At 43.7% G+C, this 72,089-nt stretch overlaps 1 protein-coding gene across 1 annotated transcript; it reads right to left on the bottom strand.

Annotated features, from left to right (window-relative positions):
- Positions 1–18,155: 18,155 nt before the first annotated feature.
- PDGFRA (platelet derived growth factor receptor alpha) lies at positions 18,156–52,553 on the bottom strand. The gene is made up of 23 exons (XM_066548427.1): positions 52,363–52,553; positions 44,987–45,047; positions 43,361–43,675; positions 40,345–40,608; positions 39,542–39,672; positions 38,064–38,235; positions 37,772–37,961; positions 37,154–37,269; positions 36,553–36,679; positions 35,869–36,062; positions 35,317–35,411; positions 35,075–35,207; positions 30,918–31,022; positions 30,154–30,264; positions 29,264–29,417; positions 28,081–28,247; positions 26,814–26,929; positions 26,137–26,259; positions 25,443–25,554; positions 23,766–23,865; positions 23,539–23,644; positions 22,605–22,840; positions 18,156–21,538 (listed from the first exon to the last, which is right to left on the bottom strand). Exons 2-23 carry the CDS (start codon positions 45,033–45,035, stop codon positions 21,391–21,393), a joined length of 3,264 nt encoding a protein of 1,087 aa, XP_066404524.1. The 5' UTR covers positions 45,036–45,047; positions 52,363–52,553; the 3' UTR covers positions 18,156–21,390.
- Between the last annotated feature and the right edge of the window lie 19,536 nt (positions 52,554–72,089).

Genomic DNA, 72,089 nt, shown 5'->3' on the forward strand with positions numbered 1-72,089 from the left:
ACCCACCAACTCTGCCAAGCTACCAACACCTCAACTCCTGGTGCCTGGAGTGTGAAAGCTGCAAATGGCAAATTGCAATGAGAGCCATGAGCCTTCAGCACCTGCAAGTGCAAAGGACTCGGGGGCTCTACCCATGCCCCACACCCGAGGTCAAACTGAAGGGGCTGTCCTAATTTTCCCCTCTGCCCATGGAAAATATTCACAAATTGGCTCATCTTCTACTTGATTGGCTGATCTGCTTCACATGTGCATGTGTGAGGAAACAGGGAGGAAAGGAATAGCAGCCAGGTCACTGAGGAGGTGAAATTATTTAAAGCAGATTTTTCCCTGCAAGGCTCTGCACTTAGCCATGTCCTGCAGGCCACTGGTCACCCCAGCACTCATCTGTCTTTTAGGTAATTAGAAACACTATCACCTTTTTGATTAAGTTCTCAGTCCTAAGTATAACACTAAAAGTAGCAGCATTCTATTATTTTTAGAAGATTTTTCATCAATGAATAAGGAATCTCTGATACATTCATATTTGCTTCTTAACCAGTAACTCATCCCAAAGGTTAACTAGCTGCCCACTTTCCTTGGACTTCCTGTTGTCAGTGATAATTCTGTATTCTATATGATAATGGCTTCAGATTGACTGTGTTAGAGGCAGAAATGTTGCTGGGGACACAGGTGCAGAATGAATATGTTTGTATTTTGTGTATGCTTGCAGAATTAGCTGAAAAATAAGTGATGAATAACAAACCACCTACTCAAGTCAGCCTCTCTAGATGTATCCAACTAACTTTAAAAAGTGCAGTGTGGAAAAAAAAAAGTTAAACACAAAATACACTTTCCAAGTGAGTCTCTCTGGTATATCTGGCTTTTTTGCATACACTAAATCATTTGGGGTTTGTTAGGCAGTATTATTTTCACTAAAATGATACTTTGCATTCCACAGCTTCCCATTTCCTGTAAAGGAAAACAGTCTTAAAATACATGGCTAAGCCACAGGAAGACAGGAACAAGCTAATGCATAGATTGGCTCCACCTGTATAAGCCAGAATTAAGAAAAAAAGAAAAAGAAAAAAGTACCACCAGCACAGCAAACAAATTGAAAGTTACAAAGGTGAAACTAAATCAGGCAGCCTACCTTCTTAAACATTGCAATTGTATTCAATTCCAAGTATCAAGAGGCACAGGACAATGCACTGTATAGGCTTTTGAGCTCACACCATATTAGAGGCAGCCTCTTATTCCTTCCACAGGCTTCCTGACTCTGAAATAACTTCTCCCAGAAAAGTGGTGTCTCTTACAATGGTTCAAGACTCAGGGAAGCTGCTAATTGCAGGTTTCCAGGCAGCTCCTCTAGGAAAGCAACCTGCAGGGATATAGAGCTGACCTGGTCTGGACAGCTTTGAATAAACACTACAAGTGACCTTGCTTCACCCCAGTTTTCACAACAAGGTTTTGCCTCTTCCCCTGCTGACACACATTTGTTAGCTCCTCCATGCATCACAGACTTTGTGTGGGCACAAGCAGATAAGAAGACAGAGAAAAACTTTTTGCCAGAGTCTGCAGTCACAGGACAAGGGACAACAGTTTTAAACTAAAAGAGGATAAGTTTTGATTGGATATAAGGAAGAAAATTTGACAATGAGGGTGGTGAGACACTGGAGTAAATTGCTCAGAGAAATTGTGGATGCCTTATTCCTGTAAGTGTTCAAGGCCAGGCTGAATGGGGCTTTGAGCAACCTGGTCTTGTGAAAGTGTTCCTGTCCACAGCAGGAAGTTGGATTAGAAGATTTAAGGTCCCTTCCAAACCAAACTATTCCATGATTCTATGTAGGATGAAGGACAAAGGCCACCCTGACAATGAAACCAGTGCAGATGGCTCTCAATATTTTGACTGTGCTTGTAGGCTCCTACTTTGCAGCTGGGTAGATACTCAGTGCAAAAATGTTAACAATCCTGCCTAAAATTAAAAATACTGTCACTGCATCTCTAATTCCCTGAAAGAACTATGGGCAAAGCCACACCAACTCATGGAGGAACTAGGCTAGTTAAGTGGCAAAGCCTTGAAGCTCCCTCCTCACTGGGAGCCAGACTGTGGCTCCCAACACACTTGGCATGATCTGGAGGATGTGCATCTCGTGATGGAGGCCCCTCGGAGCCTTCCCCGGCTGTGCTGGGAGCAGCGTTGTGCTCGGTGAGTCACTCTCGTCACCAGCTGCCGCAGACATCCCTGCACACATGAGCAGCATCTGAAAGATTGCTTCTGACTTCTGCTGGTGCTTGGGTTTATTAGTGTTGATTGAAAGTCCTTCCAAGGCTGGAACTGGAGTATGTCAGACATCTCCTCCCCATCTGGGATAACTGGGCTCGTCAATGCCGTGATCCACACTGGCAACCCGGAGAAGGGTATTTTCAGTGTTAGATTGTAAGGAAGGAGAAGTCCTAGTAGAGAAACTGAGAAGCTAGAAGGAAAAAAAACAACTTGAGAACAGGCAAACCCAGAGCACAGGAGTCTAGTTTTGTCTCGTGCCTTTGACTTTGCTGTGTCTTTTGCCTTCATTGTTTATGGAATCAGCCTCTGGGTTTTTCTGACATTTAGTTGTTATTTTCCTTGTTTGAGGATTCTTACACATGGTTTCCAGCTCTGAACTTGTCAAGCAAAGCATCTCAGAAACCTTTTTTAATGTCAGTTGCAATTTCTTTTTTGTTGACCATTCTCTTCCAGGTTTCCTTACTCACAGCTTTTGCCCATGTCCCAGGATGACAAGAATCTGCAGTGTTCTCATTTCCCTTCTCTCAGACACTCATTTATGAGGGATCTATCTAGTTGGTAACATTTTTTTTTCTCATAACAGCATAATAAAAATGTAGCATTATGTTTTCAGAAAGCTGTGAACAAAAAGGCTTCCATATGAATTGAACATCCAGACCAGTAGATCTGTGTGTGAGGTGTCCAAGCCTTTTATTGTGAGGACAGTTACCTCTGTAACTGCTGTGCTGGGACTGCAGCTTGCATGAGGGGTGAGCAGAACAACTGGAATTCCTAGAAACACATGAAACCCAGAAGGCAAGTAGCCCTACAACTCTGTTTAATCCAGTGTCCTCCAAAGTCAATGAGGAATATGAAAAATCAGCTGGCTTTGGATCAGGCCCCTGGTACCTTCCTGCTGGTTTGTAAGAAACAACGAGAGCCAAGCGGTTACATGAAGCTCATTGTTCTTGGTGGGGATCTACACCCAAGAAACAGAGCTGCACATGTGAAAGTACTGTTCTGCCATGGGAAATTAGCTGAAACTCTTGGGTTTTTCTAACAGAATTAAAACCAGAAGGTTTTTCAAACTTCAAATATTTATGCAAACAGGAGTACTGTACTATATCAATCAAACATTTGTGGACTGAAGACACATTGAAACCTATGTACCTGCTCTCTGAGAGAGCTCTGTAAGCTGCTTGGAGCTAGTTTATGTTAAAAAAAGAAAAAAATCCCTAGCCCAAATGACAATACCAGAGCTTGTTAGTTCTCTGTTTACACTGTGTGAACTTAAGTTACCAGCACGACAGGAGAGGATGTATATTTTAGATAACACAATCTGGTTTCTATCTTTTGTATTTTTAGGTTTTAATCCTATCAGTCTCTTAGTCAAGCAACTGAGTATCACATTTAACTATTGTTGTATGGAGGGAAAAATCCCAGCTTATCTTAAAAAAACAATAGTTCTGAGCATATATATATTTTTTAAAAAGTTAAACCTGATAATTCCCCTTGGAAACTGAGTCAAATTGCTCAGACTCCTCATTTAGTTCATGAACTTAGCAGTGATAAAACAAAAGGAAATGGATTTGCAGAATTTCTGATTCTGGTGCACGCCTTTCGCGAACAGAAATAGACTCTGAGAACTGCCTTCTGCAGGCATTATTTCTGAACGATTTCCATAACATTTCAAGTAAAACATCCATTTTTCCTCTGCCTTCCTTGTAAACACCAATCTGAGAGTCAAGCCAGATACTCTATACTCTGCTCTTTCCATGCAGTCGCAGAGGCCAGCCCCACACCCAGAGCAGTTCCAGGAGCCAGTGGAACTCCTGGGAACATCTGTGCTGCATGAACAGGCCACCTTCATTTCCTACTCAGTTACTACTGCCTCACCTCACTCTCCTGGCCCCTGAAAGAACATTTCAAGTTGAGGGGAAATATTTTGCAAAGATCTGACTGCTGTCCCAGAAGAATGGACAGGTCTCCATGATGGCCTTACCCAGCTGTGCCTGAGGTTCAGGAAATGGCTGTGTCCCAGTGGTTTGTCCAAACCCTCCCTCACAGTTATGTCCATATCTGTTGTGATAACATATCTGCCTGCACAGGATGACCAAGGATGCCTTGCTGAAAGAAGGTTAGTGTCCAACTATATGTGTGGGTCAGGGTGTCATGCAAGTTGATTTCTACTAAAGCAAGCAAAGCCAGGACACAACAGGAGCCAAAGACCTGGTGAAAATAAAGTTTTGCCTGAGTAAGGTTTGTAGCTCAGGACTTTAATACAAACCAAGTCAAGAAAAATATGTTTGACTCAGCACCAGGCTAGGTATTTTAAAAGCTTTGAACAAAAACCTCTGATGTGAGTGACCTTGAAGAAATTTTGAATTCCTACCATGGCTTTGCAGGCTGGTTTCCTAGGAAATTTATAGCAGTGGTAGCAAAAGCAGCAAAAGCAATTCAGATAAGCAAATAAGTAGATACAGACCTGCCTTTTTTAGAGGGAGTAAAATGTAGAGACAGAGAATGAACAGAATTCTGTGTTACCTACATTATAGTACTTATTAATAGATAAGGTATTATTAACACACTATTAATTCCTGAGGGACAATAGATGTAACTATTGTTCTATATCATAACTATAGTGTATGACAACCATAGCAGCTTCTACTGATGGGCTTCAACTTGCTGCAAGGACAGACTAGGTAACCAGCTGCTGTGTATTTTCTCCCTCTGCAAGCACATTCTCCTAGGCTTTTTCCACTTCCCACAGGAAGGCTGCTGCCCTCCCTCCTGGCCACTGCAGCCACCCACTCTGCTCCCCAGCCACACCACCCTGCCACCACAAGGTTTGGGTTTCTCTGATTCTGCTGTTCATCCATCACCTCACAACTCTGTTAAAAAAATCCTGAATATATCACTTGCAGCCACTTGATAACCTTTTCAAGATGGTATCTTAAAGATACCTTTGTATAAAGAAAAGCAAAGAAATATTCAGAGTTGGTTCCACCTCCAAAGGAATTTTAGAAGTATCTGCAAACCCTGGCAATGCTCACTTAATGGGATTTTTTTGGACTCATTGCCACCAAAGTATTTCTTCCAGATATTCCTGCATGGAGTCAAATTTTGGTAATGCCTTAGAAAGTGCAGAAATATTTCTGAAGGTTTGCTTTACCCCCGCCTTCATCCTCCTCCTCCTTCCACGCCCGGTGCCCTGTGAGCTGCGACACCTGTGGCCCTGGTGCCAGCGGTTCCTGATGGTCTGATAGGCAGTGCAGGGAACCCTGAAGGGGCTCATACTCATTCTGGGGCTTCTGGGCAGCTCAGATAACCTCACCACAAGCTCGAGGTGACTTTTCTTTGGTGGTGCTCAGCAGCCCCCATTGCTCAGCTGTTTTCAGGTCTGTTACTTGATTTGCAGGGTGATTTACGAACTTTATTCAGCATGAGGAGCTGGACCAATAAAAGGATGGGGTCAAGGGTCTTTTAGAGAGCCAGATGATTACAGCCCTGAAGACTTCTGAAGACTCTGAGGTATCAGATGTCATCCTAGGAACACATTGACCTATTCATTTCAAGAGATGCTGTCAAAGAAAATTAACTACCTGATGCTTTTCCCTGTTCAGTGCTGTAAATATTTCATATTCATGTTTCATATTTTCCTGTGACCACATATAGTTATAACTCCTTAACATTAAGGAACAGCTCTTGTTGCATCCACAGCTACAGGGTCTCAAAGTTTTTTCAAAGAGTGATATTTTGGTTGATCTTCAAAATCCTCTAGGTACAGGATCTGTCTGTGGCATCCTTTAGTTTAATACATCAAATATGAGGTAAGAGGCAAAGGCACTGACTGGAAGCGGGAAACAAATATCTGGGTGCCCCATTTCCCTTTTTAAAGAGGTTTAAAGAGCTCTTGGTTTCTGCAGAGGTTTAGGGATCCCATCAGGTCCCTTTGAGAAAAAGAGGGAGGTCTCTTTGCAAAGCCTGAATGTGGCAGGATGCCTGCTATGGGATGGTGTATGGGCCTTAGAGAGAGCCATCTCCTGGGAAGGCTCAGCTCCAGCCCTACAACAGGGGAGCAAAGGGGCTCCTCTTCAGTGTCCTTAACATTCTAAAGCTGGCTTTCGTGTGCACTGGGTGCCACGGTCTCTCCCCAGGCTGCAGCAGGGCCTGAGGGCCAGCACATCCCTGGCACCCTGCTCAGGGCAGTGACCAAAGGCAAGTTGGACATCTTCGAGTACAGATGTGCCCAAAACGTGGGAAAGAGAAAGTCAGAAGAAATGCCTGGGACACAGATAGATTGAAATTCAGATACAGAGAGGGTCTAGAAGAGGGGGAAAGCAAGTCAGATGAATCATTAAATGAATAGCAGCACGCAGCAGTCTCTCTTTCCATACCCCACTTACAAAACAATGTGATTTTCTAATGAGAGATCATGGGACGAACCAGAGGCAAGCCAACAAGTGACTTACATAATAAGTTTACATTAAAGGATGAGATGCCAAAACACACTGTAAGAAGGATACTAGAGAACAGTTTTAATAACATATTCCAAACTTCCTGAGGTTGTTTATACCTTACTTCAGACTGATGAAATACTTTTTCTTACATGTGGACTGATGTGAAATACCTTTCAACCACTGCTAAAAGACCTGGGTGTAGAACACATATTTTCTCAGCTAAGAAGATTGCTTAAGCACCTCAAGAAAACAGCAAGTCACTTAATTACAAGATTCAGGATATATTCTAAAATATTTCCTTCTATAAATTAACATCTCAAACAGGAGACTAACTGTTACTTTTAGAGTAATTTAATGGCGTATTTGTTCTTCTGCAACTTTTTTCTTTTTCAGACATTAGAAGTGCTCTGGATATCAATGAAGACCTGTGAAACATCACATGAAAATAATTAGTCTGACCAGAAAGAGGGACAGATTCAATTCTACACCCAGATGTATGTTCATGCAGACCCCACTGACAGTGGCACAAAGTTCAGGAGTTACAACCAATACTCAGACCCAAAGTCATTAAAATTGAAACTAGTTATTAATGAATTACTTGTTTGGTAAGCCATATGAAAAAGGATGATGTTTTCAGTACAAATCCTAGAAGACAGATGTCCACATTTCAGAAATTACTTCAAAACTGGTGCTACTTGGCACTCTCAGAAGAGAGAAAAAAAGATTTGAAACACTCTTCATCTAAAAATGTATTTGTGTCTGAACTATATTTACCTACTATGGCCTGTGAAATTTTGAAGGAAATAATCAGTTCTGCAGTTGTGTTGTTGATTGGGGCAATTTTTAGACCTCAGCAATACTTGAATGCATCTCACCTGAACTGATAAAAGCCAAAAGAGAATGCAGCTAGTCTTGGTTTAATTCTTCTGCAGAGTGTGGCAGCCCTTTACTTCAGCATCTCTCCACTTGTTTCCAGCTCTTCTGATTAGCTGAATTTCCCCAAAGTTGCCAGGTGAGGATGCTAGTACAAAGGATTTAAAATGTTGCCTGCAGGCTCAGGCTTCTTGAGCACTTTTCATGGTCCTTTGCACAGCTCAGAGACTGGAGAAGTTTCCACACCCAAAGGGGAGCTCCACAGAGCCTCAAGCTTGGCACACATTCAGAGTGAAGGAAAACCCAATTCTGCCCTGCTTTCCTCTGTACAAGGAGACTCACAACTGCATCCCTTCCCCAGGAGACGCTCTTATCCTTGCAAACTGTTACACAGCACTGGAAGGCTTTAGCCACCTCTCCCCTTGGTGTGGTCTGGTTTTGCACATTACATTGAACACGAATTGCTCCAGAGGGAGCTTTGCAGTGCAGGGATTGGGGCACCCAGGTGGGAGCTGGGACCATCAGCACTAATAAATATTTAATCTTTGTATGCAAAGTGTAACAGCTTCATTGAGAGAGACTCTGCACCTGCCAGCTCTGCTCAGCCCAGAGCCCGCTCAGCAAGGGCTGCAGGAAGACGAGGCTTGAAGCAGATGGTGGAGTTGAACTTGGATCACCCAAACCATAAGCATGTGCTTTAGTCAATCTGTACATTCAGCCCAATTAGTGAATAGTGCCAGATCTGCCAAAGCCACGTTTTTCTCACACTAAACGATTGATCAAAACAAAAGCAAACATCTCAGCCAGGCTCACCAGTCAGCCTTGCTGCTGATCACGGCCCCACAGGCAGTGCCAGTGTTTCACAACAGTCGCTTTCTTCAGCTGTCAGTGAGCATCCTTTAGACATCAGCAGGAAATAAAGCACAAAACTGGAGACAGGAAATTGTTTAATGATAGAAATTGGCAAAGACAGGTGTAATCCTCAAGCTACATTTAGCTCATTTTAGGAAATACACAGGTATCATTTTGACAGCACACTTTAACAAAAAAAGATAGAGATTTACAAGGTAAGATGTGTTTTTCTTAGAGGACCTAACCCTCATTCTGTTGGTAAATTGACTGCCAGTCATAGCTGGAATGTGAGTTTTTGTGAAATCAGTCTAGAAAAGGATATTTTAAATTCAGCTTTCAGTGCCTTTTAATGCTGTTGTTGAATGAGAGCTTTGGTGTAATACAGATTGAAGGAAGTCTATTAGTACCTGCCCTTGGTTTCACAGCCTCTGTATAAACACCACCTTTGCCTCTGGTACTGGCCTTTCCTCATCTACAGCTGCTCCTTTGCTGCAAACTTTGAGCCAGGTTTAGCTTTGGTTCATTTAATCTCTAACACCTTCCCTAGCTGTGGACTTGTCTCTGCTCTTTTCCTGCCTCTTTTCATTAACCCAAGACACTCAGCTTTTTTCTCAGTTCTCCATTTCTCATTAATTTATTTTCCAAGAACCAAAACGGGAAAATAATTATACATCGAAAACCCCAGGAAGTACCAAATTAAAACCAGGGAGCTGATTTGTGTCCTGAGAAGACTCCAAGGTCACAGTCCTCTACTGTTCTTCATTGTGACCAAGAAGCCTCCTTGACAGCTTCAACACACACAGAGCAGCTGTAGGAAAAAAAAGGACAAACATCATCCCTCTCCAGCTGTGCCTTCACATACACAGACAAATCCTGCTAGGAAATGACAAGGAGCAGTTAAGGGAAATGGACTTCAGAGATACAAAACACTCATCACTGCCTGGTTTGGAATGGATGGGATGAAAGAGGAAGTGTCAGATCCAAACCAGAGCGTGCATGTACACCTGTGACTGTGCACACACAGCCATCTCAACCTGCAGAAGATGAAAAGCAGACAAACAACTCCCTTTGATAAGGGAATATAGCTATCTATGTTATTACATGCTAATGACTGCACAGGACAGAGTATAAACCTGACTTTTTGGAAATGGGAGAGATAAATAGAAATTAATCATGGCTTTCTTACAGTTCTGCTTTATGGGTGTGAATATCTGAGACTGAAGGCAGTGCCTGAATATCCTATTCAGTATAGCTCCTGAACTTTCTTTCAGTTTTACTCAGATTGTTGCTAGTTATTAAAGCTCAACAGACAAATTCTAGAACTATTGAGCAGATTAGGGATTCTCATTTTTTAAAAGTTTCTTGCACATTGAAAAAGACAAGAGAAAGAATTTTTTCCCTGACAAACCATGTAACCAAGTACACAACTCTGCTTAATCAGCTGAATGCTGGTGGTTTTCCCACAGAGAGAATTTCTGGAGAAGCCCTGTAATCTGTGAGCTCCTGTGGACTTCTGAGAGGAGAGTGGGACTGGTGATGGGTTGTACCAGATTCCTTTGCCATGTCTTTGTGATGGATGGTGAAGTCCCACCTGCTGGAATCACAGATTTTTCACTTTCATTTGTGCATTGCTAACTCTCATCGTTAAAGATAAAACAACATCATATGAAACAAGCACAAACCTCTAAGTCTATCAAGTAGAACTGAAAGAACCCAGCATGTTTTGTCTTGATTTTAAATCCTGCCTTGGAGGATCAGCTTATGGCTCTTGTTATTTGGTACAGCAGTGCTTCAGGTTTTTTCTTGAGCACCATAATCATTTTGCCTCCTAGGCACCAATCAGGGTTAATAAGGTCAGCCAGAAAGGAGCAGATTGCCCACTATGCAATCAAGACAGACTTTGAGTCAAAATCTTTCTATGCCAGTAGGAATATTTCCAGACTTGGACTAGAAGATGAATAGGGATAAAACAGCATATGAGGACTTTTTTAATAACCCTTTGATAGTATTTTGGAAGCAGAGGTGAAAATATGCCTTAATTTACAAAGGATTGAAGAGTCATGAATTGAGGAACTGGAGAGGATATTGGGACATTGGTGCATATTGTCCATTTATCATTTTGATAATTTGGTTTCTCTCCTTTTCTCTGCTTCTCCATTTGGCACATTTTGCATCAAAATACATATTTTTAAAGATGCAATCCCAGTGAGTTCCTGCACAGTTACTCACATGTATGACCCTTCAAAACCTGTAGGTTTTAAACCCAAGGCCAATATGTGATTCAAAGTATTGCTCAAAGTGAGCATGGAGCAAAGTACCTCAGTGAGCACTGAGCAAAGCATTTGTGTCCTCCAGAGCAAGGCTCAGGCAAATGACTCACAGCACCTGCAGGGAGGGAAGAAGGAGTCAAACTGATTTTCCAAAGTACTGACCACAGACATATCATGGGGGTGATGTGGCCTTAAGGGAGAGGAAGGACAGGAAAGGACAACAGTGCTGTTAGTTTGTGACTTCCATAATTGTATGTTTGCAGAATTAGAAAGGAGGGAGGGAAGCAGGAAAGACAAGTATTAATCAGTTGCCACTTTCTGCTTGGTGCATGCAAAGGAATATTTCTGATAATTTGTTTGCTAAAAGAGCTGAGCTTGCTGAAACCTGAAGTGGGGGGATAATATTGGGATGGGACGTAAGCAAGCACAGCCACTGCCCAGGTAGCCCCTGCTCCTCCAGCTCTCCCAGAGCCTTCTCAGTACCTAACATCCTTTACTTTCATTGCTCTGTCCAAAACAATAACTGCATTTTCATGAAAAATGTTCTCTGCTGAGAAACGGTGGCCCTTTTGTGCAGATATATAGCTGTACATTCACATAATTAGCAGAATTTATTATACAGAATTCCTGACAAGTAAGATCACATGCAAAGGTTGATAAGCTAAAACTGCATTTCAACAAGCTGTTTTTGATGTAGTCATGACAATGTAATGAAAAGTTTGAAAGGTGTACAGTTTCTGTAATAAATGAATATTCACTTTTGTTCTGAAGTATTAGTACTTGTGTCTAGACTTTGAGTGCTTCCAATCACAGAGCTACTAAAGCCAGAAAAATTCAGATGGTTAGCAAAAATGGTATGTCTTCAAGATGTGCCTGCTGCACTAAAAAGATTTGATCTCAGCCTCGGCTGTGGGTCATGTGAGATAGATAAATAATTGATTTTTTTATTTACTTTATTTATTGCTATTTTAAAAATTGTTTAAATTTTTAAACTATTTTTTAATATCTTCTTTTTTCCAGACTCATTAAAAAATTAGGAATTTGCAAACATTCCCACTATTTGGAGTGCTTGTCTATTCAGAGAGAGAAGGTACAGTTAAGTATATATAAATATAAACAATCCAATATCATTACATCAGACCAGTTCAACAATATAATGACATAGAAATAATAATCTGACAGTATTTTAGCTGCTGCATGGCTACTGGATATAAAACTCAAGGTAAAACGAAGAATGGGTGATTTGGGGAGTTGACAGGAGGGTCAGTTGTCAGCTGTTCAAATCCAGCCCAGGCTGCCCTCAGCAGTAGGGCAGTAATGGAACTATCACTGCCCTTACCTTCAGGCAGCTGTTTGGCTGCAGTAAAATGAGACAGTGGCCTACTCCCTTTGTTTTAGGTTACCCATGCCTCTGTTCTCCTGACAGTGCCAAAAAAGCTCTCAGACTACTCCCAAGAAGAGAGGTGTCAATGCACAAAACTCAGCAAGGATGTCTCGAGTGATGGGAAGCACATCTAGAAGTTAGGAGCTTCATGCCAGAATCACAACATTCTCTGAGCCCTAAAGGAGCCTCCTTCAATGCAGTAGTTTCTTTTAAAGTTTTGGAAGGTGTCCTGGTGATAACCTCAAGGCTAAATCCTTAATAGTCCCTCTTGGTGATCCAGGAGTGTCACAGTTTGACTTACTGGTCTTGACCAGAGTCTTGCCCAATGCTCCCGTGGGAGTGAGAAAGAACAGAGGTGCTTTGTCCTGGGCAAGGTGACAGGGTTTAACCCCTGCTAGCACTGTAGGATGTGCCATAATATGGTGTTTATCCTGCCTAGTGATTACATGGTATGGCTCCTCCTCCTACCATCTACAACTGTACAGGGGTCCTTCTACCTCCCTCACCAGCAGCAGATCCTGTTATTGGAGAGGTCTCCTGGAACAGAGCTGCTGTTCCTCCCACACCATGAGTCAGACAGGTCTCAGCAGTAGGGCCAGCAGTATGTGTGTGGCTGAGGGACCTCATCAGGAGCCTGGGGACAGCATGATAGAAGGCTGCTGGAATCAGATGTATAGTATTGGAGAGAGGAGAAGACAGGGAGGCAGGTTTGCCATGAGCTCCATCACCACTGCTCAGCAGATGTGTAAGAAAATTCTTCTTTTCTACTGACTCAGTACTCTCACAAGCCTCCTGCTCTCTCCCTGGTGAGGGAGAAGAAGATAACCTGAGCAGTATTGTGACAAAATTCAGTGCTGGCACAGCAGAGCTCCCTGGCTGAGATGGTCTCAGGATTAATATGCTGGCAGGTTGGCAACGTCTTTTATGAGCCCCATTCACAAAGCTGGCAAAACCCAGGCAGCACTGGCGGCGTTTCTGACCAGTGTGAAGTTGTAAGGCTGTGGTGGGGCTCAGAGCCCTCTTTCCCATTACTCCTGAGCCATAAAGGTGAGGTTCCTGTGGGCAGGGAGCAGCCAGCAGGCAGATATGTGCCCAAATACACATGCCACTGTGTTCTGCTCACATGTTTGAGCCCTTGTGTTGGGGACCCCCTTGGAAAAGGAGGCTCCCACTGGCTCCCAGAGCCGACTGCCATAGGGCGGAGCAGGGGAACAAAATGCATCTTTCATGCCTGGGTATCCCTTATCCACAGTTTAAGCAGCAACCCAGCAGACACAGTTCTCTATCTTCCATCCTCTATCCTCCCCCAGCATTTATTTGGAACCTCAAGTATAAGGAGGTAAAAGTGGATTTCAACAGGTCAAAAAACCCCAATAGCTTACTTTTTAGTCCATAGCAAAAATGGAATTTTCAGGGAAAAAAATTTGAATATCAAAACATTCAAGCCAAAAACTAAAGTTTTTAATTTTTGGCAGCTCAGGACAGGTTTGGGCTGCTCAGTTTTTGACAGTAAAGCAACATATATTCGCACCATTTTTTTCGTCTTCTTTTACAGTATGCTGACATTTTCAAATGCATTTTCCCTTGAAATGCAGTTTCTCTTGAACATTCTCAACAACGCTTTTTCACGGTATTTAATTCTCAGGGTTTCTCACTGCCAGGGGAACAGCCGAGGATCCAGGGAGGAGCCGTGGAAATGCATTAGCAATGCCAGCTCTCAAGAGCAGCTCAAAGTGGCACTGGACCCCTTCAATTCTGGCCTTTGGCAGCAGCTGGTGTTGTCCATGTTGGAAGTGGAGCAGAGATGCAGCGGAGCTCCCAGCCCTCATCCAGTGGGAAGCTGAAAAGTGTAGGCGCAGGAGAAAAGGGCCCAGTCAAATGCACCCTTGATCAAATGGTGCAGTCTTAGCAAGACAGCAGAAAAAGCAGACTGTGTCATGCCCCAGCATTGTCTCACTACTTGTGCCAAGCCTTGCAGTCAAGATGGAGCATCTCCTGACCAGCCCACAGCTGTCCCCTGTACTTGCAACCAAAGAAAGTGTGAAAGCCTCCCTGTTGCTGCATTACACTGTAGCTGGAAATGCTATGGAGGGTCTTCTATACATTCCTGCTTTTGCATCCATAAAAACCAAGTGCAAGCAGCTCTGACCCAGCCCAGGAGGGGTTGGCAGTGGCACCCCTCCTGCTCTTCACTGAGCAATCTCTCTGAGCCAACAACAGGGAGACAAAGCTCAAAGAAACATGGAAAGGTCTTGTGATGTAGTGGGAAAACACATTTAACTAAATTCACCTGCATGTTTTTACTGAATAGAACTATTACGCTATTTTTTTTTTCCTACAGGCATCTTTTCTCCTTCAGGCCAGTCCACCTCCACTAGCTTCTAGCCAAAGGAGTTCCTACTTCATACACAGAGCATCAGTGTTGCACACATGTAACCAGGACTGCTGCAGGCAGACACCAGGAACTACTCTAAAAACAACTAAAATATGCTGATGAAATCCCACTTCCCTGCTCATCCAGCCCATCAGACTAGAAATGATATGGTTTCTGAGCTCCTCTGAGCAAACAGTGTGAAAATATAAGTCTTGGTTTGGTGCATGCCCAGAGTGTTGAACTAAGAACACTTGTCTCATATGTAAGCAGCTGCAAAACCTGATATTTACACAAGGATTCACAGAGATGAGAAAAGCCTGCGTATTTTTTTTCTAGATTGCAGGCTCTGATTCAAATGGGAATTAATTTGGGAAAACCCTTTGGTTTGTATCATACAGCATGCCAGGTTAAATGACTAGAGTAGACTCTATTTTTTGTATAATTGAAGATTAGCTTTAGAGCATTGACATTGTTCCCACATCAATATAGTAGCATATTTTTGCCTACCAAAGCACCCATCATTTGCATGTCAAATAGATTGTGAAAAAAGCAGAACTCTACCTTTAAAAGCACTCAATAAACGAGATCACAAATGCACTTGGTATAAATACAATTACACTTATATACGCTTTTTTGCAGAGCTGTCTCTGGGAACCCACACATGCTTTGCTTACCTTAGACAAGGTGGCTGCAATTTCAAAGCTTAGAGCTGCCTTTAAATGGCTTTCTTAGACTTGGGTATCAGCTGGCACATGCTTCTGCTGGCAACACAAGGGCTGTTGTCTCAGCCACCCAGCAGTAATATGCAAAAGAAGGCTTTTATGAGGCCAATTAGTAGAGCTGGAAAACCCAACCCACGCCCCACCTCAAGGGCTCGAGTACCTGATGTGAGTTTCTTCTCATTTTTTTCAGATTTATCAGGTTGTCTAATAAATTACATTCCCCTTCTTACAAAGCTTGGATCACTTTTATGGAGAGATGCTGAAGCAGACAATGCTCCTGCTGGCAGAAGCCAGCAGAGCTAATGGCAGGGTGAATACAGCACAGTGGATACATCAGATTGCTGCAGGGAATAGCTTGCAAACTCAGCCTAACCTCCACCCCCCCATGCTCTCTAGGGGTTACATTTTGGGGGTCTTGGTACATACATTAGGCTGGTCCCAACTATTTCTTTGAGTCTCACAAAGGCACATGAACCTGGCCCTCAGCTCAGCACTGCTTTTAGCTCCCCATCTAGCACCAGCACAACACTAAAGCAACAAAAGAATGAATGCAGAGAAGAAGACATCATCTCAGGTGATATTAGGATATCTAAGGTATCACTTCTTGCCTCATTTTAAATCATATTTTATTTTAAATCCCTCCCTCTCTCTCCACAGGAGGTAAGTTTTTTGAGGCAAAAGGCAGAGTGCCCTTCAGCACTATCAGGGATAGCAAGACATTTGCCAGTCTCATCCTGTAAAAAACTACCATTATCACAATAGGTTCAAAGGTCTTCCAAACAAAACAGCTGGAACTGATGGACACTGTGTGTTCCTCCTATTGCTTTAAGAGCTCCAGCTGCTCTGCCTCTGCAGTGGCAATACATCCATGTTGCTGTGCAAGCAGAAGCAGAGAAAGGATGAGGAAAAGAACAATTTCCCATATTTTTGTCGGTTGCTTCCATCTTGTGGCCAACTTGGAAAAGAAAAAAATGGGGTTTTATTTCGGTAAAGTTATTATTAACAAATGAAAGGAAACACTGGAATTTTTAGAGGTGGTTCTAATCCTTACCTCCAGCTGTTTGGATGGGAATGAATTGGGGTTGGAAGCTAGGTTTTCCCTTTGAAAAGCATTGAACACTAATGCCAGCAGAGGAAGGGGTTGGTGCCTCCTCTGCCACACACTCTGTTTGGTCTCATACCAGCTGCTGTGCCAAGGGTGCAGGACAGAGATGGGGTCAGGAGGACAAGTCCATGAGTGCTGAGCTCCACCCTCACCATGCTGAAGGCAGCAGTGATGGGACTCTAGCAGGGTATGGACTCTGCTTCACCTGCTGGCTTCAAGAGCTAGCCCAGATCTATGAGGTGGATTCTCTATTCTTTGTTTTTGAGCCTACAAAGTCTTTTCTTTGTTTCCATTCATTTTTCCTGGGGATTATGCCAGCACACAGCTCCCATACCACACAGCCTCTAACAGTGGGGATAACTTGATGGGACACAGCGATCTTGCTGAGACACCATGCCCCAGGTTTCCAGAGCTATGGGGGGCATCTCAAGAGGGCTGGATAATTTCTTCCTGGCTTGTGAACCTGCTGCTTTTTCCACTCATAGCAACAGAGCTTAGCCAAAAATCTTTTTACCTGCATAACCTAAAGTAATTCTCTTCCTATCCTTCTGGCCAGAAGCCTGCCCTTCTCAGCTCCTGGCACAGTGCTGCTCTCTCACAGCTCCTGTTTCCTGGGCAGACTGCCTCTGCCTGGTGCCATTGCATGTCCTCAGCACATTTCCAGCCAAATACTTGCTGAGGCCTTGAGACATGGAGCAAGCTGATGTGTGGAACTCATGTTGGACCACCAGCGTGGTGGAGCAAGGAGCTAGAATTTTGCCCAAAATGGGTCTGCTTTAGCAAGAAGGTGAGAAACTCTCTATCCATGCTCCCCAGCATGGACAGATATGCTCACAGGCACACACAGCCATGCCCTGTGCTTGGGAGGATGCTCTGTAGCCAGGCTCTTGCATAGAGAGAGATTTTGGTACCCCACACAGCAGAAATGACGAGTCCATTGGTCCTTGTGTCTCACACAGCTGCTGAGCTGCCAGAAGAGCAGGTGCACAGCCCAGCAAGATGTAAGGGCACAAGCACTTCCAGGGCTCTTTCCTGTGCCTCTCTAGTGGCAGGAAGTGGTGTCTGTCTGTGCAGGGCTACAGGATAAAGACTCCTTTCAGCAAGGACACACAAAGGAGACACAACCTACTGTAACCCATATCCAAGGCAAGGGCCCAGGATGCTGCAACCCATTTGAATGAGGAGGGGGATATTTTAGATGGAGAGTTCATCTCCCAGCAAGTTCCCAGCAGGAACAGTGACCACCCCAAGGACAGAAGGTTCCTAACCTACCTATTCACAGGGCATTCCCACAGCCAGCCTTGCCTGGCTCCCACTGGAAAACCAAGACAGCCTTTCGTGCAGGAAGTGCAGATGCCAAGTTTAACTCTGATTTCAGGTTGAAATCTTGCAAATCTTCTCAAATTCACATTCAGTTACATATGCTGTGTAAAATTGATTCTGTGGGAGCACAGAACCATACTAAAACTTTAGTGTGATTCACAATGGTGGTGAGTTCAGCACAAGATCAGTGTTCAAAAACCCTGTAGCCAGGGGCCTCTCCTAAGTGCGGGCAGAGCAGCAGGCATCAACCCCCCAGCACACATGGTGCCAAGGCCAAGGGTTTCATGTTGAGCAGGGAGCCCAGTGCCCACCCACTCACCCACCCATACCTGCTGTGTTTTGGGCAATAATATGGCTGCCCACAGATGTCACTTGGTATCCTGGTCATTTGCTGCCAGCACTACCTCACTGTGGAAGAGCTCGGAGACAGGGTTGTCATTACTGATTGATGGCTTCACAGACAGCTCAAGGACCTCTTGAGGGAAAAAATCCCTGAGCAAGACTGATTCTTTATAACCATCTTTCAATAAGTGAGTATAGACCCCTCACATATCCTTAAATTATATATCATTTATTGAAATATAAAGATCTTCATTTACAAGATTTTTTCAAAGACAAAATATCAACAGGGGCATTTTTGAAATACATTTTGTGCCTATCATCACTCAGGCCAGTTTGCCCTTCTTCAAACATTTCACAACAGCCATCATTTTGGAAACACTTCCTTTTTTATTATTCTAAAATATAACTTTTGGACATTCAAAGTGCAACAGTTAACGTGCCTGTGGAATATATCACAGTAAAAAAAATATAAACAAAGGCAGTGATATAGCTGTCATAAATGTTTTGGCAGTATTCTAGAAGTCTATATAAAAATACTTATATACATATTGATGTATAACATCATCATATCTCACGTCCTTCATCATGTAATAGGACCATTTTGTACAAGTTGCAGACCACGCTGTAAGGAATTGGTTGGCCATTCCAAATCAAAAGCTGCATTTTGTAGGATAACACTGATTGTCGTTATACAATTACTGTAGCAAAAGGTTTGGGAGTATCTCTTCCAGTGGCTTCTCAAAAAGTAAGCCATAAAAAAAAAAAAAGTCTGTAATACTGATAATATTGTGAAACTAAACAATTCATTCTCATCCTTTCACACTTCTCCCTCTCTAGTAAATCCTTTCTCTTCCTCTTCTTCTCATTCCAGTTTCCAGGACAGCTTGTCTGATTCCAAGCCTGCCGTGAGCTGGGTTTGGCTAGACCCCTGCCAGGGATGCAATTGATCTGTACAATACTCATGACAAGATGGAGAATTAACATTACCATGTACCAGAAAGTGAGCCAGCTCTGGTTCATTGGCTGAGTCTAGCCTGAGATGCACTGTGAGATACAGAATGAGGCTGGTGAGGGGAAGGCAAAGCTGCACGAAAATGTCCTTAGATTCCAGTAACTGATATAATAAAACATGCTGGGGCTGATTTTCAAACCCTGAAGAACACTAGGCCATGTGCAAAAATGCAGGTGAAATTGCTTGCCTAATTTGAATGTGTAGTTGTAAAGACTACACATGCAAATTAAGGCACGTGTCATCTCAAGTGGCCATTCAGATATCTGGGATATCCATAGACAATTTGCGTTTCCTCAATTCATAGTTTGTAACTGGAGGGAGATTTCACACCATCCCATCTGTCCTGGCTGTATCAAGAGTCTATGTTTCACAGTTGTCCCCGTACAGAGCTCAGTGACATGTTTGGCAAAAGCATGGTCCCAGGAAGACACTTGTTCTTGATCTGTCGAATGCAAGAAGTAGAGGATGCACCATCAATCACCATTCCTTCTGATTGTCAGCTTCCATCGAGGTTGAAAATGTGGGGGCTCGCTTCAGGTCCTGTTTTCACATTTGCTGTGATCTTGTGCATGGCCTCTGCCAGGTGACAGCTTGAAACCCAGACCCAGAATGATTTGCCTGTGCAGTGTCCCACGCTGGAACACTGCCAAAATTGCATTTTCTTTTGTTTGATCTGTAGCTGTCCACAAGTGAAGTCAAGGGGACTTACGAAACTTTTTGTAGGGCTATTTGAAGGTAAACTGTAGTTTAACATGGGAGCATGTTCTGTCAGTCACTCTTTCACACTTCCTAGGAAACTACTTCAACACAGGAATGAGTTTGCACCACATTTGCATTGACTGTATCGTAACAGAGGCTGGGCATATCCTACGAGGTGCTCATTGCACTGAATTAAGGCAAAGTGTGAAAGCTGAGTACCAGAAAGGATGGGGCCCTTGGCAGCGACATAATTTTTTTACATGTAAGTCTTCCAAAGTATCATATCTCAATAACACATTGTATAGTGATAGCAGTAATCATAATACTTTGTTCATATAAGGGGTGTCAAAAATCAACAATTGCAGGCTGAAAGCAGATTCATTTTCATGCACTTTTTTCCAAAAAACACTCCTAGAAGTATTTAACTTTTGTAGTTACAGTCTGCAAAGATAGTAGATATTTCTGCTCCTGTTTAAACTTGAAAACTAAGACAAGAATATTTTCTGCATATTTATTTCTGCTTATTTGAAGTTGCATTTCAGGCTAGGAGAAATGTCTTTGTTTCTTGAACAGTTTAAATATCAAGTCAATTCTTCACAGCTAACCTCAGGATAAGATTTCTTTTGAGTACCATGAAACACTAATAATGGGGTATTGCTGGTGGTTTATCATAATCTTCCATTCTCCAGCATCTTGGAAATCTGGTATAATTTTTTTAATTGAAATTTTTAGGACCTCACTTAATCAGAGGAAAACTAATTGCTTCTAGTACATCTGATTAGAAAAGCTACTCAGCTCATGAAAGAAAAAAATCTTAATTTTTTTCTCCATGTTAAAGTAGTTTTAGCTAACCAGAACAATTACCATTCTGTGTAGATAAAAAAAAAAAATTCATAAAATTTTTTGGGCTGGAAATTTCTCCCCTGCACTTAAAAAAGTGTTTTGAAATTGTGCTTTTACTGAAGGACAATGGATTGTAAAATATACATTTAGTGTTACTGAAAACAGTAGTAGTATTATTTTGAAAACAGCTACCTTCTATAGTTAATAAAGACTTACTAGGTTTCTAACACCTATTATAGACTGAATTTTAATTATCATTATTATTATCATTATTATTCCCCTTTACTTGCATTAATGGTGGAAAGTAACATGTTTTATAGTACCGGTCAGTCTCTTGTGGTTTTAGACCTTTTTGGTCCAAAAGTGGTTTTTGCATGTTCTTCAATTCACATGATAGTTCAACAGCAGCTGACATTGAGATTGAGGGAGGAAGTACACAGAATTCATGAATGACCTCTTCTAAAATCCATGGCATTTGTTCAATGTGCACCTCAAAAGATCCTTGAGTAGTCAGTTATTTACATAATTACAATGGTGAAGTATTGCTGCAGTGGAAATATGATCCATCAAAGTCATATGAATGCCCTTGAAACACAAAACCGGTCTGTTTGTGGCCTTTCCCTTCATCCTCCTACCAGTTGGAATGGCAAACAACACTGAGATGCTACTGAAGTACTGCAAGAAGCAACACTAAAATATCCATCTTCAACATGTCTCTTTCATTTATACTCAGGCTGAGTCCTCTGCCCATTTCTGGGCGTTCCTTTCTACAAATCCACCTCCTCTTCACATCCTTGACGTTGCAATAAAGTGGTTTTCTCTGTGGAGCAGAAGTCTGTAGGCAGCTGGGGAAGCTTCCCTGTGTGCAGAGCTGGCAGGTGTCCGTGGCTTACAGGAAGCTGTCCTCCACCAGGTCTGAGGAGTCGATCCCAATGTCGTCCATCATGTCAATGTCCTCAATGGTCTCGTCCTCTCTCTTGATGAAGGTAGAGCTACTGGAACCAGTTTCAATGGCACTTTCTTCAGATGTCTGTGAACTGGAAGAGACAGATATTTCAGAGAGAAGGTATGTGGTGACTGTGGCTGGGTAAACACTCCAGTCTCTAGCAGAACTGAACGCTACCTCCCCAGATGCTTTCTGACCCACAGGGCAATCTTAGGTGACTATGACCACCAGTTTCTTAGGACATGACATATCTTGTATATCAAAAGTAGTGAACCACCTTGGAATTCAAAGGAGCGTGCTGGCACTCTCAGCCAGATACTTGTTGGAGAAGTAGTTTTATGACACTAATGTGACTACAGGTCACTTAGGTAAATCTGGGGAGGTCAGGTGAAAATAAGATGGTAATAACAGGCAGTAAGATAAGAATAACAGACAGAGATAATATGTCTTAATTTTTGGTAGTACTTTTAGGGACTTCTTTCTTCCCTCACTTGAATAAAGCACAAAAATACAAAAAAAAAAAAAAAAGGAAGAAAAAAGAAAAAAGGCATTTCTAGGTTGCTGAATCTATACACTGTGAATTAAGGGCTGAATTAAACCTCCACCATTCACAATTAGGGTCAGGCAGTGCTGTGTTGTAGTGGCATTGGTCATGCAAATTGACAAGAAAGAAGTAAAAAGTTCTGGACACCCTGCTTTCATAGAAAACTAGGAGATATATAGACATAGAACATAGAAGATATTATCAACAACTTCTCCCAGGTTTTAGAATTTGTCTCATACAAACAAATCAATCCTTTGAGATCTCATATGAAGCTCAAGGGAGGCAAGATGTGATGGAAATTCTGCCCACAGATCCACAAGACAACCACTGTGACTTGACCAAGCTATTAAAGGAGTCCCAAAAAACACACGGAAGCCCCCTACCAGCAGTCACCTTAGCCTGGCAACCACAAAACAGGCAAAATTAACTTCTTCCCATTGAGAACACTGTGGGCAGTCATACTACCATGTTTATATGTGACTCCCCCAGTAAGTAGTTTGAACAGAGCTAAGGAAACCATTTGAGAGTACTGTGCTGGAAAGTGGAAATGGACATTGCCAAACATGACCCCAAGTGGTGACTATGGGCTAAGGGATCTGTAAACTGCACCTACCTGTGTCTGTTTCTTTTGCCAAGCTCATCTTCAGAAACAGGGTCAATGTCAGGCAGGGGAATGATGTATCCACTGTCAGCACTCAGCCTCTGCTCATCAAATCCACTCTCCCTGTCCTTTAGCTTGTCTTCATTCTTGTAAGTTACGCCAATGTAAGCATTGTCACAGTCCCCTCTCATGCGTGTGACAGCTGGGTGATCACTTTTCAGGAAGTCCAGATGAATCTTCTCATAGCTCTGAAAAAATTCATTTCAACCCTTCATTAGATGCTACTCACTAAGGCTGCCTTTCTTCAGATGGGCAGCTGTGATTCATTAGCCTAGCAAATATTCTGCCCTATGAGACAGCAATACTGGATAGAGAAGTCCAGAAGGTTCAATTGCTTTGAAGGGAGAAGTGACATGTAAGTTTTAGATGATGCAGGAGCAAAGATTTGTGGCAGCACAAAGCAGACACGTAGATGTGAAAGAAGGGTAAGGAAAAGGGAGTTAAGGTAGGTCGGAAAAATGAAACACTGAATGATGGGGAAGGCACAAATAGTCAAGAGCTATCAGAAGTGTGAGGGGAAAACTTGCTGGTGTCAGGATCGGAAGAAGGAGACAGGGTGATTATACACATGGGCCAAGAAGTCCCTTTTATATAATTATTTCACAGCCTACAAAATCCCATGAAAATATATAGAACTAGTTCTCCAGTAGAAAAATTGAGTTGTTAGGATTTAATTAGACATAAAGGGCTCTGCTTCCCAGTTAATACTGCAGAACTGCTTCTGTCAGCAAGTTTGACTGAAGAAACCATGCAATGTCCCCGTGCTAATCACATAATTCACATAGCTTAGAATGTGCCAGTTCAGTGCTCATGGCTCTCATGGCTGGAACAATGCTTGTAATTCCCTCTGAAGCAGTATACAGAAAACACAGAGAAAATTACAAACCTTTTTGTACTCTCCAGGCAACAAGCTCTCCACAATTTCACTCAAATGGTAGAAAGAAGGTCTTTTCTCCGGTTCACTGTTCCAGCACTTCACCATAATCTCATACCTGCAGATAAGAAGGAAACCAGTTTAACCAGCTGGTAGAGGAACATAACAGATCAAACAGAAACTACAGCCAGAATTCTCTGGAGACTGGGCGGGTGTGGAAAAGCCAAATGCACACATACACTTCATTGGTGGCATGATCGGGTTTGGCCATTCGGTATCCACTCTTGATCTTATTGTAGAAAGTAGAATCAACCATCATGCCAGGATAAGGTGTGCCACCTGCAGAAAAAAGAGAAACAAAAGTACTACTCTATACTTAAATATCCATGCAGAGTTCCCAAATACTATCTTCTTGTTGATGTTAACACTACAATTTAACATGACATCAGAATGATTCTTTCCTAGCCAGTGTTTCACATCAGAGCTATTGTCTTGGCGATGTTAAACCCTAATGTGAAACACTGGGAAAGTTTGAGGTAGATGCTAGTTAGGAAAAAATACCTTTTCAGTGTTTATAGAATGTATTGGGGACAGAGACTGGATGATACCTGGATCAGGTCATCAGCCTGCTTTGGCATGGGTTGTCAAAAAGTTTGGGCTTGGCCCAAGCTAACACAGCTAACTGATAATTTGGGGCTGCAGCGCAGAGACATCATTGCCCTCATGCTCAGATGTTGCTGATGTGTAAAAGAGTAATTCAAGCTGAAGTCAACATGGTAGCAAGATATAATTGACCTTTTTAACAAACACTGCTGAGGATATATTTTGCTTTCCAAAAAGGAACAATTTTCTCAGATGGAGGAGGCGTACTATAATATTACTTCAGAAATCTCTGCCCTTTCAAAAGTAGGATTTTCACCTAAAAATGAGCTTCAGAACCTTCTTTACAGGTAGAGCAGTGAAGTTTAGTGCTTCAGTTCCTGAGCTGTCCAATGCCTCCCAGGGATATCAGGGAATGGCTATTTACAGGAGCCTGTGATGCCCAGAGATTACAGGAATCAATACCATAAATAGTGGTGCAACTGTTGTTTTCTGAGAAGCAGTTATGTGACAACTTGTTCTAGCAAATAACATTAGGCTTGGGGTTGCCGTGGGGCAGCAGTAGGCACCACACAGGCATGAGTAATTCTGCTGGCAGTAAATCTGGGCAATGCAGGCTCGCTGGAGCGGGCCATGCACCCGTCCAGGAGGCTAATTAATTAATGAGGCTGAGGAGAGAGCCAGGCTGCTCCCAGCTGGGAGCTGTGCATTGTCTGGAACTGCTATATATTGTCATAACCACTTTACACTGCCATAAACCAACTGTGTGAACAGTGTTGACCTGGAAATGAGAAATCAGTGTCCCAGAAGATTGACATTTATTTTCATTCTCTAATGGGACTAAGACAGCCTCTTTTCAAATGTGTATGAAGAGACTGTTCCAAAGCAGCTGCTGAGCTGGGCTGCAGCACCAGGCACTCCGTTGCAAAGGAGAAACATGTTCCTTCTCATATTAGACAGAAAATCAATCCTGTTGTGGCACACCAATATTTTTCCACAAAAGATTTTCACACACTTCTTTTAGTTTTACAGCAAAAAAATGTATATCTCAAAAACAAACAAACAAAACCAAAAAAGCAAAACCCTCAAACAAAGGAACAAAAAAAATCCATACCAAAACTAAAGAGAACTTTGGGAGAGTATGGACATTTCACTTCACACTTAACACTGGAATCTGAAATGCCATACAGAAGAACAACTAACACTGGATTTCACGCATATATATATTATATGCAGAATTTTAAATATTTCATGTAGAACAGTTTGAATTGAAAAAACTTAATCACTACATATAGGAAAATATTCACAGTACATACCAAGAGAAAATATTTCCCACAGCAGAATGCCATAAGACCAGACATCACTTAATGTTGTGTACAGGTTGTCAAAAATACTTTCAGGTGCCATCCATTTTACCGGGAGGAAAGTCTGTAATAAAAAGAAAGAAAGCCCAAACACACAGATTAGTCATTAAATAAATTATTACTATTGCAATTGTTGTTTGATAGCCAGGAATAACATCTCTCTATAAGAAAATTTATGTTAACCTTGCTAGTGTTTATTTTTAATTCAATTTAATACAGAGGTACCAGGATTATAAGCAATGCTACTTGTTAGCTCCCCACAAAAACTAGTTAAACCATAGCTGTATTCATTTCAGTACTGGCAAATGAACAGGTAGTAAATGATTGAAAGTATGACGCAAAATCTGGCACTGCTGAACTAGGTCTGATATGTCATTGTTTGACAGTTCCTTAGTAATTTATCCAGTCACAAAACCTGCCAGTTAAAAATGTCAGACTGTGAAGTACTGAATGTGTACTTTTTCACTTTAAAACAGAGTTAGAAAAGTTACAGAAATTAATGATCTGAAGATAAATTGTTCTGAGGCAGATTCATCCCAATGGTCAATTACTGTAACCAACACTGAATGGCAAGAACATGAAATAGCATTTAAAACTGACAATTTTCATTTCAGTTATAGCAGAGCTCCAGAGATTAAGTACATACACTGCCCTTGGAGACATAGTTGGAATCATGCATGATGTCTCTAGCCAGCCCAAAGTCACAGATCTTCACAATTTTTCCTTGAGCCAGGAGGACATTACGAGCGGCCAAGTCACGGTGCACACACTGTGTGGAGAAAAATGAAGTTGTTCAAGGACGTGCTTTTTCCATGAGGGCCACTGCCCTTACAAAAGGGTTGGCTTTCTAGGTGCAGTAGTAACAAGATCCTCTACTGAACAAGCACCTGCTAGCAGGGGCAGGGAGGCACCAGGCCTCAGGGCCGGCAAGGTCTCACATGGATGCATTTTAGGAGGGAGGAGGCAAAAGTGAGGTCACCCTTTCCCATTCTACCCCTCATGCACTAATGATACACCTGTGCTTCTCACCATGCTGATTTGTGACTGTATGGACCCTTCACCCAGACCCTGCTTTGATCCTCCACCATCTCTGGTACCCTGACTCCATCAATGTCACAGGATGAAGCAGGGGAAGACAAGTGACTGCTGCTTTGATTTTTTCCCACCATGGTGATCTCCATTTCCAGGTAAGTGAGAAAGCTATCTACATCTCCAAAAATAATACTATATTGTGTCATATGCTCAAAATCTAAATTTAAAACCATAGCTGCAGAAGACATTTTTACACCTTATTCCATTTCGCTTACTTTTTTATTTACTTACATTTTTAGAAGCCAAGAATTCCATTCCCCGTGCAACCTGGTAAGTGAAGCTCAGCAAATCCAATAGGCTGAGGCCTTCTGAACTGTCATCTGAAAGAAGGTTTTTGACTTCTGATTCTATCAAAAAAAGAAGAAAGATGTGATTTTGCTGTGGAGTGTGAAAGTAGAATCCATCTTCCCCTACCTATCATGATTCCGAGCTGATAATTTTAGCAGAGTACCATGACCAAAACAGGCTTTTCATAGTAACTATTGCCACTTCTAATGTCTGCATCAGTCACTGACACATACTGCATTTTTAAAAACAGCCAGTATTAAAAAGCAGGTTAGGGTTTTCTCCTGTCTGTAATTTTTTTCCCCTGGGAACAGCAGGAAAAGTGAGAAAGAATTGTTGATGGGCATTACTGGACTGTCACACAGGTTGTTTACTCATTGTGTGGTACAGAAATATTTATTTAGAGGTGATGCCTTCATTAGGGTTTTGTGCATGCATGTACATTCTTATCCATTTACTTTTGCTGAGCACTGTTGTTTCCCAGGCAGTATTCACTGGGACTAATCCAATACCAGCAAAAAGGGTCAGGAATTCATGGCAACAGTTCTTATTTATTTTATGAAAAATGCCGGAAAAAACCCAGTCAAAATTCAGTGATTCATTTTCCCTGACTGTCCTGGAGCATGAGTACATAAGCCTGCCATGTAAATCTGGGACTGGATATGGTTCCATTTCTGAGGCCTGCAGGCAGAAGTGGCGGTGTCTGATTTTAAACAAAAGCATATTTGGGTTCTGAGAACAGGGACAGGGAATAGGATGCATTCATTATCTTCATTACATAATCCAGGAAAATATTTGGGAGTGTTCTGCATTTGGTAAGTGTCAGTTAATGTGAAATGTAAGTGGAAACAGTACAATATAAACTACTATTAGTATTGGTCATTGCTATTGCTCAAAATCCTTCAAACTACAAGACTGATAAAATCACTGCCTCCAAAGAGTGCCTACAGCCCCATTGCAGAGCACAACTGCCCAGTGCTTCAGCACAGAAACAAACACACAATGAGACCCCTTCTGCCCCAGCAACAGGCTCTCCTACCCCCAGAGCAGAATGGAAGAACACAACCACAAGCTTTTAGCTTACAGCTTATGCTCACACTCTTGCTGAACAGAGCTAAACAGTTTTTGTGCATTTAGAGGACAAAAATCAGATACCTGTTTACACAAGAGTGATTTGTATCAATGATACATGCAGAAGGGACAGTTACATTACCTGACATGGATTTCTTCTTGTACGAAGCAGGGCGATCATACACAGATCTCTGGATATCAGAGTATTTAGAGCCCTCCTTCCTTTCCAGCATTGGCACATACTGAGTGGTATCAGCTTGTTTCATGTCCATGTATTCTCCAGTGTTTTCAAACGATAGTATCACATAGCTGAAATTGGGAAAAAACACAAGTGTATCAGGTAGTGACTTCCCTGTCAGAGCATGTGCATGTCTAATCATTCACTTAAGGTGTACTATTGTATTGAGGTGAAATTCAACAGCTGGCTTCTTGTTAGGAAATATACATATATAAAGATCATTACCAGATATCATATGTATTACATAACCATCACTTATTAGTACATGTTACTGTGTATTACTGTAGTCAAACACAAGCGCCCCAAACTTAGGCTTTTGCCAGCAGTCAGGTATGTAACCATGCCTTATTTCCCAAAATCCCACTGAACTCAAGTATCGTTATCTAGGGCTTTTAACTCAAGGTATTCCAAATGATAGGTGTAATTTATTCACACAGACAGTTTGCATCAAATCCAGTCCTGCTTAACAAACCCATGCCCTGATGAATGGTACTGGCTTTACTCAGCTACCAAGGCAGTTGATCTACTTCTCTGAGTGATTTTTTGAATGAATCTCTGTTCACTTTTTAAATCCTAGCTCATTTTATGGCATTACATTATTGCTGAATATATGATGACAAGCTTCCTCAACCATCATCTGGAAAAAGTTCTGGGATGGGATGAACATTAACAATTAGGACACTATTGAGACTGGCTAAGCCATTGGAAGATTAAGGAGAGAACTTGAGTTTGGAGAACAAGCCCTGCCAGGTTGTTTGAAGGGAAGGAGTTTTAGACACTGGAAATTCCCCAAGCATAGAAACAAGGAGACAGGTAGGTGCACTTGGATATCTATGGAGAAACCACCGGGGTCCTCAGACTGCAGGCATGTCTACATGCAGGAAACACAGATCTAGGACACATCAGGGAGATTGAATAGAAACTGTTGAAACCTTCCCAGACCTATGAAATGTGACAAATAAAAGTCTAACGAGAAAAATTAGGGAGGAGTTTAAACCAATGGATGAGAGTAATGCAATAAGGGTTTATAATGGCTTAAGTCCTTAAGTTGCAGGTCACTGATTTCTTTTTTTCATTTTTTTCCCACCTTCTTGTGCTTTCATCAGCGGGGTTCATCCCAAAGATATCCAAGTCTTTTTTAGGCTTTTCGGGGTGTCGGTTCAGGAAATTGTCCCTATTCTTATGCAGGTAGTTCACCAGATCACCATAAAAACAGTATTCAGTAATGATGTAAATAGGACCTGTTAAAATAAAGTAAAATTATGCATTGATGAGTTGGGGTTGTGAAAAACAGAAACAAATACAAAAAGCCTCTAAAAGTATTTGAAAATAGAGTTGTGAGTTAATGCATTTTTATCTACTAAGTTATGACTGCAATTATTACCAAATATCAAGAGGTTTTCTGAAAACCTATATTTGGTTATATTTATTGGTAAGTCCTCTACTTGAAACCTGTGTTGATGCCTGAAAATAGAACACAAACTTTTCCAAATAACATAAGAATGATAATATAAAAACCTTCAGATACGCAGTATGGCAAAAAAAAAAAAAAGTGCTCAGAATAAAATTTGTACAGTTTTATAAAATAGGGCAATTAGAATATCTAGCCAATATTGTCCAATTTGAGGAGCAGTTGATTAGGTAACCTCCACCCTGGGTTCTGCCCCATTGGACCTCTCCCCCCAGTCTCCTACCCTATCTTTCTTGTGTCTATGATTCATGGTGCAAAATAAAAGGTCCTCAGTAAATTAACAGGCAAGACTAGATAAAATTTAAGGAATGCATCAATAAACATTTGTTCATTGCAGGAAGAAAGCTGGAAAAGTACTAGAAGTTATACCTAGGCATTTAACAGTCTACAAAGCTACAAATATATGAAGATTACATAAAAATCTAAAAATCTTTAGGCACCAATGTGCTTGTTAAATACTGAATGATGATCCCACAGCAAACCTTTATTTTGTCAGCCAAACTCACCTGATTTTGTACAAGCTCCAAGCAGATTCACAATATTCAGGTGGGGGCCAAGATGTGTCATTATCTTCAATTCAGACATGAGTGCCTGTTTTTCACTGGATCTAGCTGTAGCTGTAGAGAAAAAACATATTAGTCACCTGGTGGGAGCAGTCACCTTTTTCATATTTACAAAAAAATTCTCCTTGCTTGCCTCATTGAAGCATTGCTGCCCCCATGTCCCTTACTTGATACATGTTTTTCTTAAGACTTGGAGAGGGCCACAAATGATTAGTAAGGGACTCCCTTGATGCAGCTCAGTAGCTGACTGAGTCTGTCCCTCTCCAGAGGGCAGTGGATTGCCACATGGCAAGGAAGCACTCTACAAGCTGCTCATTCAACACAAGCAAGCTCCCCATGGCTCCTACAGAATCACTGCATCAGATTCTCATGAAGCAGGAAATCTTCAGTGAATTTATACAAGACCTGCCTATTTCCCCTTGTAGTATAGCCCTCATTTGTTCACAGGTATTCATGGTTACTTTATCTTTCTCAGTATTTGTTGAGTTATTGTAGCTGTTCAGCTAAACCTAAACTTTGGATGTTTTCAAAAGCCTGGGTACCTTCAGGCTTGAAATGCCATCAAGCAATCTAACATATAATTTGAAAATCCCATCATTTCACCATTCATTTTCAACTTCAGATACAAAGAATTATAACAAGAAATGTTTGAATAACCCTGTGGGAACCTGTTATCTGGCTTGGGAAATGGAACCATGACAACTTACGTTTCAGCATTTTCACAGCTACTTTCATCACAGGTTGAGAGCGACTCAATCCATATGCAGTCCCTTCAACTACTTTTCCAAATGCACCCGAACCAAGGATCCGACCTGAACACAAGGGAGAGCATTATTAATTTCAGAAAGTAACAGCAATTCAGCTCCTTTCCTATCTCCATTCCTCTACAAGTTGATTCTTGTGTGGAAAGGGCACATTCCCTTCACCAGAGCACCGGTATTATTGCTATTATTGTTGTTTTAAGCAGAAAAAGCAGATATGAAGTGCTATATTAAGTACAATTCTTAAAAAGATGCCAGCAAACATCAAGAACACACCTGCACCTGGAAGCTCAGCTCATTCAAATTCACCCCTTCCTGTGCTCTGCCATCTTCACTTTATCCTCTCACATCATGGATTGTCCTAGGCTTAAGCTGACCTCTTTGCCTCAGTCAACACCTGTTTAAAATACAGGTGTGTTCCTGACTTACAAATCTTAATTGGGTCCCTCAGCTGTAGTTTTGGTCTTTTATATAATGCTGGATACATCCAACATTAAAATGGACTAAAGCACATCAACAGCCCATTCAGAAACAGACAGGCAGCACCATTTCAGATCTGCAAGATGATGAAATACATGTTGATCACATATGAGGGGAAATTTCTCTGAAGTCTAATGTACAAGTGCGTTTCATCTGCTGGAATAAATTGTATCACAAATTTCCAAGTGCTGTAATAAAACAGCTAATGTTTATATACCCTTTTGCTACAAATCAATTTAGACAAAAATTTGGGATTAATATATCCTGTTTTCTAATATGGATACAGTCTCTAGAAGAATTTTGTACAGACAGAGATTTTAGAGAAATATGAACTGCACAAACATTCTCCAAAATGCTGTATTTCATAGCTCCTGCATTGAAAGCCAAGTTCATCAAGGGAACACTTAGTGAATGAACCTGTGTATGAGGTCCAGATGCCCGAATATAATCACATGCCTGACAAGCTGTTGCTTTGTTTTTTTGTTACTTTTTAACTTGAAGCACAGAAAGAATGAGTAGTAACTTTAACTATGGAGATACACAGCATTTTGTCTTTGACGTTCGTTTGCAGTTTGAACTTGTCACCTTTTACACTTCTGAAGGTGTTATCTGGCATGCAATGCCATATGTTTCTGTTATCCTCCAGCTACTGCCCCCACTTTTATTGTGCACATGCTTTCAAAAGAAAATTTCCAACCAAACAATATCTACATCATTAACAAGCATAAGAAATGGTTAAAGAATGCTTAGCTGAGTTAACACTGGTGAACCTCTCCAAGATTATGACAGCATAGTTTGTCATGCACACAGAAGCTATGTGATTTCTTTTCAAGATTCCCGTGCTCCAAAGGTTATCCTTCCCAATCAGGATGTGAGAAAGCTTCACACTAAATTTTAGACTAATTCAAACAACCTGAGTTTGAAATTTGGCCCCTGAAACTTTTCAAGCTTAAGGTCTGGGAGCCATATGGCAGGATGCAGCCCTTCAGAATGTGATGGCATCTGCTGATGCTCCTTGATCTTCTTGTCTTCACAAGCCAATTCCTCCCCAAAACCATATTGTCAGCTGAGCACAAGGCACACATCTCCCTCTCCATCACCTCTGCTGGGCTGGGGTGCATGTGGAGGCAGTGAGAGCACTTCCAGAATGGCAGGGAGCCACCACTGCTATTTCCCCTTCTCAACCCTCTCTGCAGATGTAGCCCAAGCCCCATGTCTTTTGCATTTGAAATTTGGAGCCAGGTGGGAGCTAACTGCCCAAGAACTGGGAGCATCTGTAATGCCATCATATTCTTGGTGAGTGCTTCATTGAGGCTCAAAATTACAGTGTGAGTTTACTTTTCACTATAAAGGCACTGCTGTGATCTGCTCACTGGAGGAGCAGTGCTGCTTCACCACCACAGAGGGACTGTGCAGACACAAGATTCCTCAAACTAGTGGAGGAACAGCAGCTAATTCAGCCTCTGTACCCATCCACAGAGCTTATCTGCTGTGCCTGCCAGAGAGGTGCTGCTTTTCTGCTCTGAGGATACAAGGGTGGGGTGTGTGAATTTGTTCCAGATGCAGCCATCTCAGCTGGATGCTTCTTTTTCTAAAATTGGCCTGGGATAATCAACCCACCCCAAATGAAACCATAAGTCTCTTGGGCTATATTAAAAGCCAAACAAGTGTCAAGCCTTATAATCTACACCCAGTTTCTAGACTCATTAAATTAGATACCACATCTCTGACTGTTGTGTGACCTGAATCTTAACTTGTCTTTTTCAAATAGGCAAGGGTCAGATTCTGTGTCAGACCAGCATTTCATTTAATTAAGGTCACCAGGACAAATAAGTGGCTTGCTGGGAAGTGATGAGAGCAATTCTGCTGTCTCTGTACAGCCACCCTGGTATCCTGAGCAGCAGCACTCTGACCCCATGCCTCAAGAGGTGCTGCTCTCAGCACTGTCAGCCAGATGAGGAGGTCCAGGTCCTGCTGGGACCTCACCAGTTCTCAGCAGAGCCAGGAGAAGGCAGTGGTGTTCAAACAGCTCATGGCATTACTGCATTGTTCCTTCTGGTACACATCACCTGGACTTGCACTGGTTCAGGAGCCCTTTAAAGAGCAGTGCACTGCATATACTGTGGATCAGTGATTGCAAAGGGAAATGTGCAGTGTAACCCAAATTTATCAATTGAAGCTCCATCCAGCCAATGCTCAGAGTTGGCCTTTAACACAGCACTGCACTCCAGGCACTACTGTCTAGAAAAAAACAAATAAATGCCAGCTGGCTTACACAGCTAGGATGGAAAATGCTCATCTGGCAGGGCCAAAATGGGTTTGTGACCTGCTTCAGAGCCTCTCTGAACTAAAGGTATAATTGCTTTGCTGTCATCTCCCAGTTAGATAAGAGAAAATCCATACAAATCAGAATTGTCATCCCTAGAAACAAAAGAAGCTCCCCCCTCACCAGCAAGCATTTAATACCTCAAAAGCACCAGCAGGTGAATGTGCCAAGTAGAGCAGTTGTGCAACCCAGATTGACAAAAGGATATGGAGCACTGGGTTTGAAAGTTACTGACACCTCTGAACACACTTGTAAACAAGAAGGCATTGAAGCAGGCTGTGCTCATGAGTCAGAGGGAGACAAAGTCACAGTGGTGGTCTTTAGCAACTCAGATCTGACAAATCCTATTTAGGCATATAATTAAAGTCTGGGTTGTAATAAAATAATTCCATAAAACATTCACCCTCCTCTAGTCTTCAATTAGCAACATGAATTTAATTAAAGGATATTGTTCCTGAACTGGAAATTTTTCTCTTGCTTCTTTCAAGAATTAACTCTTTCTCAGTGATGGTGAAGAAGTACACCAGGGGAGTATGTTTGTTGAAATACATCAAACAAAAGACACATTTCATCTTCTTCTCCTGTGTTTTGCAATACAAATTTGGTTCACAGATATCTCCAAGAAAGGGAAGCCTTGTGTGTTTAAAGCACTATCTTGATTGAGCATTAAAATTTTCTATAGTCATTACACTTTCAATTGATATAAATGAGAGGTTGGGCCAGCTTTGAGGAAATAATTACGACTGAATTGTGCATGAATTCCAATGAGGAATAGCAAAGCAAGAAAGCAGAAGGGGAAGGAAGAAGAAAGAAGGACAGGAGCCACAAAAATATGCAGTTACTCAGCGCTGATATGTGCATGGCATAGATTAATAATTTTTAAAATATTTTTAATAAAACTACGTAACTAGTTGCAGATTTTCTTGGTCTCTGCACGTAACTATATAAATGTCTTGCAAACAAAAAATAATTATGTCCTTCTTGTGGATGCCTTAGCAGAAATGAGGGTTGAAAAGGGTGTTTAACACTGAGAGACTCCCCTAAGCCACGTAAGGGTGGACACTGCACACAGGAGGAGAAAAGGAGTGCAGGCACAGGAGACACTAACACAGGGACCTCAGGGCTGATGCCACTGTAGAAGAGGATCAGGTAGGAGAACTGATGAGAAACAGACAGACAGAGACTCTGGACTTTGTGGCCATAACTTCCATTGCAAATCCTGCAGACACCTCAGAATGGTCACTGAATGTCTTTCTCCCCAAAGAAGGGTGGGGCCAGTCCCTCACAGAAAACTTACCAAGCACTAACCCATCTCGAGGAAACTCCCATCTGGAGTCATAAGGCAGTTGCATTGGGTCCACATAAATGTACTCGTGGCCATCAGGGCTGATAGACTCAATGACTCTCCATCTAATCTCGTACCTGGGCTTCTGCAGAGCACATTGAATGCAAAACCAAGCATTAGTCCTGGACCTGACTTTAGAGCAGATCAAAACCCAGCAGGGCTCAGCACCCAAATTGAAATACTTCTCTACATACCTGTTTCCATATGATGACCAGGACAATCAGTGAAATTATCACAATCACTAACAGCACTAAGACAGCAGCAGCCACAGTTAGCTCTGATCTCAAGGCTGTGGAGTAAAAAGATAGACCATATTTTCTTCCTGAGCCATGAGGAACATCACACACATAAGACATCCACCTCCCCTCTCATTGCAGTTCCTGTGTGCTGCAGAAGTGGCAGGAGCAGTTCCTGAGGCTGGTGACTATAAAGTCTTTCCAAGCCCAGAGCTGCTCTGCCATCATGTTCCAAAACGAAATGCAGATTGTCTAGAAGAATGTCCCAAAGCCAGTACTAATAAAATGATAAAATGAATTATGGAACCACATAATAAGCAAAAAGCAGATGCACCATAAAGACCTGTAAAAGGCATCATCTTCAGAAATACTGGGGTGAAAAAAAAAAAATCCTGTTTAATTTATTATCTACAACAATTCATATTTTTATCCATTAGGACTGAACTGGGGGGAGTTAGAGCAGGGCCAGACTGGCTGTTGTAATTGCACAGAAGGACAAAGCAAACTCACTGGGAGCCACAAGCTTCAGTTCTCGAGTAACGGCACCGAGGTCATTCCTTGCCACACATCGCACAGCCAGGGTTTCCTCTACCTTCTGGAAGGTCACCTGGCTTTCCACCATATTTTTCTCATCCAGGTGGGCTTCCATGTGTATATCAGAGATATTGTTAGTCAAAAGGGTCCATGAGGTGTCATTGTTGCACCTGCAGGGAAGAATAATGGAGGAAATGAGCACTGGGTGTACATATGGATAAATAAGAGTGAACAGAACAAGAATTACCTTTCCCTGCAAATTTCTTCTGGCAACAACATATTTAAGGGCCAGAAGGGTCTTTAGATTGCATCTCTGAAAAACCTGTACCTTTCTTCCTTCAAAATAAAAATACTCCCTGAATGGAGGGACAGCTACTTCTCAAAATCCTTACTCAAATCTGGACTGTGAAATCCTTACTGAACAGAAAGCTTTTATGAGAGAAAGCTGAATTGATGCATTGTTTTGTGTCCTGTACGATGTAAAAAGAAGGGCACTGACAACCTCTCTTGAAATACAAACAACATGCCTCTAAAAATAACTAAGAATTATCTGAAACTTACTGGCTCTTGATGAGCAAAACATGGTACAGTAACTAATTATGTTCAGATAACTGAGGATATAGGTCATATTTCAGGTAAGAAAACACCCACTCCTCTTACTTTTTAATGTCCTTGCAAACCAGCCATTCCACATCGGGAAGTGGGGTCCCCTCTGCCAAGCATCTCACAGTCTGCCCACCTGCAGAGCCATGGTGATCATCCACGAGGGCTGAGATCAGAGCTGGAACTGGGAACGAGTCAGGAGTTTGTTAAAATATTTGTCAGTGATTACAAAAAAAACCAGCTTCAAATTTCAAAGCAGGAGAGGTGTCGTTTGGCCAACACCTTAGCAATAGCTACAGACACAGACTCAAGCAGGAGGTGCTTATCTCCTGTAGCACGGAGGGGATTCTAGGCTAGAGCAATGAGAAGGAAGTGCTGCAGTTGTGCCACGTCTTCATGTCATGTTAAATGAGCTATCATCCTACTGTCAGCTGGAATCACTTAGCTGGGTGGATAAAGTTTCTTTCTGGCTCAAGGCCAGTGCAGAAGTGAAAGCCAGGATCAGGCTAGAGAAGCTCCAGAGACCAACACACACTCCTCTGCTCAGCCTGGTTCATGCCTTTCATGTATCCATGCTCCAGGCAATGCAGTGTGTCAGTGGATCAAGTCTTTGCTGTGTGCCAGGAGTTCTGGTGGGCAAGGCTTTGAGGCTGCTTACCTTGTATTAGCAATGAGAAGGTGTATCTTCTAATCTCATCTTCATTTTCAGCAACCAAAGTATAGTATCCACTGTCTTCCTCCTTGGCCCGTATCAATTTTAAAATACTCTGAAACCTGCAGAAATGCAAGTTTTGTTTGTATTTTTAAAGCAGGCATAAAAAAAAATCATTTTGGGGCAACACATAATCTGGGTATATTGCAATTATAACATAGTGACATTTAGCATTTCTAGCATGCCTTTAACTAAGTCATTACTCAAGTGGTAAATAACTATCAACATACAACTGAGAAAGAAGTGGCCTTAGTTACTTTCTGCAGGGACCTGACAAAGCCCTGATTTTACTGGAAATAGCCAGAAATTATTGGTGTGGGACATGTTAAAGGGAGTGAAGAAGTTTCTTGCTCAAGAACCTCGAAGAAGTTGATTTTATGAAGATAGTAAAAAGAAGCAAATTAGGCATTGCCCTTTAGAACAGAAAACAAATAAACTATTTTTAAATGCCACTGAGGAAGAAGCAACAAACTGAGGTGTAAAGAGTGAGCAGGAGTAGTGCCCAGTTTCCTGGGGGAGGAACTCAAGTCAGCATGGCAAAGTAAGGGTCAGAAGGTTTTTTACCTTGTTTCCTGGACTCTTCCTGAAGTAGTAACAATCTCTGTAAGATTTTCAATCAGAGTCACATTATCCTTCAACCAGTACATTTTTGGTGCTGGGTAAGCCTGCACATCAACAACAAAGTTTTTGACTTCATGCAGATTGACAGCTTCCAGAGGGCTGAACTGAGGCTCCAGGTGAACAAAGCCTTTGTCTGCAAATGAAAAAGCCTTGTGTAAACAGCACTATGCAAGATTTTTCCAGAATGATGTTTTCCAATGTGTTGATAATTTTAGACACTGAAATCAGACCATACCATGAACTGTAATGGCTACTTTCTTATTTTCCTTAACCTCCTTGGTTGCATGCCGAGCAGTACATTCATAATCCCCTGTGTCTTTCACCGATGCCTCAGGAATGGTCAAGGTGTAAACCAGCTTCTGTGATGGCACTTTGATATCATCAAGTTTTATCTGACCTTTTTCTTTCTGTAGTTTGGAGAAGGAAAAAAACCTTGCTTAAGTAACTGAGTTGAAAGCACATTACCGAGGATCTTTGATTCCCCTGAAGTGAGAGCAAACATCTAAATCCTGTATGGCAGAAACTTGTTTATTCAGATAAGGATGCCTTTTTCAGCCACAACAGAAAAGCTGTGCCTATAAAAATACACCCTTTTGTGTTTTGAAAAAACACAAAAAACAAAATACCTTTGAAAATTTAGGTAAGCAACTTGACAGAGAAATTTACTCTTTATGCACTACCTTTTCCTCAGATGTAAAAGCCACTTGAGTCCCCTTTGCTCAATGTCCATGAATTAATTTTTATCTCCTTCACCAGACAGAAAGTAACCAGTTAATAGATGCTATGTACTGCCTACTCTCAAAACAAGAATAATTTATTGACAAGGAGAAAACTCCTGGGAGTAAAGGGATGGTGAAAATGACACACCATGTTATCATGAGGGGCTGGTACAAAAATATGCTGGGGCTAGTTTTCAAAGGTGGCATATAGCAGAGACTATACTCATGTGTAAGATGGAAAACAAGAAAAAACTTGCTCATATAATTTTTCCTCTTGGGTTCTTAACTTACTTAAATAAAAAGTGGGATTTTGAGTAACAACTAGGTACACTTCAATTACATCATTCCTTCAGCAACAAGACTTTTTACATTGGATACTCTGAAATTGCCTGGGACTGGCCCTAGCCAAGTTCCACTGAATAAAAATTTTCACTGCAAAAGGATGTTAAACTAGTTTAAAAAAATTCAGGGTTCTACAAGATTTTCTCACTAGATGTTTCTCATTAGTAAATTCAGTGACTGTAAGAATCATTTCAGTTTACATCTGCACAATGAGGAACACTTAAGATTATAGACTTGATTCTTCATTGTTCTTTATTATCCCCAAGAACCAGGATTTAAGAGAGCTGTTTTAGAGGTTCAGACCTTCTGCAGCAGAGCTCTACTCAGATGCCCAACATACCTAGATCTTTCAATTTTCACAACATTTCTTTTTGCAGCAGCAGCACAAAACCTGAGAGACAGCATTATTTCCTCAGCCATACCTCACCTTCTTCTCATGCTTTGCTTAGTTACTAACAGCAAATTTACCTTTTGGGTCTGACTTTCTTTTATGGTGACCTAAAATTAAAAGAAGTACTTGGTTTTCTCTCCTCAGCAGCCCTCATTCAGATAAGAGAAGAATATTTTACTACCTCACTTGCTTGCCTAATAAATAACTACAAATATTGCGGGGAAAAAAAAAAAAGGAAAGAAAAGAAAAGGAGATATTTACCACTTTCCCAGGGTAATTCCACTGTAAATTAACCACCTCATTGTCAAAGACCACACAAGTTACTACGATGGTCTCGCCTGTTTTGTAGACAGTTTTAAGAGCTTCAATTTCAACAGGCAGCTGTGAAGTAGCTAAGAGAAGAGAGAGAGAGAGATCTCATTTAATTTTTAAAATATTATAATTTTCACATGGTGCAGTTTGAGAGGAAGATTTCCATTTAAATTCCTCTACTGAGGAATCACCTTGAAAATTCATTAAAAGTACTGCTGATCTATACTGATATAAAACATTTGTATTTAAAGCATGAACTGCACAGGCAGTTCAATCCCCCAAAGAAATGTTCCACAAATAAAATTTCAATTAGAGGTTCCTATCTCAAATCCCCCTGTAAAACGGCATTTGGTATAAAAGCAATTTCCCATTTTGCTAATCAGTCTGTCTTTGAGAATTCCTTGATGGCCAGGAAAAATATTTTCAAAATAATTAGATCAATATGTTTTTTAGGCTACCCAGAGTTCTACAGTTCAAAGCCACTGGGAAACGCCAGCCTTTTAAGTTGTGTTTCAGCAAATACATTCAAAATATATGGACCACAAAACATTTTTTGATAAAGTTAAGGACACCTTATTCTCATCAAAATTGTAAGTAAACTTGCAACTAAGTAACTGGCAGTACTGCCAGAGGAGCAAGGAGCTCATCATTGGAGAAATATCCTATATAATCCCATGATGCTGGTGCTCTTACAGTGTGATGAAAGAACACAAGCACTTTTTATTTTTTAAAAAATGAATAGAAATAAATACCTCTTATAATATAGATGAGGAACTCATCAGACTTGAACTCCACGCCTTTAACCATTGTTTTGCACGTGTATGAGCCCGCAAGAAAATTCCCTATGAAGCCTTGTTTGGTGTCATATAAAGCATGCACAGACTTGTCTAAACTGTTAACTAAAGTCACTTGAGCCTCTGGGTCACTTGTCCGACAAGGGATAACTGCAGGATCACCTTCTTCTACCAGGATGAACTGGTCTTCTGGTATAGAAGGAACAAAAGGCATGTCTGGGTCTGTAAAAAAACAAGAGGCAATCTTACACTGTCTGGTTTGCAGCAAGGGCATGTACAAGAATTGCACATCAGTGACCACTTATAAGTGAAACTTGCACAGCTCATTCTCCCTCTTTTTCAGATATTGCAGGTAAGGTTTGCTAATTTCATGTGGTATCTCATTTTAGCTACTTGATGTGATGTGTAATGAAACATTTCTCCTAAGGACAAAACAGGAAAGGGCTTAGGTTCCTTTGTGACAATTCAGGATGCAAAATGAAAAAGACAAAAGGTCCCCTCCCCAAAATGTTAAGTGTTATTATCCACAACTCATATGATTTTAAGTTAGATTTTTTTCACCTTTTTTTATTAGTAGCTGTCTGCTAACCAATATATAAGCAGAGGGTAAAATAAAAATAAAATAAAAATTCCAAACACTTTCCAAGTAAAAAAAAAACAAGTTGAAGTCAGTCTCATGTTGTTTATGTTGAACACCACTAAAGCCACATTTCATCAAAAATAGTTCAAGGTACTTATCTTCATGTATTTCTAACATGTCCAACATTACAGTTATGAGACATAGTTAATTATGGTCACAGCATGTGGTTTTCAAAATACAGTATTCAAGTAGGAAAAAAAGCAAACAAGAACCTGGTAGTTTTATTTCTTTTAAAGTCAACAAAACACATGCCAACTTTGCTACCCAGCCAATCCAAAGTCTGAGTTTAAAACATAATTGCATAACATTATGCATAAAAAGCATAGGCCTCAAATGGTCTCCATTTGGCCATTCAGAATAAACAAATAATCCCTGCTAGCCTGAAGCTTCTGTGCAAAGCTTTATAATAAAATTTAATAAATAGCAATCCAAATCCCTCCAACAATAGACTTTCTGCTGCACTGGCAGGCTCTTTGTAGCAATATTCCAAACACAGCGCTCCATCCCAAAAATGCTGCCAACTCCATGTATTCATTTTCCCACTGTAATTTAAAACAGAAACAAGATTCACCTAGTTTGGTTTCTATGTGCTGTTAGTGAAAATAGGATATTGTGTGAAGTCCCAACATAATCCTCCCTGGCTAAAGTGGGTTGCTGCCACCCATTGCCCTCCTAATTCATTGCAGGAAAAGCAATTGTAAAGACAAAGTTTATAGTGGAAACAGAGACATTCTCTGTAATTTGGAGAAAAGGATATGTTTCTGCCTTTATGACATCTTGATGGTTAGCAAGTGGAAAAAATTACAGGGTGTCTCTGCCCTGCAAATCTGGTAGGCTGATGTCTCAAGGCTTTCGAAAACCAAACCAAAAAGTCCTCTTGAAGAAATCTTCTAGCTCTTGCCTTTATATTCCTCCACTGGGTGAGTTGCATGACTGCTTAACATAAACAACATCTTCTGGCAATTTGGTTAGAGATGCTTGGTTATTGAGATATATGTGCCAAAGCTGGCAGTATCCTGCTCTGCTGAAATATCTTGCTTCAAGAATGAAGGCAAACACTTTACATTTGTTGTGGCAAATGGAGAGAAAGCCTTGGAAGGATCACTGTCCTTGAATCACACACTGTCAACAGCAGAAACTTAATGCCACTGCAAAATAGCCCTTAAAACAATTCCTTTTATTGCCTCCTGGCTTTTTGCTCTTCCAGAATCTTCCTTGCCATTGCAGACATCACTCCTTCAGAACACACTGCAGTTTCACAGGATGATCTGCAATCTCTTCTCCACTCTTTTGTTCCCTGTTCAATATATTTGCTGCAAATCCAGTGGCTTGACTCTTCTGGCCCTGCAGTTGTGACCCTCACCCCCTGAAGCCCTGCCAGTGCTGAGGAAACATCCAGACAGGGCTTTACAGGAGCAGTCAGTCGTGGCTCAGCCTTTGGTGCCTATCTCAGCTATGACAATAAAGATTCTCATCCCAGAGAGATTGTGGAAAGCCCTTAAGCTGATTTCCAGTCAGAACAAGGGGGTGGGAGGGTAAAGCTGGAAATAGGCACTTCCAAAAAGAAGGGATGCCATTTCTTCTGAGTCCAACAGTTTTTTCACCACTAAAGAGAAATGCAACGCAGGGCCTGGGAAGGCTGTGTTTGCTTTGAAAATTACAGGGCACTGCACAGTAGCACCATGTGTTTAATCTTGTGTCAGACTGGCCAGCAAGAACACTTCTTTCCCCTTCCTCTGACAGTCACCTCTAGGACGTCTCCAATGCTTTACACTTCCCAGGCCCTGTCCACACATGAGCTTTTTCCAGTTCTCAGTTAAAGCCTAATTCAGGTCAAGAACAGGATATGGCCTTCCTCATCTGGCAGCAGCTTTAGTATCATACTTTGGTTTGGTCAGTACATACATTGGTTTTGTCAGTACACAAGATATCCCAAGATAGCCACCCAAGTGCCCCCTGAAAAGCCTGGAATTTCTGTTAATCCCCATATGGGAGCCAGGCAAGCCTGAAGGCTGGACATACTCCCACAGATGAGCTGAGCTGGCCACCAAGGTCTGCTTTCCAGCCCCCTGGTGGTCAGAAGACCTCAGCTCTAAAGTTCATCACTCTTCTCGAGAACTCAAACTCTTATCAAAAAGTGAAGACCAATAGAAAGAAAGAAGAACATATCCATAGATTTACAGGGGCTGGCCTTGATTTATACATGATTTAACCCTGGGGTTATTTCTCTTCCTCGGACAGTAAATTGCCACCAGCAACACACCTCTTCTGAACATCCCTGGTTCACCTCTCCCACCCCAAGCCCCAGGCAGAGCTGTGGCATCCCCCGCTTACCAGGCACATAGATGTAGATGTCCTTGCCTTCCACCTCGCCATCCTCCACCTGTGTGTGGTTATAGTAGCAGACATACAGGCCCGTGTGGGCGGCCGAGGCATTCCCTACTTCCAGCACTGTCACGAAGAGGCCGCTGTTGTTCTCTTCGTGTCTGATGTCTATCCTGTGGTTTCCCTCGGTCACTGGGTACTGCCAGCTCACTTCGCTGTCTCCAGAGCACTTGAGTGTGAAATTGGAATACAGCTGTACCACCATTTCATTCCTATTGGGAACAATAGTTGGCAGAGGAAGCTGGCAAAATGTTAGGAATGGTCCTGCAAAAAGACACAAATAAACAGCACGTCAATACACAAAACAGCCTCAGCACAGGGAGGTGAAAGGAAGCAGAGAGGGTCAGAGCAGCTTTCTTTTCTGACTGCTTCAGACCTGCTGATGTCCCAGGAAATTTGCCCTTGTTAAAAGCCAAAGCTTTGCCCGAGGAATAGCAAATGGCTTTCCTTTGAAATGTTAAGTGTTTGCTTGCTGACTTCTGTTTGTCAAATCAAGAGGTGAAAGACAGACAGAGGTGAAGTTAGAGATAGCTCCCAATCCACGCCACAGCTTGCCAGCCCTAAGCTGTACACAGCTCTGCTGCAGACCAGCGAATTCCACACCCTGGCTGCTGAGTCACAGGCATTTCACACCTTCTTACAGCCGTGGTCACGAAACCAGCAGTCCTGTCAGCTTTCAAGCAAGCTCATAGCTGAAATTTGGAAACCACTTCCCAAGACTAAAACCTGCATTTTACATCTGACTTCGGTTTCTACAAAGGGCCGGAGCAGGAGCTTGTACATCAGGTCTACCTCTAGCCAAAATGTACAGAAGGCTTGTAGCCAAATAAAACTGCAATTCACTGAACTAGATGTTGTAGATGGAACTGGTTTCCAGATGCAATCTCCAGTTACAGGCTCAGATTTGCAAGTCTAGCTAATTTGCAGGTGGGTTGGTGCAGGTCCAACTCTCAGAAGGAAAATTAGAGGATCCAAACCCTACAAAATGAGGAACTCACCAAGGAAATATGTTTGTGGTTTCAGTCTACCAAATGACCTGTACAATAAACAAGCACCTAGGCCCACTGAGTGAAGTTGGCACTCTCTGCAATAAACCGGCACCAGGAATCCAGACTGTCTTTGAAATCATTTTCCACTCCTGCCCAGAGTTACCTTGCTCTAGGGGCCCTTTCTATATTTGGCACCCTGTGGCACAGCCAGCCCTGCCCTGCCATCCCCGCTGGTGCAGCAAAGCCGAGATGCTGGGGGGGGAGGATGCAGGGAGCCCACCCAGGCGGCCCGGCCGGGATCCCGGGGGCGGGCGGGGACAGCTGCAGGTGGGCAGCGCAGTGTGCTCGCACACCCGCACCGCTCGGTGGGAGGCTGCGGCAGCTCAGGAGAGGCAGAGCGGCCGACAGGGGCCGCTGAAAGTACTGCCTTCTCAGAAGGTCTTGTCATAGCCTACCGGGGGGAAAAAGCAGAAAAACCAGCTGGCAAGCATGTGGCATTCGTTATTGTGGGCAGAATGAAAGCGAGTGTAAACATGGGTTTATGAAGAATTGGGATAGAGAAGCTTAGAGGATTGAGGAACATTACCTGTGAGAAAACATCCCAGGATCAGGAACGCCTGTGGGTAAGTACCCATAGCTGCCAACAGCTGAAACAGAAAGGAGAAGGCAAGAGTGAGACAATTAATGGACTGACAAGTGTATAAGGCTTTAGCAGGACCCAAGTCTTCTGCAGCGCCCAAGTGCAGCTTCCCATCATTCCACACAGTGCCACGAAGAGGAGGGGCCCAGGGACCCCAGTTCACAGCCACAGCCCAGTGAGACTCATGCTACGTACTGCCACAAGGTGCGTGTGGCCACAGACTGATCACAGCCAGATGAGACACCACGACCCCTTCTGTCCTCTGGCAGTGTAAGGAACCAAGTCCTGGTGTAAGGAACCAAGTCCTGGTGTAAGGTGCCAAGGCCTGGTGCATCCCCTCTCCAACAGCCTGCAGGCAGCTCTGCTCCCACTGTAGCCTCTGGGACTGAGCCCACAGAAATGCCCCTGCACAGAGGCAGCAGCCTCACAAGCATCAAAGTTGTAACATCTTCATGCAGTAAGTTCTGACCTTTCAGCTGCAAGCAGCTTTTATGGGAAAAAAAGTACGTTTTTAAAGCCACTCTTATTACAAATAGTACAACCCTGAGTGATATTTTTGTTTTGCCATTGTACATATGTGTATATATAGCTTACAGAATACAATGTAATACAATAGTGCTTATTGCTTATTTAGCAGGAATTCCCTTGATCGAGAGACACGCTATTTAAAACACATGCTGAAATTTTCTAATGAAATAAATCCATTACAGACTGTACGCCAGCAGTGCCATTCATAGAACATTATTCTCCCTAACAGTGCAGAGAGTCATAGATCACATGCAATTATTTCAGCTTTCAAACATATAATCCTAAAGCATTTATCTTATAGAGGCAACAATAGCAATCAGCATCTATGTAATTTTTGTGCCTTGTAATGACATTTCTACATAAAACCCTCTAGCAGCATGCTAGGTAATTTCTAAAGGAGAAGACCCTCAATCCCTGCTCCCATTGAAACCAACAGATGCTTTGTTGGTGACTTTTAACAGCAATTGGATTTGGCCCAAATCCAATATAGATTAAATAAACACTGCACAGAAGAGCCCCTAATTTGAAACACTGACCAAGGAGTAAAATAAAGGATGATGTGCCAAGACAGGGACTTTTTTTCAAAGGTTCTGGAGAGTTTCTATTCATCCTCTGGTATTCAGTTCCTGATGCTGAGATATGAAAGCACATAGGTGCATCTAGTTATTACAACTGTGGCAGTGCCATATGGGAACTAAATGCTTACAACATGCCAAGAAGTGTTTCTGATCTAGTCCTGCTTTTCTCCTGCAATGGGTGGAGCAGACAGCGCCTCTTTGCAGAGCAAAAGAACTTTATAGTCAAACATAAAGGTCTCAGAAGAAGGATTAGAAGACTACCTGCCTCAAAAACTTGTACAGACACCATCAGAAATCCAGCTAACAATGTTCCAGCAGAGACAAGGCATCTTGCCTGCTTCTTCAATTAGCAATAATAGCCACATGTTTATGTATCTCTCTCCCATCAATAACAGACTCTTGCATATCAAATAGTTCCCCCACTTTCAGCCTCTTTACTCATTTTTATCACATTTATACCCTGCATTTTTTTCTAATAAAGTAACCCTCTGTAACTCTGTAAAGACTTACCATGGTCTGCTTTATTGATCTGACTCCTGATCCCCCAAGATCCACATGACAATGTTACCCCACTTCTGCCAAGTTCCCTCCCTTTTCTGACTGAAAAGGCAACTCTCTCCCTGTCCTGTGTTGTTTTGCCAGACTATTCAGTGCAAGTGATGCAGCAAAGGAGGAGAAAAAACAAAGCTAGTTTATCTCTTGCACACCAGAAGCTGTGCTGAAGTGGACTTGTTGCAGAGCTGTGTGTGTAGGTGAGGACTGAAGCCCAACGATGGAAATACAGGTGATGGCATTTCCAAAGTGCTGCTTTGAACTTGCTGTCTTGGCTGGGCTGACACTGAGATCAATGAGTGTCTCATTGTAGCATTGCAGTTTAAAAACACAAGGACTTAACTAAATTTGCTTTCTCCATCTGGCTCTTCTTTCTCAACCCAGAGCTTTGATCTTTCCCCAGTGACCCGTTAATCTCATCAAGACCAGAGCAACACTTCTTCGCTGTGAAAGACAGGATAATGTACTAAGGATTCACATCACTCGTGTTCAAAACCTGTTTGAATTCAGTTACATCACGCATTTGACTTCAGAATGCCGGGACCATCACCAGCATACCCTCACACATCCATGCCGGGCTCGAGGTTTAACACAGGCACTATTTCACACTTACGGGCACGAGATTTTACTCATTCCCCCAACACCAAGCAGGTACACCTATCCTGGGTTTCTATATTTACATTTTTAGCTCCTTTAACTTCCTAATGGCAGACCAGTTGTCTTTGTCCCCAGCTATCCAAATCTCAGCCCTGGATAAATACCTCAGGTTCAGTTCCTAACACTGGCCTATCAATCCATAACTTGGTGTAGCCTTGCTGAAGCCAGTAGGTTTATGCAAGCTGAAACCCAGTATTAGCACAACATATACAATGTGAGTTTGAGCAAACCTTGTTTTCTTGCATACTTAGGACATTGCTAGCTAAAACAGAAATGTGGGTGTGTATAGTAAAAGCAAGGTAATGCACTGGCAGATTTGCCAAACTCTTTGCAGGTGTTTGCCCCGGGTTGGACAGTCATTGAATTTACACAGATTTTGAAAGGTTCTGGGGGAAAAAAAAAAAAAAAAGGAAAAAAAAAGTTAGAAAGCTAATTCTAAAGAGCTGTTATCAGTCAGGAGTCAATTTTCCAAACACTAACTGCCAAGCACTGGCTTCCTATAAAGAAAGGTTTCATTGACTGTGCCACAAAAGACAAGGTAAAATCAGGGTTCAGAAACTCAATGGAAATTGCATGCTTAGAAAATTACGATATTCCTAGGTGAGTGCTCTGCGTGACCTAAAGAGAAAGAGCGGAGAGGGACCGAGAAGAGCCAAATAGCCAAAATGCTATTTTCATACTGCTGTGAATCAACCGAAGACCTCTTTCAAGGCAGAGAACAGCCCATCTCCCGAGCGCCGGGGACTGCTGGGCTGATTCCCGCCCAGCCACTGAAGTTCGCGGTGGCGGCCGCAGGATGGCAATGTTGATCCGCACTAACCAGACACATCTCGTCCTGCAAAAGGCAGCGCTGGTCTCCAACGGAGCCGCCTAAATTGGCTCTCCCGGATCAACTTAAAATTCAAAATTCCTACATTTTGAATTTCATGTGATTAAAGAAACGAAACGAAACGAAACAAAACCAACAAAACAAAAAATCCAGCAACAACATCCAAAAACAAAAAACGCAACCTAAACCCCCAAAAAAACCAAAGAAAAAACCAACAAAAAAATCCAAACCCCAACAACACAGCAACCCTGGTCCCATTTTCTCTGTATTTACTTAAGTGATAGGAGAGTATTTGGATTGTAAATCTTGGCACGTAATGATATGATTATCCTTGTTGTGAGAGGGCTGGGTAATTTCAGTCGTGATTTTGTCAGAGTGGCAGTCTGTCCTTCTGGGAAAGCTGATCTTTTCCAGGAAGAGCTAAGGCCAGCCCAAGAAAAGACGTTTCTTTCTTGTGGTATATGTCACCAGCTGAATGTAAATGTTCAGACAGGACCTTCTGAAACATTTCTTGGTCCTCAGTTGCCAAACTGCAAACTCAACTCTCCACAAGAGCAGCGCTGCCCTGCAGCGCTAACATGTGGGTCTGATGGTTTTGCTGGGGAAAGGCTCAAAGCTCTTCAATGAAAAAGACTGGCATAAATATTCTCCCAAAATGAGGCTTGTTCCATGGCCCTTTACAAATACTTGAATCCAGCATAGCCTGTACATCGGAAAACCATGCATCAAGAAAAACCCAAGGAATAGCCATGCATCAAGGGTAGCCCAGTGCTGGTCTCCTGCTGAGTACTTTGTGCTCTGCAGGACACAGTGAGGCTGCCTCCCAAGGAGCCTTCTAGTCAGTCCCAATTCTTCAGCCTAACCCTCCAGGACAGAGTCCCTCAGTCTAGGAGTTAAGGGTGGTGGGGGAATTGCAAAGCCGAAATTTTCCCACTTGATCCAAGGAGGGTTTTCCAGACTGTCCCTGAAAACAGGCGGATAAAGAAAAAAACAAACCAGCTGGCACTTCCAAGTAATATATCTTCCTATCTCCCTTAGGTTCTCAGAATCAAATCAAAAAACACCTCAGATCCCAACTCAAGTGCTGAGAAGCACTGTGTGGAAAAAATATCCATCTCAGTTGACCACAAGAGCTAGGAAGCCTAGCTATTGCAAACTTTTCCCTTGGGCACCCACACAAAGCTTCATAGGCTTGAAAGAGATGAGTCAAGCAGGAGAGCAAGGCATAAGGGAGAGAAAGGATCATTTGCTTTCTTGCTTTTGTTTTGGTTTTTTTTTTTTTTTTTAATTATAGGCAATTCTCACTGCGACCAGGAAAAATCACCTCTCAGAAGTCATTCCTTTGTCTTTAAGTCTTCAAAGGTAAAAAAGGAAACATCTTCTATTAAAAATTTTAGAGTTCATGTACAAAAGTAGGTGCGATTGTAGTCATGATGAAATAAAGAAGCAAGCAAGGCAAGGATTTTGTAAAGTTACAGATTTCAGCCTCCTTTTTAGACCAATAGGTATAGCTGGAAATAATCTGTGAGGTCTGGGCTATGCAAGGCTTTCTGTCTATATATACTTTACTTCAATCCTAGCCCAATGCTGTAGTAGAGTGGTATTTTATTAAAATATTTATTACTTCCTGCTTTCTTGAAACCTAATACCTATGTATTACCCTCAGAGCCACATGAAGATTTCCCATACATCAACAAACTAGTAACAGCAAAGATGGCCCCAGTACCCGACGGCAGCTGGACTGGCACACCTCCTGCCCCTCGGTGCCTGAAGAGGACTACCAGAACAAGGAATCTCATCTAAAAGCAGCAGCAGACTGCCTGCAGGCTGAGAGAGCTGGTTTGCTCGTGGACTCCTAAATCCCAGTGTTTTGTGAGGTCTCATTTTTCTGCAAACTTTTTTTCCCCAAGCTTTGAGGTTGGCTAAACCACTGTTTTGCTGAGGGCCGTTCTAAAACACTCATTGTTAACTAGAAGCTAAAACCGGAGTCCCTTGCTGGGAGATCTTTTCCTAGCGTTTCTACACACAGAGTTAAAAGTCGGATCGCCACAGCTCAGATTTTGATAAGACGATGAGAGAGAAATCTTTGATGCCTGTCTCCTTGCTTTGATCCCGTGTCTTGTCCCATCTAAGGACACAGAGCTTAGTCAGCCGAGCTGGGACTCCAGCTGGGCTCTACATCGGCCCTGGGAGACGCCGAGAGCGCAGCAAGCCATCCCGCTTCCCCCGGTGCGTCCCGTCGGGGAGACAGCGGCCGCCTGCAGCCGGTCGGGACTGTTGTGTGGATGATGCGGGGAAGTTCCCTTCACACCCTCCAGCCCCCATCAGGCTGCAGGCGCCCGACAGACCCTGCGGGCCCGTGGGGAGCCTGGGCGCAGCCCCCGGGGAGCGGGACAGCGGCGCTGCCGCGGCTCCCCTCGGTCCGCCCACCCCCGGCGCAGCCCGACGGCCGGAGCCGCTGCACATCAAAGGCTGCCCGGGACATCGAGCAAACCTAGCGGAGGTGGCAGCTCCCAGCCACTTCACTGTTTGTCTGGGAAACAATAGGAAAGCTTTTGCCAAGCTGGAGAGACTACTTTTTTTTCTTAATGCGGGGTGGCCGGGGAAAAGAAAAAGCGGGACAGGGGAGACGGACAGGAGCAGCGCACAGACGTGTTTCCCTAGGGAGCTGGTGCTACGACCCGACGCTTCTTCTCCGGCCCCCTCCGTCAGGCGAAGCACGAAGCCCCGGGGCGCGGGGTCTGGAGGGGGGCAGGAGTCACGGCGGGGGACAGAGGCTGTGCCCCCCGGGAGCCGCTGGACCAAGAGGGAGCCATGCGCCCGCAGCCCCGGGAATGGGTTCGTAGGTTCCCATCAGGGCCGAGGCGATGCGCTGCCTTCTCCGGGCGTGCAGACTTGGGCCCCGCAGGAGCGCTAGGGAGCTCAAACACTGGCAAGAGACGCGCCGAGAACACCGTCGAGGGGCGCTGGGAACGTGCCCCCGGCACTGGTGGGGGCCACGGCATCGCTCCCGCCTCTGGTCCGCAGCCGCCTCCCCGACGGGGTGCGGACGAGCCCTGGGGGCTGGCGGCTGTGCCCTGGGACTGCTGCTGCTGCCTTGCTAGATCTGTCGCTGCTGGCTCCAGAAAAAGCTGTCCAAGTCCTGTTCTCTGGAACGGTTCCTGAGCTATGGGATCCGCGTCCAAAAATGTTGAGCAATGCCGCGGACAGCCAAAAAGCCATTTCCTACTTGCTCCTAGGACTTTTCCAGGGGACTCCAGCCTGGCAGAGGCTGGCAAGTTTGCAACTCTGCGCTTGACAAAATCCAAAAGGTGGCCGCGAAGACTTTGCCCTTCCCGGGGTAGGAGGCAGTGGGGTCCAGCAGTTCGGCAGGGCATACGGCAGGACTGGCATTCCCGTCGAGAGAGGGGCTGCAGGCTGGAAAGGCTCCAGGTACCAGCCCTGTCTAAATTCAGCATCTTCCCTTTCACCGAGACACTTAAATAAAAAAAAAAAAAAAAAGACGGGGCGCGCAAGGATGGAGGTCGAGTCGCCTTTCGGGGGTTGTGTGTGTGCCTCCGCTCGGGATCTCGGGGCATTTTAGGCTACCGGGTCAGGGGGAGCGAGGTGAGAAAGGGGATCTAAAGGAGGGAAGGTGGTGAAAAACAAAGGGTGGGGGAAGGGACGGGAGAGCAGAGGGGTGAAGGAAGCGAGGGATGCGAGAAGAGACGGAGCCGCTTACTCGGTCGGTGCGCGTCCCCGCTTTCCCCCCTGGGGCGGGCACTGCCGCTGCCCGCGGAGCCCCGGCGGGTCGCTCCCGCCCCCGCGGCAGGAATGCGGCGCGGTGGCCGCCGCCGTCCCAATGTGTTTGTCATTAGCGCTGCCCGCGCTGCTCGCCGCCGCACCCCGACGGCCGGCGCGGCGCAGCGCAGCGCTGCTCCCCCGCTCCCCTCCGCGGGGTCACCAGCGCCCGCCGCCTGCGCCCCGCGACAGGAACCCCTCCGCTCGGCTCAGAGCATCGGGGAAAAGAAAAAAAAGAAAGAAAGAAAAAAAAAAAAAAAAAAACAAGGAAAAAAAAAAAAGAAAACCCCCAACAAATAAATAAAGAAAACCTGATTAAATAAACGAGGAAAAAACCGCGGGAGAAAAGGTGCAAAAAAAAAGAGAAAAAGGTGGGGAAAATGCCCCGCACCTCTTACCTTCTCCTTTACAACCCGCAGCCCCAATCCTGCAGATTGTAAAACATCCAAAATATGTCCACGTCTTTTGTGACTTTCCCTGCTCAGCCGCGCTCTTTCCCTCTCGCTCGCCCTCTCTCCCGATCCGACTGTAATGGTCTCACAAACCGCGTCTCGTAATTGATTCAATGTTATAGACCATCCTTCCAAAACTAATCATTTGCTTTAAGTAAATAGCTGTCAGGAAATGAAGCCCCCCTCCGCTCCCTTCAGAATAAGAGCTGCTGGCTCGCCCGGCGCCCCCAGCCCCGCGGCCGGAGGCGGGCGCGCCGGCGGGAGGCTCTTACGCAGGCAGGGGGGCCAGTCTCTGCCTCCAGATTTCAGGAGCCTCGCAGGGGAGGGGGAGGCTGGCCATATGGCAGGGGCGAGGGGGAGGAAAGGGGGAAGCGGGGAGTTTTGCACGGCAGGGGGAGAAAATAAAAAAAAAAAAAAAAAAAGGAAAAAAAAAGACCCAAAAAACTTTCATGAAAACTCAGAGTGCTCCCAAATTTCATGAATGAGTCTTCCCTCCTTATTCCCTCCTTAGACCCTCCAGGACGGTGGCTCGGGCGCCGGGCTCGATGTCCACGCTTACAGCGTGAGTTTATGGATGGGGAGTTTGATTTGGAAACGAATTCGCGGCTTCCTCGTGTCCTTTGTACACCGCTGCGCTGGGGTTCGGGCTAGAAAGCTGGACGGACGGCCGTGAGCCAGCCAGGACCAGGAGGCACAGAGAGACGGGGGGAGAGACGAATCACTAGCATTTATGAATGAAAGACACAACGAAAGGTAACCTTCGCCAGGAGTCAGCCTCCCCAAAACCCGCAGCTCCGACGGGACCGAGAACACTCTTCTCTTCGTCTCTGCCTTCGCTTTGCCCTGCTCAAACAGAGCCCAGTAATAACCAAGGCAGGGACACGGCCAGGGCCGGAGGTGCCGGCGGAGGCGCGGGCAGCGCACGTCCGAGCCCGTCCTGTTTGAACAGCTCCAGACGGAGCTTTGATCCCCGCCGGGGAACCAGCGCTGGCTATCTCTGCTTTGTTGGCCGTCGCTATCGCGGGCGATAAGGGGTGGCCGAGGGGCTGCCGGGGAGCTGCCCTCGCCGCCCTTTGGCTGCAGGCTTCGTGCGGAGCGCGGCGAGCGCGGCCGGCGGGGCGCGGCGATGCGGCGGCCGCGGGAGAGGGGGCACTGCAGCCCCAGGAACGGAGCCGAGCCGAGCCGAGCGGGTCCCTGCCCGCCGCCTGCCTTCTGGGCAGGGCACGGGCCCCCAGCTGCCCCTGGGCCGGGGCTTCTCCCTTTTTTTCCTTCCCTTCCCCAGCCCAGCACCACCCGCACCTCTTTCTCCCATTTAGTATTAAACAAAAGTTCGTTCTCGAAGTTAAGAGCCAGGACCCAGTGGTTTTTCTCTTTCCTAAGAGAGGGAGAGTTCAGCCTCTGAAACGAAGATACCCCGAAGAGAACAGAGGCAGAAAGGAGAACCACCTCCCAGGGATGCGCGCTCAGGGCTGAGGTAGCCCTGCCTGGGCTCTCAGGGCGCTCCCGGCCCTTTGCACGCCCGCCACTAGCGCGTCCTCGGCTCGGGTGAGTGCACAACCCCGCTATTGCTTCCACATGTTCCTCCAGGAAATCATCGGAGTCAGATCTATGAGCAGCCCCTGGTCGGAATGCTAACAGGATACCGTAATGCTTGTGAATAAACAACAGGCTCCCAGCGAGTCAAAAAAACATGGAGAAAAAAAAAAAGAAAAAAAGCTAAACCAAACCAACAACACAGGAGAAAAAAACCCCACACCGCACCCTGGAACTCTCCATCTGAGAGGGCGAGCGCACCCAGCATCCTGAACCCCTTAATCTGCGGAGGGAAATGCTTTATCATGACTTGGATCAGAGCTGCGGGCTCTCGCAAATTTAAACCCCTCGAAGATGAGCATTAGCTGCCTAAGGGCCGGGGCGATCCTGCAGGGCTCTGGCCGCGATGTACTGGCGTGAGCGTGTGTGGTTCGACGTGCGGGGTGATTCCTGGCGAAATATCATCAGGATGGGATGTAATGCGAGAATTACTCTTTTGAAAAGAAAGGAGCAAAAGGAAAGGGGAGGAGGTGCCTTCTGGTTGCAATTACCTGCCTCATTTGAATAATGCCTTTGTCACGATCATTATCGAGAGGTCATTAACGGCTTCCACTTGGGATCTCACAAGATCCAGCCAAAAATAAAAATTGTGAACTGGGCGACTGGTGAGGCTGCCTGCTAGGCCAGTCTGGCCCGTCTGGCGGGGGCCCGACGGCTCTGTGGAGACAGGGTCGGAGGTGTTCCGTCGCTCAGGGACCCTTGTGGGAACGGTGACGCTTTCCCCTACGTAGCTTTCCCTTGCCCACACTAAGGGTCCGAGCACCGAGCCGGCGGGAGCTGGGGTCTGCCCGCTCTGGGCCGATCCCTCTGCGCTGTGCCTATGGATTGCTCCCGCGCAGAGGAGGTGGTAGTTAAAATAAACCCTCCAGGCCGGCTGCTGAGCTCTGCCTCCCGCCCCGTGTGGTGCAGGGGGGTCCCGTCCAGGGAGGCGAGGGGGACGTGGGGTTAGCGAGAGGACAGGCTGGGGGTGGGGGGATTTTTTACCTCTCCCCTGTCCTCCCGCCTTCCCCTCCCCTGAAGGGCTGCAGCATAAGGCATCCCGTTAGCTGTGTTTATGTGGTAACAGATGCAAGCTGCACGTCTCAAACAAAGTGCGGCGCCCGGGCTAGAGCCGCTCTGGCCTGTTTGTGCTGCCAGCCTGCCCCCCGGGCTGGGCGGGGGTGTGTGTCCCCCTGCCCGGGCCCGCGGCGCCGGCAGAGCGCGGGCAGCGGGAGCACCGACGGCTCGCGTTATCGCGGGGCGGGTCTCTCCGCTCTCAGACGCTTCCAGGGGGGCTGGGAGCCTTCGAGGCCCCTTCACCCCCTGCCCCGCTCAGCATCCCCCTCCCTGGGGAAATCACAATTTGTTTCAAGTAATAAATCCTTTCCTGCGGCTCTCTCCCAAGGGTGAGCCGGGGAGCGCTTAACTGGATAAGCCTATTGAACGAGCTAATAGGTGGCTTGTGTGGCCACCGGCGGGACCGGGCAGGCTCGGGAGAGGGGGTGCCCCGGCCCGGGCTCCGCGGGAGCCCCCGCTGAGGGGCCGCAGCCTTTTTACTGGATGGGAAGGCTTGTCTGGGTTTGATTATCGTTACCCACGTTCTGCGATGCACGGAGCAGTAGTCACCCCTTTTTACCTTTTAGAGCAGGAACCCCTGCGTGAGGAGCAGCTACAGCCCGGAGCAGAGACCCCTCAAACCCCTGAGAGAAGGAGAAAGCACAGCGGCCTCACATCTGTGCTCACATCCATCGCCTAGGGAGGGAATCCAGCGGTGAGGGCTGCCTCACCTGGAAAGAGCTAAGCACAGGAACTCCAAGGGCCCGAGCCCCTCCGGGAAAAGCGTTGTGGCGGCGGGAGGGTCTTGTGTACACTTACAGTCCTACCAGATTTTTAGATTTTTCTTTCTTTCCATCTTTCCACGAGTACAGATTCCCTCATTTTGTTTGTTCAACAGAATTTGGCTCGGAATTGCAGGGATCCCGTGTCACTGGGAGGACAGGCAGCCAGACAAAAGAAATTAACTTTGCCCAGCCTGCCCTCCCTAGCCTTTATTTTTATTCGCCACATGGCTGTTTGAGGTAGTTCCCCGCGCCCGTCGTTTTCCTTCCCCATGCCCGTCGTTTTCCCACCGAGGCCGCTGCTGCCACGACGTCGAGCTGTTTTGCTTTCATTGTTGCGTTTGGCTCTCGACATTAGAAGATGCCAAAACAGCCGTGGAAGCCTTACTCTTTGAAAAAACAGACTTTGTTTTTCCTTTTGCTCCCGCCCTGACTTTTTTGACTGCGACAGAATAAACAGCCCGCTCTGGTCCAGAAGCAGGCTGAACGAAATTTAGGGGCGAGGCAAAGCAAGGGGGAAAGGGGCTGTTCCCCGCCTGGCCCCTCGCTGCCGCCTGGCTCCGCGCTCCGCACCCGGGCCCCGGGCGGGGAGCCCCGGCCCCGCCGCGGCACCGACGGGCGGGGGGCAGCGCCGCCGCACCGCGGGCACCTCCGGGGCGCCGGCCGAGGGCGCCGGGCAGTGCCACCGCCCCCGCGACACTAGAGGGCACCGGAGCCCGCGGGAGCGGCTCCGAGCCCGGCAGGGGCACCGCGGCTGCCTCTGGGCTCCATCAGAGACCGGCCGGCTCCGGAGAATATGGCCCAGAGGGGCCGTCCGGGAACCCAATGGCTCCGGCCCCGCAGGTCCAGCCCGCGCCCGGCTCAGCAGCTCGGGGAATGTGGCGTGTTGCGAGCAAAGCAGAGATCCTCCCGTGCCACAAATGATAAGTTTTCCCTCTGAAATCAAAGGATCGTCTGCTGATTCAGCCCAGGTTTGACTTCGGTTCGTAACTCCCGAGACCATTATCGCTGCCTTTGTTCTTTCGAGCTGCAGCAATTAATGGATTACAGCAGGACAAAACCACAGCCAGACGAAGCTGCTTTCGTTCTGCAGCTATTCACTAGTAGTACCAGCTTTGCTCCCCTCGGGCTACTGTGCTTGGGAGCCCAGCCCTGAGTTCTGCACGGGGGGCTGGATGGTGTGGAGGCCACCCTGGATGTCGCGGCCGTGCTCGCTGTGACACGGTGGGCATGTGCCAGCATCTGTGTCAGTGTCGGTCCCCACGTACTCGTGGGCTGATCATTCCTACCCCAGATAGGCTGAGCATCATAAAATGTCAGACTCGGGAGAGAAATATATCTGTTTACCGACTACCCAGAATTGCCCATGCTCCAGGCAAGGGATGACATTTTTCTGCTTCACCCCACAACAGATTTTCTTCTGACACTTAGTGATTAACACACACCTTTAGGGTGATTTCCCGTGGAAATACTGGAGCAACAGCCAAGGTTTATTAATCATAATTAGGTTTCTAAAAGGATCCCTCTCCTCACCCAATCGTTCATGCTCCAAAATACCCCTGCAAACAAAACATTGTCCCTCTATTTCTGTGGCATGGACTGTTTCTGAACTTGGATCTGCCCCATCCCAAGGATTGAGAAGATGGAAATGCATTAATGCTTCCTAAGAGCTTGCAGAATTGGAGTTTGTGTGGAGCCACCACTAGGAGTTGCAAGAGCTGCAAGGAGTAGTCACAGTCAGCAAAATGTTCCTGGAAATGAAAGCAGCCATTCCTCTTAGTCATTGAATTAGTTCACTCATTTTACTCATATTTCCCAAGATTATGCTGGAGGTATGTCAGCAGAAGGCACGAATCACGTGTTCATTCTCCTTGCAGCACTGCATGCCTCCTGTACTCAAGGTTCTACGGCCCTAATCAGTGATGGAAGAAATCAAGCAGGCACCAATCATACCTCAAGCCATTCCAAGAAGTGGCCAATGCCCATGTCCTCATTTTCCTTTTTTTTAGTTCAGGCACAGGAGAGACTGAAACATTGAAATGTCAAGGGAAACAGTTCCTCTCTTTTTTTACTTCTCCAAAAGACTATTCGGCCTTTTTCTCCGAGATCACTTTGTTTTAGTCTGTACCTCATGTAATTCTGCAGAGAGCACTTTCTGCCTCAGTTACATGATCACTTGCCTGTTTGTTGTTGACAATCCTTCAGAGAACTCAGTTATATGCACTTCTCTTGAGCAAGGTGGTTGTGGAGAGAGAAATGAGAGAGTGAGATGAGAGGAAAATGCAGATAAAGGTTCCTGTAGCCATGCATGTGAAGCTACAGTTCAGGCTTTGATATGAAAGCTCTTATGTGGCTCAAGAACAGAGGATACAGCAGCATTTTAGCTACATTATGATCCTTAGACTGCTGGCTTTTTTTTAGTCAGATATTTTGCTTTTTAATCTACATTCTCTTTTGAGAAAGAGTCTAATGTGGAAACTGGGCCAGATTCTGCTTTGTGTAAACCTGGTGTAACTGTAACTTCAAGGGAAATATTCCAGATTGAATCTGGTATAATTAAGATTAAAAATTGGCTCTGGAAGTCTTTTCTTTGGCAATAAACTTAGAGAAGTTCTGCAAAGAAAAATAATTAAAACCAGGACTTTATTTCAGTGCTCTTTTAAATAACATATGCTATAGACACTTTGAAGGCATTTGTTCTCTATGACAGCAGTATTTTAAAACTTTCACTTAGGCTCCACTGACCAAGTTAACCCTTGAAAAGCAACTGTGCTTAAAGTGTTATGTACAGAAACTTTTAATTTTGCAGGACATTGTCCAAACAAAAAACAAATTCCATTAAAAGGATACAAATGCTGCTGTGGCAGTTGCAAGCTTCTGCTTGCTGTTGAAGTAATGAATTTCACTGCTCTAGCCACAGCACAAGCACTGAAATAACTCTGAATTTATACTTATATCAACATGGGTTTTTTATGGTGCAAACCTTGTTATCTGACTGCTAAACTCAACACATTGAGAAGGAGCAATTGTCTAGTTCCTTAGTATCCTTGGAAAGCTACCTCTGCAAGGAGTTCCTAGAGAAGTGCTGAAATACTATAAATTGCTACACAATTTTCTGTAAGAAAATGAGATGACATTTAACAGTTTCTATGTTCACTGTCACTGTATTTGTTAGGTCCATGCCCATCGTAGAAAATATGTCACCATAATTTGATTGCAATTGGTGAGAAGGTGCTGATCAATTTTTGTTAGGTCTGGCTTTCAGCCCCAATGAAATCACAAGGATATTTGTCATTCTCTTGACCGGCCCCAGATTTTAATCATGGATTAATCAGATCTCTCTTTGGGGTATGTAGGAAAAGAAGGGGTGAAGGGGAAAGAGTAATTTATCTTTGATTCCTTCTTGTGGGGTATGAAGAATATGTATTTGGAAAATGTATTTTGCTCTTTTTAAGTGGGGTTGGCATGTAGGAGGAGTCAAATCTATTTTGTTATTTCAGAAGTACATGAGTGTCAAGCTTTGCCAGCCTTCTTTTTTGACTCCTTGCTGAATCAGTGAACAAAGACACCATGGTGAAGCTGACTCTTTCACAGAGCAATCTTTTAATCTCTGTAGAATTAGGAAGCACCCTAACACATCTCACAGCCTCCTGTAGCAGTGAGCTTATCCACCATCCTTCTCTGCCATGCATGGGTGCCTTGGGAGGCTGCAGGAAGCAAACACAGGAGGAGAACCCAGACTGCAGCTTTGAAAGAACATGCACTGAAAGAGCCAGGAAGATGGAGCCCATTCTGATTTTACACATTTGAGATTTCTTTCAGAGAAAGGGAAGTGTGGGGTAATCCCTCACCAACCTGGCCCCTATTCCCATCCATATTTTGCTTCCTTTGTTCCTTGTTAACAGGCTAAGTGCTGAAGGAATAGCAGTAAGGATACAAAGAAATGCCAGGTTCAGAACAGTTCTCTTTGTCCATCAGTCATGGACACCAAGAAGAAGGAATAGACAAAGGTCACTTCGTCTCTGTTTTTTATTTCATAGTCAAAGGAAATACAAGCATGTTCCTCTTATTGTCAAGAGAGCACAGAATATTCTCTCCCTCTCTTTGCAATAGGAGAAAACATTTGTAAAGCCAACATAAATCCAAATAAATTCTTGCTATTTCTTTCCATCATTTCCATCACTAAACTTATATTTTTCTTTTCTTAGTTATTTTTGTCCCAATGCATTATACACTACTGTAGGAAAAAGGTATTATTGAAGTCCACAACTCCATGAAACTTGGTTGGGAATCTCTTGCTGAGCAAGCTTCAAGCAGAATCTCTGGTAAGCTGAAAGAATCTATGAAGCCTGTTCAGATTATCCCTTTCCAAAACACTGTAGGATTTAGTCAACTTGACAAGATGAAGGGTTGAGGAAATGGTTTACTCCAGAAACATTAGCAGCGGTACAGCTGGGAGCTGATCAGAACAGCACTCAGAAGTATAACCATAGCCTCTGCATTAACAGGGATGCTGGAGGCATGCAGCTCTGTTTAGGGGAGGTTAAAATATATAGGTAGTTAGACAGTTGGAGTGGACAGAAGCCATTGTAAATATCTGAGCAGTCTAGTGCTTTTTTTTGTGGGAGACAAATGGTCCCCCAGCCCACTTAGCACCTGCCAGTGTCCCTCTGCTGCCCTTTGCCCTGTGAGGCTGCTTGTTCTGACGGCTTCTGCAGCTCTCCTGGCTTCAAATTCTTTCTCCGTGTGTTGGCCTTTTTCATTGCCGCTTATCCTAATATTGACTTAGGGAAGGAGGAGAGTTAAAATAGCTGGCTCCCCTACTGTCTGCAGACCTTCTGCCTAGCTTTGCTTTAGGCCTGTGAATCACAAACATTGGTTTAAAGCATCATTAGCATCTGAATGAAGATAAAGGGACAAGAGGAGCTAGGGTAGGCAGTCACCTTGTGTAAGTATCACTCCTCAATTATTTTGAAGAGCAGGAGAGAAGCAGGATCACAGTGGAGGACGTTTGCTTCCATTTCAGCAGTGAGGATTATTTGGAATTAAGGGTGTAACAAACCGTCTTTCAAAAAACCATGTTGGATCCCTCAAAGCATCCACTGGAGCCTGAGTAAAACCTGCTGTCATTCTTGGGTAGCTTTGTTTCCTCCCTTCTCTCTGCCATCATTGTTTCTAAACTGCTCTGCCTGCCCAACCCCAGGAGAAGCAAGGGTGAAGCCGCAGGTCACAGGGGTGTGCAGCGTGAAGGGGAATGTGTGTGACAGGGAGGAGGCAGTCATGCTGCAGTGGGTGGCACAGTTTTATGAAGGTCAGTAAACCTCTGCTCCATCAGACCACCAGAGAGAGTGGGTTTCCCAGCTGGAATCACTCAAACATGTGGCCCTGCACTGAAAAACACCCTCGCTCCAGTCTCCAGGAATGCATCTCTGCCATGGTTAGTAAAAGTGTCCCAGAATATCTCAGCGTCACAGTGTTACACAAGAAGAGAGCCAGACTCTGAGAAAGACACATTCAAATTGGGATTGAAACCAACTGCTGGCTTCCCACCCAGAAGCAAAAATAAAATTAGCATAGTCTGTAAGCACAGGCACCATGGGCTCCCTCCACCCAGCTCCATGGCTTCGCCAGCTCTGCAACTCCTGCAGCATCTCCAGAAACCACAACAGAAAGGACACACCACAAAAGTCAAACCCAAAAGTAGTCTTGTGGTGAGGTGTCCTTTCAGGGAGAAAACCTTTCAGATCTCTACAGAGGTTAAAAATTGCCAGGGTTGATGGTTTTGAACCTGTTTGGATTAAAAAATAACCCTTTCATTATGAGAGCAGGTAATGAATCCAAAATATGGCAGCACTGTGGTTTTGGTAAGGAGTCAGTGCTGAGGAAGAGGATGTCATCCTGATGTCAGTTTGGATGTGTCTCATTGGTATGGCAACGTAATGAGTAACTCCACATCTGAGCCCATAGATGTGGCCAGAGGGACAGGAGAGTAACAAACTGGAGGGCAGGCTTTCTGTTGGAAAAGACCTGGATGCAGTCTGTGGTCTCCTGAGGTCAGGGGTTATGCTGAGACCTGGAATCAGAACAAGGACCACAGTGCAAGAGGGTACAACCACATGCAGAGGGTACAGGAAGGTACCTGCTGGTATTTAAGGTGCTGGTCTCCAGGCATACTGAAATGCATTGGTGCCACTCCTCAAATCCTCCATTTGGATGGAGAGTGGTTTTGCTGATGATTGGATGATTAGGTCCACATTAGTGGCACGAGTATGTCTCCAGCAGGGAAAATCCAGGGCAGACAGAGAAGCTGAGCCTGTGGAGAAAGCATAGGCAGAGGCCTGTGCCCTCATGCTGGCATTTATGTTAATTATCCACTTAGCATTCACTAAAGCTGCTACAAGGCTACAAAGGTGAAAGTTCAGACCACCCACTATTTCTGGTCATATTAGCTCAGAAAACTTTGGGCCCATGTGTACCAACACATGGAATACCCTTTGGAGTCATAGTCCAGAAGATTGGGTTCAACCAAGTAAATGAAATGGATCAACTCATGTTAGTGCTAGTTGTACAGGGAGAAAAACCAGTCACTTCACACTGATTACAGTAACTTCACTAATGTAAAAGAGGGATAATGGTTGAAATCCACAGTTACAGTGAGAAAAAAATGGGACCAAGAGGATGTCTTTTTTCTTTGAATTCATAGTGATCCTCCACGATGTTTTTCACTTTTAGAAAACTGAAATGGTAAATGAAAAAATCTGTAAGGACATCTTATGTAACAGGCTGTACCTAAAGGGATCTGTTAGATGTCTCTCAGAAAAATCAGCATATTGGTGGTGGGGTTCTAGGAAAAGTTTTTAGTGTTTCTGTCAGGAATATCACCAAAAGGACTTTGTTTTGGAAACAATAAAAACCAGAGCCAACTTTCCACTTCCAGCATCTCCCATTCAGAAGGAATGTGCAGAAGACCTTGATATGATGTGAATTAAAAGGATTCTGCCTTTGCCAGCCCTAAATTCCAGGAAGTGAGACACAGCATCCTCATGTGCTCTTGCAGGCAACATTTGTTTTTACTCTAGCCTAAATACCAGACTATTTCCTAAACCTCAATAAGCTGACCGTTCACTTAGATTCCTCAGGCTCCCACAGCGGAGGAGCAGGCTCTGCACAGGCATTGCAGGCGCTCTTGCATGCCATCCAACATTGACTCCTGCCCCTGGGGATTTAGAGGTGCCTCTGGAAGAAGCACAACAGGATTCCAGTGTGTGCAGAGCTGGTGGGACAGAAGGGCCCCAAGGCCCCGTGGTGGCAGTGCAAAGAGTGATGGGGCTTCCATCAGGATCTCCTTTCCTATCTGCAGCCAGACCAACACAACAGCTCATGACCCTGCAGGGGAGTAGATTTCACAAAGTAGATTCAGAGTGTTTTGGTTTTTTTTTTTTAATCATTCCATAGCCCTGTAAGGACTGCTTTCAGATTTTGCTTTTTTCCCTCCTTTTCATAGCATCTTCCATTATTCTACTTTCTGTTCACAGGCAGCAGACATCCTACTTGCTTTGCACACATACTCCCAAAAATGTGCAAAAATTCTCTGGCTCTGGCTTCTGACCTGGCAGACATTTCCCAGAAAGTCCTTCACTCCCTGCACATCAGCTGGGCTGGTGCTCTCTGGGTTTGAAGTGCACTCTGCTAGCAACATCTGACTCTCTTCAAAGAGGCTGTGCACTGCATCTGGTGGAGTCACTGGATCTGCTGCTATCATGTAGAGGAAGGATGCAGATAAAGAGGCTTCTGTAGCCACCAGACAGCTATTAAAATTTAGAGGTCCTGATCCTGAGGACAACATAGTCAATAAAAGTCTTAAATTTGTTGGGATGCCTATGCCTGCTATAGACAGGTAAACCACCACCCTCCTGCTTCCCTCTCCTCTCACAAAGTAGTGCCCACTCTGGTATAAAGTAGTTTAAAAAAATGTAAAACATGTGCTGTAGCATACTGAATATTTTACTAAATACTTTCTGAAGTTGCTGAGGAATTTAAGTAATGAACAACATTACTCAGAGGTAGTATAGTAGCTTTTCATCTTGAAATGTAATTTATTAGATACAACAGAATATTTTTGCAAGCGTTGCTCTTTCCCTAACATAAAAAATATATTGTTATAATAACTACATAAGAACCAATCAGGGACTCAATAACCCATACCTCTGCATATCATATGTAAAAAGTCTTTCTGCTTGGCCATACTACATGAAGCCTGAGTTAAGGTCAGGGTTCCTAAAACTTACTATAAGGTGGTTAAAAAACCTCAACAAGCTGTACCAATATGTACATCTCCTCATATCAGGGACTCTTTTTCACTATCAGTATGGCAGGAACTCAGAACGTTGAATGTAGCTTGTCAGGACAGGATAGATATTCTACCATCAAGTAGGATATCTTCCATCCCAAGTCCCTCTCTGTCAAACAGTGCAAAATCACTCCTCCAAATGGGCTTCTGGCAGTTGTTAACACAAATGAAAAAGCTTCAATAAGCCAAAAAAACAGGTCACTGCTTTTTGCTGGAAATTTTTAATAGACTCTCATGGAAGTTTTTTCTTTTTCTCCGAGAAATCTCTTCATTTTAGACAAAATTAAAAAGATCCAAATCATAGCCTAGGGAAAAAAAAACAAACCTATTTAAAACACTACCAGGTTCCCATCTTCCATATTTTTTTGAGTTTCCTTTTATTTCCTCTCAAAGAATATAGAAAAAAAACAGAGAGAGAAAGAGAGACAAGAATGGGAAACATCCCTGTGGCATGGTGACTCTCCCCAGCTTGAGAGCTGACACTGAACATTGGGGTTATCTCAGCTCCATACTCCAGTTGAGCTTGTTTACTCCTTTGTGCAATGATGAAGTTTTGCTGGCTCACTTTCAAGCTCTTGCAACAGTCACATCCTGAGACTCTTCCTCCATCTGTCTGTCTTCAGACTGTAGCACATTCCCACTTATTGCACCAGGGACAGAGAAAAACTGGGTCAGGAGAAAGACAGGTCAGTGCTTGCTCCTGTGGCAAAGCCAACACCAAGGCTTGGAGCTGTGCCTGTGGCACAGGCAGAGAAGATTATTGCTGCAGTTCTGGACTGAGGCAGCAGAGAGATACCAGAGAGGGAAGGGGATTCTACCTGGGGATGCAAGGCTTCTCTGAATAATTTTGAGAACTGAGAGTGGCGAAAAACAGGAACAAGATCAAAAAAAATGCACACATTTCCTTTCCAGCTTCTTCTGCCTCCAGTATTATCTTCTTGGAGTTGATGTGGTTCACTATGGCTTGAACAGGCAGGGTGATTGCAATCCTAAGTCCTCCTATGGTACACAAAAAGACAGGAAATGTTGAAAAAATACATAGTTTTATGAAAATACTGATAAGTGTTTGGTATGAGATATGCAGCACTTTCAGCAACGCAGATAATATTAGTACAGGAAAAAATTAGGAAGTATGACTGCATATAACATTTAGGCTATTATTTACTTTATTTGACAACTACTTTGAAGGGAAAATAGCATTTGAGAAAGATTTTTCAATTCCTATACTCATATAAAAAGGATTTTGAGGTGCAAAGGTCACTTATTTTTTCTGAAGGGCGTGGTGACAGATCAAAAAGTGATATCATGGCATTACATTTTCTTCATTACAAACTTTGATCACTATTGGGTTGTTATGATTCTTATTGGAGAAACCTTTGAAAAAATCAAGTCCCACTAGCACAGTTTTGAAATGCTATCTCAAGCATCTCTTTTGAAATTCCTTTGAAATATTTTTGTCACGTTATTTGCTCATACTAGTTTGTTTTTCTAATCTTTGAGTTTTATATTTTCACAAGGAACCTTTTATCTAAAAAAAAAATAATTAATCACTCCCTCATAAAAGAAAAAGATATGCCAAGGTTGCTAAGTATATTGTATATTACTTGCCACTTTGATGTTACCTAATATGCAGACATGGGCATAATTTCAAGTTGGTAGTGTTACCTTATATTTTGAATTCAAGAATGCAGTTTTATTTACATGACCTGACATATTCCCATAAACTAGCAAAGTTGTGCAATTCTTCTCCTGTGTTTTCATCTCTTAGCACAGATATGTAAGTTTCAGAAGAAAAGGATATTGCACCATTTCTGGATCAATGTAGATAAATTCATAAGTCATCTCTTCTAGTGAAAGATTAGAAAAAATCTATTATTTGATATTCCAACAAACACAGAAACTGCCAAAACCAGCTTCACTACTGTCTAGAGGGAAGAACTGAAAAAATAAAACATAGGGAACCATATGAATAAACCGTATGCGGGAGCAATTTATTATTGCAGCCTTCCATGTGCTCATATATGCAAGCATACTTTTATCCATCAACTTTCCTATTTATCTACATTTTCCCTTCACACCTGGGTTTGTTTCCAGCAGTGGCTTGTTTGGGAGTTTTTTTGCAGAATGTAATCAGTCAAGTTTAGTAACCTGCCATAAAAGATGCTTTTTATACACATGAATATCTATAAATGGATACATGTAAATATAGGTGAGCCTGTCCCGGAGTCTGCAGTCACGTGGCTGAGAGGCCAAGTGTGACAGTCCTGAGCTCCTGTGTCCCAGCTGTGCCAGTGGCAGTCTGCAGAGCTGAGGAGCCATGCAGCACCGCAGCTGCTCTGGCCTGGCCCCAGGTGAGAGGGAGGTGCTGTGGAGCAGTGGGGGCTGCTGCACTGCGGGCATCAGGGCTCTGTGCAGGAGGTGATGCTGGTGCTGCACCCTCCAGACACCCTGGGGTTCACCAGGGGACATTTCAGTTAAACACAAAGCTTCTCACATTGGTAAAGTTTAAAGGAAATCAGAAAAGGAAAAGTCCAGGATTTATGGACAAGACTGTCCACAAGAACAGCTGTACTGAGCCAGACCACAGACCATGGTCAATAGTGACACAGAAATAGAGGCAACTGCAGAAGGAGGCATTTAATATTTTATGTTTAATAATTCCCAATGCCCATCATTTTTTTTCAGTTGCACTTTTTACCCCCCCCAGAGTCTTAGCCCCTGCACATCCAGCATCAAGGAGTTCCTTGGAAAGAACCATCATTAGAGGCTCAGGAGAGGTGAGTACCACACAACGATACAGAAATTGGCAGGGTTGGAAAGACTCAAAGTCAAAATGTGAAATCAGTTTTTTGAGAGCCTAATAAAGAAAACATAAATTAAAGCCAGCAAATATTAGGCAGAAAATTAATAGGAAGTTTCATCATAAATTTCATAAATTTCATGAAAATGTTTAAAACAAACAGTAAGGTATTCCTTACCTGTGTTGGAAGGAAGATCTTGAAGAAAGAACATGAGGTTTTCTGGGTCACTAAGGATAAAAGGCAAAACTTAAAATAGACACAATTGTCAAGAAGCTAGGTGATTTCCTTCCATTTATATTTATCATCAGAAATATGGAAAGGTGTCTGCACTGAAGTTCGTCACTTCCTTTAAGAACCATTAGGCCATCCTGTAGATGGAAAAGTCAGAAACAGAATTTACAGTGCAGTAAGTTTCCAGTCCCAGATGTTGTATATATGTAAAGGTTGTGATGAAGCTCAAGGCTGGATTTGGTGAGCAGCCAGTAACAACATACTGTATCCATAGTGGCTCTGCCAGGAGGCCAAGGACTGCAAAGGCCACAGCTGCTCTTCAAAAACCATTCTAGAGCAGTACAGCAAGGGAGAGTCTGCCAGCATAGTCTATTGGCATCAAGCTGGGAAGAATAACTGGTAGGCAAAAAGACCAGGACAGTGGGCAAAAAAGAAGTTATGGACTGAAGTGAGAGAAGAAAGCTGAAATCTGGCATAAGGAAGTGCAAGATCATCCACCAATGGAATATGAACAGCTTTTGCTGTGGATATAAGAAAGGCTTGTAGACTGATGGGATCATTTTGATCTCCTACAGACATAATGGTCAAAATAAATAAATAAATAAATAAAAACAGATAACAGGACATATCAGGATAGAAATTATCATCAGAGACATGGAAGAACAAATGCTATTCTACAAGGCACTGGGTTGACTTTGTTCAGCTTCATTCAAGAACACCCATGAAAGGGAAATCCTAGGTACAGGAGAAGAGCTACATTGAAAGTGAGAGGACACCTGGAGAGCTTGGCTACCTCAGGCTATCAAACTGAAAAATGAAGAAGTATAAATGTCTTGAAAATCACAACAGAGTAAATACCAGAAGGGAGAATACTCTTCAAAAAAAAAAGGGTGAAAGAAATGTGTGCTTAAATATACTGGTAAATAAAACATCAGTAATGAAGTAAATATTGATGATGCACATGTTTAGGATGATAAATAAAGTGCTTCCATTTTGTCCTCCAAAATGGTGAGCTGGTCACCAGGAGCACTGCAGCAGTCTGAGAGGTCTCTCATGGCCCTAGCCTCAGACTCCATGTAATCCTGAGGAGCATCTGTTTTGCCAGAAGGAAGGGACAGCAAAGGTAAGTGGGCATCAAAACTGTTGTATCCCATTCCCAGCTTGGAGAACCAAGCTATGAAGCAATGGCTTCTCTTATGAGGAGGAGGCATCTCCCTCACCCATACCCTCTGCTATTTATGCACCAATTCATCCCTTGCTGGTGGCTGCAGTAGCTGCAGTCTGATTTTCCAGAGCTTTAAGAAGAGGCAGAGATTTGCTCATGCTAAGAGTTAGTGCTGAATTATGTCACTTCACAAACCCCTGCAGTGCAAAGAGGTACATATCTCTTTATCAAGATTTTTAAAGGTCCTAAATAAAAGGAAACCATTAATTGCACTGATGGTTCATTGACTGGCTTGTTGGAAGTTCACTATTTGTTCATGATTTCCTAGATTACTGGGCAGGTCATCAGAAGATTACACCTTTCTGAAGCTTGCAGTAATTAGCTGCTAGCTAGGATTAGTCCTCAGTATTGAATCAAACTGCTGGGGCTGCAGGCAAGAAAAAGACCAGGCATGGAACAAAAGCTGCAACCTGCTAACTTCACTGGTAGCTGGTACTCTCCTCTGAGGGCAGCTCAGCACATTGTTAGTGCATCAGCTTGTGAAGGCTCCTTCTCAGCACACAGCCTTTCAAAAGTGGTGTGGATGGGCCAGCATTTCACTAAATATACCTCAGCCATGTGCTGAATCATCTTGTTACACCACCATGAGTAAAGGAATGCTATTAAATCAGGCAAAACTGGAAGCTGTATTTGCAGAATGATCTGGACCTCATGTTATTTATATCTGTAAAACAATTAGCCCTTGCACTCTTCTTTCAACACTCAATTCTATCTTCTTTTTGAAACGATAAAGGGAATTAAGTTTGTGGGTATTCTTAAGTAACTCTGAACACAGTGCTATCAGTGTGGTCTCAAGGATTTCTCTCTCCTTTTCAGCACTCACCCTCTAAGTTCCTTCAAATCATTTTATATATGGGCTGGTGATGTGCCAACCTCTTCTCATTTGCTTACACTTGTTGCCTCTTTGCTGCTGACAGACAGAAAACTGAGATTTTCCCATGTTCTGCTTGCTCAGGTTCACATGGTAAATGCCACCTTTACTTCGTGAGTTTCTTTGTCATTTCTCTATCTCCCTTTCTTCTCTTCTGCTTCCAGAGGCAGAAATAGTTTGTCTTGAAATAAGTTTTCTGCATGCCACTAGCTATTTTTGTGAATGATGTAAGGCAAATACCTGCTTTTCATTACTCTAGCAACCAGCCAGAATTTTTTTCTTTTCTCAAAGCTTTGGGAATACTTAGCTGAACAGGGATGCTGATTCACCTCTGTGGGTGTGACTCACCCTTCTCCTCTGGGGACATCACCTGCAGCTCAGGGAGCAGAGATCTGTAATTTGAAGCTGAAGGGCAATACTTCTGTTTCTATGCTCACAACTCATTGAGATTTAGGAATAATTTGTGTCAGCCCCTGAGTCATCCTGAGTCTGTGCCTCAACTCCATTAACATACCCACAAAATCTATTAGAAAAATACACAGTTTGATTGCATTGAATGAAAATGCTGCATGTTTCCTACATAAAGTGACAAATTCCAGCATTAACCAGTGGAAAATGAGGTCTCTGTATCAGCACACATGAAGGCAGAAGGGGATTAGAATCCTTTCAATAATTAAAAATGTATAAAGTTGAGGCTTGACTCAAAGCCTGAATCACAACCCATTGAACTTTCTGGAGTAATTCCAGAGGCTGCAGTAGGCTTTGGATCAGTTCCAGACTCCAAAAAAAAGTAGGTGAAATTTAATAACCTGAGATATACGTGAGCCCACTTCAGACAAACTAATAATCTCATTTTGGGCTTCGACTCCATGCATCTTGTCAAGTCTGAGGCATTTTTAGCCTCTTAGAAACAGCTGTGGCATGAATGGTCTGAAGAAAACACAAAGTAGATGTCTACACTACACAGCAGGGCATTCTACAGAGACCCCAGAGCCACTGCTGGCTGCACATTGTCCCCTCAGCTGCGTGGCACCATGCCCAGGCTAATGAAACCTGCTGAGGGACATTGTTTGTTAACATCATAGCAGCTTGGCCCTTGGAGCTTCCCAGCTCCTCTGCTCCTTGCACCCATCCCCACAGGAAACTCCACCAGTCTCTGTCCTGTCCACAGCTGCTCAGAGGATTGCTCCCTGATAGGTTTCTCCTAAAATGGCTCAGGTTAGCCAAAATCACCTTGTTAGGCAAATTAAGTTTACCTGGTCCATCTCTGTTGACTATGAAAGAAAGGAATGGCTTTATGGGAGGTGCTCCATGGGCAGATGCAAGTGGGGTGAAGCTGCTTGGAGTGTAAAATGGCTGTGTCAGAACACCTGTCACCCAGCTGCCACCAAGGAGTTTACCCCAGAAATGTTGCCTTGGTCTGTCATCTAAAAGTCTCTGTGTCTTTTTCTCCCTTAAAAACAGTGCAGCAAGTCCTAAACATCTTATTCCAGGCAATGTTTGCAGCCTTCTACACTGATATAACTGCTTTGTTCTGAAGCAAAGCTGTAGCTCAGCTTGTGGTCAAGAATTTGGGATTCAACTTCGTACTGATAAAAAGGCATCAATTGCAAGTAGAGCAATTAAAAATAAAACTTGGAAAAGTCCTTTACTGACTTCTTTTGTCACATTTCAGTTCTTACAGGAGAGAAGACAAGTGTAAAAGTGCTCCATCTGCTATGGGTTTCTAAGCAGAAAAAATTCCTGCCATCTTAAACACACCAACACCAATATGTTAGGGTGCATATATTTGTATTGTATATATATTTATAGGGTATATATTTCTTCCCCCGCTTTGGTTTTGTCAAGTCATATTCCTTCCTGAGACTGTTGATTATGTTTCTATGTGAGAAGAAAGTCTATGATTGCAGGTTTCTCACTAGTGTTGCACATTCTAAATATTAAAAAGGCAGCAGTGGCAATTTTGCTCAGAGTTGTGGTATGAAACCTTTTCCCACCTTGCTTTAAAGTTGCTTTTAAAGTGGAGTGAATCAGCACTGTTTTACAAATTCCAGGAAGAGGCTATAACTCTTAAGAACTCTAGAGGAATGGAAATAACAGTTGGTCATTTTACTGCAAAAAGCAATATTGCTCTAATGCATCATTTGAAACCTTCACACAGTTCATTATAACATATTTTAAATCAAGCTGTAAGGGAGTTAACTCCATAAATCTGAAAATGGTCTTCTGGAAATGACAATACTTTCTTGACAGGCCAGTTTTTGCACCACTGAAATGAAGAAAGATTTTTACTTTCCTGGGAAAAGATAACAAACATTCATGTTGTCAAAGTTCAGCTGACTATTTTAAAGGACAGCAACACCAACTGAACATATTGAGTGCTGTATTACAGCCATTTTCTCTCATCGGTCAAAATATTTTCCTGAGCAGTTCAACAAAATGTTCATCAGCTCAGCATAAAAAGATCCCACTCTTGCCTATGTGGTCCAAATCAGGAGGAATTCCATTGAAATAACACCACAGCTGCACCGCTGATATATGAAAGGAGAATCAGGTAAGAGAATAAAGCAGGTGTACATTACCTGTCATTTTATATAAACTACTCCAGGAAATCACCTGAGAGACTTCCCAAACTAAGCACCTGTTAAAACCATTATTTATTTGCATTATGTGTAGTTGAAAAAGAAATCTTTATACACAACTGTTTGTATTTTAAAATATAGATTTCTTTTCCATTAAAAAGGTGTCATTCTTTCTTGCCCATCACAAGAAAGTTTCTTTCAGC

Source organism: Molothrus aeneus, chromosome 4 (genome assembly GCF_037042795.1).
Source record: "Molothrus aeneus isolate 106 chromosome 4, BPBGC_Maene_1.0, whole genome shotgun sequence".
Lineage (NCBI taxonomy): Eukaryota > Metazoa > Chordata > Aves > Passeriformes > Icteridae > Molothrus > Molothrus aeneus.

Coding starts and splice junctions, on each gene's coding strand:
- PDGFRA (XM_066548427.1), bottom strand. CDS start 45,035: ATGGGTACTTACCCACAGGCGTTCCTGATCCTGGGATGTTTTCTCACA. Junction 39,673..40,344: donor CCTCATCTATATTATAAGAG/GTATTTATTTCT, acceptor CTCTTCTCTTAG/CTACTTCACAGCTGCCTGTT. Junction 30,265..30,917: donor AGCTGTGAAAATGCTGAAAC/GTAAGTTGTCAT, acceptor TTTTCTCTACAG/CTACAGCTAGATCCAGTGAA.